This window comes from Vigna unguiculata, chromosome 10 (genome assembly GCF_004118075.2).
Source record: "Vigna unguiculata cultivar IT97K-499-35 chromosome 10, ASM411807v1, whole genome shotgun sequence".
Lineage (NCBI taxonomy): Eukaryota > Viridiplantae > Streptophyta > Magnoliopsida > Fabales > Fabaceae > Vigna > Vigna unguiculata.
Window position 1 is genome coordinate 12,491,464 of NC_040288.1, and position 72,089 is coordinate 12,563,552.

Genomic DNA, 72,089 nt, shown 5'->3' on the forward strand with positions numbered 1-72,089 from the left:
AAAAAATAATATCTATAAAACAAATTAAAACAAAAATAGTGAACAAAAGCTCAAACAAACTGAAAATACAATATTAAAACAAATATGTATAATGAACCAAATTTATTACTATTGAAAGAAAATGATATAAAAAATAAAAATAAAACATATGGAAAGTAAAACACTACACAATAAATTAGTAAATATGTGTACAAAAAATGTGTGTCATCAGTAATCAACTTGTTGAATCATTCACAGAATTCTAATTACTTCGGTCATATGAAAAAGATATAATCTTTATCATCAGGTTATAGTACAAATTCAGAAATAACTACAACAAGTAGTTAAGGGCATAAGGCAAGAAATTTGACTACAAAACTTTACAACACAAACAAACATTTTTATTCATATACACCAGTGCTTACCATTTGAGATTTTATACACATTGATTAATGCATGGGCTATAAATATCACAACATGCCTTAGCCATTAATTTCTTACAATACAGAAATACTTTTGTTTGATGTCATAACCTCTGCATAAACAAATGTTAGAATGGTTGTTAATGTTTTTGACCCGAAAACCTGTGTTTGAATAAAGATTTTTTAGAGTAACTTATTTTTATAAAAAAATTGAAATATTTTATGACAAGATATAATTTTTGGCAATTTTTTAAAATAAATTAAGGAATTTCAAATTCCATCTTTCAAAAATAAGAATTTAAAATTCTTATTAGTTCCTCCTCTTTCACATATGTGATTCTTTTCTTCATCTTCTCTCATTGACTCAACCTAAAATCATTTGTATCAGCTTGACCTTAGTTAGTTTAACCTTGAAGTGTGTTTATACTTCTAACAAAAGCAACATGAGCATTTGCACAAATAAAACAGCAACCATGAAATAAAAATTAGAATTAAAAATGACAAAAAAGAATAATAAATCTAATTTACCAAGGACAAAATTTGATGACAACTAGAAAGAAAAGACATGAAAATGTTATTTTATTCGATTTCTCACTCTTCTGTAATCCGAAAGGTCTGCAGTTGAAAAGCAACTACAGAGAATATGTTTTACATTAAATAAAGTCTAAAAAATGTAAACAGTGAGATGGTGACTGCATCCCAATCCTCTTCATGTTGGAAACTTCTCACGCCGGCTCAGAAAAAAACAAAATGAAAAAAGAAAAAAAAAAAAGTTACCCCAACGAATTTATAAGGTCATTAAAATTGAAAACTAGCCAATCAGCTTTCACAGCAACAGATTCTCGAAGTTGAACACCAGCATAGCAAATGAACATGTCAGCACCACCTGGTTGACGAGCCTAAAAGTGGAGTCACAAAAACCATACAATTATTATCACATATCAATAAGGTATAACAGGAAATAACTAATAATGAAACAACAATTTGATAAAAATATTGGAGAAATAAATATGTTTTTTTGTTATACAGTTATAAAAAAAATAATATAATGATATTTTAACTCATTTTTTTAATTTATTTTTATAAATTTTAGATTTTTTAGTATTTTTTTTTGTAATATACTATGTTGAACATTAATAATACATTAATGTTAATACTTTAAAAAAAAATTAATATATTTTAAAACATTAAAATCAGGATCCATCAGTATATTTTGAAGAAGACAGATCAAAACAACAAAATAGAAAAATTCAACAAAAAAATCCAAATTCAAAATTATGTTTCCTTCCTAAGCTAAATTATAAAGTATTACATATTTATATTTTGTGAAAGCCATGTAAGACATTCTCTCCGACAAACAACATGTGGAGATGACATTAAGTTCAATGTAGAACTCTGTTTGTCATGTAAAAACACTCTACATGCTCACGCTCTTTGTTGGAAAAGATGTTTTACACAACTTTCATTGCATAGACAAAATACTCTATAAATTAGTTTTTGGATAAAAAATATAATTTTTTTAATAGTTAAGAGACAAAAAACATATTTAATCCTAATTAAAAAAAATTGGTTCAAAGAACAACATTACTTTTGATCATTTGTGTGTGAAATCTGGAAGTTTAGTTTAGTAACACAACAAACAGAGAGAAAAACAATGATTATACATTGTTATGTATCAGATGCCAATGTAGTGTTGAGATAGGTTGTTTCAGACTAGGACAAACAAATGTCTAATCAGTTGGAGATGAGGCTTTCTACAAAATTACCAGGAAATACATTTTCTTACCTCCAAATCAGTAGCACCATCTCCCACCATGGTTAAAGTTTTGAAACCACGAGTCTGAAAATCAGTTTGATCAGCTTTAAGCAATAAAAGTAGTTCAAGAAAACAAAAATTCACATGTGAGTAGTGCCTGAACCTTCTTGATCTGTTGGACAGCAACAGCTTTTCCTCCACTCCTTGAAGTAGGCTCCTTTTCATCAAACCCCAGAAACTCTCCAGAGCTCTTAAAAAGTAGGTTATTGGCAAAAATATTCTGTTCTGGAATTCCAAGTATTGATGCAACAGGCTTCATAAGAACAGTGCCACAAGTTAGAAAAACCAGATTCTGAAGTAAAATATGAATGTATTCTGCAAAGAGACATGTCTGGTGCTAATTTTCAAGGTTATGGGCATCCAATGACTGAATGAACTAGTGATAAAGAAGAAAAAATGTTTATCCAAATTCACAACATGCCATAGAAACTATTCATTTCCTTCCAAACACAAAGTGGATCAGAAAAACCATTAATTTCAACTATTCTTCGTACAATGATCATTTGACGGAAGCCACCAGAGACAAGATAAACATCAATGCCATTAGCCTTTAACTTCTGGACTAACTCTTCTATGCCAGGGGAAAGCCTGCACATTAAGAATAGAATCATAAACATTATTCCAAATCTGTCTGAACTAAACACATGTCAAGATACTCGTTGGAGAAATGATGATTAGAAGGTGAAGAGAAAGAAAGTAATCCGTCAAGCTTTGGTGTTCAAATATCAACCATTTGTCTCATTAAAGATTAAGCTAAGTAGGGATAAGTCAATAAATCTCTTTCATGGAGTATCATTTCTCTACACCAATTTCATTTTATCGTGAATAGAGTGTAGTTTCTTTCCACAATTGTACTATAACTTAAGAACAATTTGAGAAACAATTGGAATACTGAGGAAAACAATTTCTTGCTCTAGAAACCATGCAGCATTTTTTTTGTTAGGGTCAAACGAAAACATATATTAAAAATTGCATTATGTGACTGAATATGCATCAGTTGGGAAAAGTATACATCGTAGTTCAGAAATTCTGCTTCCGCTAGAAAAGGGTTGTGCTAGAAATTACACGGGCATCCTGGGGAGAGTGACCAAATCTCTTGAATCTGTTCATTAATCTGTTTCAGACATGGATGAATATGTCAAACAGATAAAACTTGTTTTATATTCAATGGTAGACTATAGGATAAAACTAACATCATTTCTCTTCCACTAACAGAAAAACACTGCACAAGTACATAAACTGCACAGTGTTAAAGATACAGTGATAAGGTCTCCATACAAGGATGTTTGATTATATAAGGAAAAGTACCACATCCAGAATTGTTTTGTCAGAACAGAACTAATTTGCTCTTTGTTTTTAACCAGTATTTGAGTGTTGGTAAATTTCAGGCTGAATTCTCTCCAAAAAGGTTCCTGATTTGTAGCAAAACTCACACAAAAAACTAAAACCAAATCCTTTTAATGCTGTCAAATTAAAAGCCTAAACTACAACCTAGTGCTATAAAGCTCTTGCAATGGACACAGTCTTGGAAAGGGTCAGACACATAACAGGTTTATTGTAGAAAGCCTTACCTTGCATTTACAAGAGGCTCATTCAACAAATAGAACCTGTGATCTCCTATTCACACGGCAACAAATCTAACCATCACACCAACACTCCCCCTCTAACAAATTAAGAAAACCTAAGGCAAAAACAATTGGGAAATTCACAAGAAACTGTCCTGGTTACTTTTTTCAGTGAAAAGCCTAATCAAAAGCAAAAAATGTTCATACATTAATCAATCTAGCATCTTAAATCCGAAAAAAGACAACAAACATTGAAAACACCTAACAAAAAACCATTCAGTGTCCCTGAGTCACACCTTGGTGGCTTTTGCTGAAGAAAATTCTGAAGTTGAGACCAAGAGGGGTTGAACAAAGACAACCTAGCAGCCAAGGCTTCCTCAAACGGAACAGAACCACCCATCGCTCTGCGAAAATTCAATACTCAAATCAGACATACCATAAACAACAAAAACAAAATCTCAGATAAAAACAAAAACTTTTCAATTTTAGCAAAGACCCAGTTGAACAATCCAACCTAGCAGTCCACTCTGCAACAGCCTTTCCAGCCCCACAGAACTCAGCAAGCTCATCAATCCCTTCATCCAAACACACAGTGCTATCCACATCGAAGCAAACAGCATCACCCTTTCTCCAAAGCTCAAGAACCTCTACCATCACAAAAACATCACTATTTTATTGTTCCCCGAAAACAATGAAGCAAACAGCATCAAAAACATGTAATGCACATAAAGATATATCATAATAACCTTTGGAAGGGAGTGTGTTCTCAAAATGGCCCACTTTGGAGCCCCCAACAGATGCAGCCATAACGAAACACTGCTTCCTCTTTTTCTTCTCCTCAACCCCAATTCCAGTTCCACACACTCTATTACTCCTCAGATGCAGCATTGATGAATGAAGAAAACGAGATTGGTGCTTTGTAACACCAAAAACACGAATGGTGTTGATCCCAGAACTCACCAACCCTTCCATGGGAACTAGCTGTTTTCCAAATTCAGAGACAAAAACGATTGCTTTATCAAAAACCCATAAGAGGATGAAGGCTACTATATTTTAGGATCAAAGGGTATGATGCGAGGGTGTACGAATATTACTGAGTACCTGCAGACGAAGGAAATGAATGAAACCAGAGAGGGTTGGTGGCTTAAAAGGTTCAATCTCAGAACATGTTAATCAACTAACTGTGTTTCTTTCCTTTTCAATTGTTTGGAATAGTGTTGTTTTCTTGTTTTGGCAACAATGTTCCAAATCACGATTTTTGTGGAAAATAAAACCAACAGTGGTTTTTTTTTTTCCTTCAAAGAGGATACCGTGAAATATAAGAAGAGAAATTATGTCGTGGTAATTTTCTTCGTATATATCGATGGATAGATATTATCACTAGTGTAAAATAGGCTTTTTATACCGGTTAAAAAAATGCTTTTTATACCGGTTCTAGCATCGGTATAGATGCAGGCGGTATAAAAGGTTTGATCTTTCTACATCGGTTCCATGGCAGGTATAAAAAAATTATTTTTTATACCATTTCTAAAACCGGTATAGAAAGTCCTCTTGAAAATGAAAAGTTATGTAAGAAAAAATGACTTACTATACCGCTTATAGTTCCAACCGGTATAAAAAATTACACATTTTACACCAAGTATGACCTCAACTGGTATAAAAAGTGATTTATTATTTTTTTTATGAAAAATTCGTTTATGCTTCTTACCACATACCAAACCTGTATATAATTACCCAAAACATCAAAAAAACAAATCTCATTCAATCTAATATTTACATGAAATTGAATGTAATGTTTATATGAAATATAATACTACTCCAAAACGAATTACTACATAAGTCATAAAACACCTAACATCATCTTATATATTGTATATAATTACCCAAAACTTCTAGAAAACAAATCTCATTCAATCTAATATTTACATGAAATAGAATCTAATGTTTATATGAAATATAATACTACTCCAAAACGAATTACTATAAGTCATAAAACACCTAACATAATCTTATATACTGTATATAATTACCCAAAACATCCAGAAAACAAGTCTCATTCAATCTAATATTTACATGAAATAGAATCTAATGTTTATATGAAATATAATACTACTCCAAAACGAATTACTATATAAGTCATAAAACACCTAACATCATCTTATATACTGTATATAATTATCCAAAACATCCAGAAAACAAGTCTCATTCAATCTAATATTTACATGAAATAGAATCTAATGTTTATATGAAATATAATACTACTCCAAAACGAATTACTATATAAGTCATAAAACACCTAACATCATCTTATTTAAACACCTAACAACAGTTTTTATTGAACAGAAGAAAAGAAAGTGGCGAAAGAGAAGTGACATATGAGATAAAGAAGGACAAAATTCACAAGTTAAATTACTAAACAATGAGAAAAGCCAAATTCTTCTACTCGTCAATTTCTTAAAATAAATAGGAATCCTTATGAATCAACTGAAAGAAAATAATAAACGAACCATGGAGATTCAAAATAGATGGGTGAGAGAAAATTATTACCTTAAAAGTGAGTTTTGTGAAATGAAATTAAACAATAAACCAAAGTCTAAAACATGAATGATGTGTAGAAAATAAAAAACATGTATGATTTAGTTTGAGTACATCAGTATATGAATAAACCACTGCTAAAGAAGAAAGAAATAATCAGATCCATACCAGAAAACTAAATCAGAAGTCAATTCATTACAAGTATAGTAACCACCGCACTGACCTTGGAAGGATGCACAGAAGATCGATATTACCTATCCAAAAGTCTTCCCAAGAATGAAAACCTCTGCAAAACTAAAACTAAAACCTCTTCAAAACAAAAATGCTTCTACTTTTACATCCAAATACGAATTACATTCCCGATTAAATCAAATAATTTTTTCAAATACTTTTAGAATGAGATTCGTTGGATGCAATGTCATTCGCTGGAAATGAGGTTTAGCACGATTTTTCTTTCTTTCTTAAATTAGACTTTGATAACTTTAAAAGTTACCTTATACTGATAAAAGAAATTTCCCAAAAATATGTACATAATAATTGAATAACACGACACGAATGAATAAAGTTACTCTCAAATCAAATCTCAATAAATAATAAAAACCTTACAAATCCATCACGTGATGTGTCTAAGCTCCTCCAACATGCTTTTTTTTTTCTCGGAATCTTGACTTGGTAGTGAGTAATACTAGAGTCTTGAATTTAACTAAAGTTTAAACATGCCTTAAAAGTAAGCTGGTTTAATTTTGAAAGAACATATATAAAATATTTCAAAAAAAAGAAAAATCTTCGTGCCTTCGAAAACTAAGAATAATTATAAATATGTAAAACGTATAAACATTATAATTTCTTAGAACTAAACAAATTATCGTAACTTAAAAACGAAATGATCGTAATTTTCAAAAGAAAATAGACATAAATGAACATAACTTCAAAAGAGGAGAGTGAAGCATTATACAATAGTCAATGTTGCTTCTTACCAAAAGGATCTTCCCTTCTTGTGCTGTCTCTGCAGAAAAAGAAAACAGAAAAAAAGAGAGAGAAAATAAACAAGTGAAGAACAAAGACAAACAGAAATAAAGTTGAAGTTCCTTAAAGAGATCATGAAAGTTTGCACACTGACATAAAAGGTGACGTGTGTCATCAAAGATATTAACCTCATTTATTAGACATTCGATTTTATTTTATTTTAGTCAGCAAACCAAAACAAAACATTGCCTCACTTTCTCACTGCTCTGTGTTTTACCTTCTACTTACGTCTATCAGAAAATATAACAACTCGATTTCCCCATCCCCAATCTTCCAATCTGAGAAACTAAATAAGTCGACATAAAGTAATTCAATAGAGGTGACACTTCAACACACATCATGTAGAGAAACTTTTAAGCTTAAGCAATTGGGAGAAAACAGAGATACGTTTGTCTGACACATAGGAAAGAAAAGAAAAATAACATAAAAACAAGTAGGTAGAGTACAAAAGCAAAAGCAAATAACTAAATTTGACAGATAAAATAATTAGAGTAATTATATACAAACTTATCCTTTCACTAATACTTACAATTGTTTGTATTGTCTCTCTTTTCTTATAGCAACGTATGTGAAGATTGGTATGAAGGTTTTAATTAAAAGATGGTTGAAATTCAAAAAGAGGCTGTCCAATTTAATGGTGGGAACAAGAAAGGAGACTCAGAACTCTGTCCAATTTAATGTTCAGCTGTTGAGAGAGCCAACACATCGTTTCGCTTATAGATTTGTTTCTTCTGTCTCTCTCCTTCAGCGCTTTCTAATTTATGTTCTTCACTCTTTCATGCCCTCACATCATAGTACTACTTCTACTCTTGCATTTATGCATGCATTATCAATTATTAACATTCATCATCAACTCCACTTTCCTCTCATCATCAACGTTATTTCAACAATTATGAGTCATTGATCGGAAGAAAAGACTTAGATAGGAAAACCTGCCACTACTTTAACACCAAAAAAGAAACCTAGTGCAATGGCCACACTTTTTGTTTAGGGCAATGCATTTCAATTATCAGTTCTAAAGATTTTATCACACTGGCCTGGCAAGAAGCAAATTAAAAAGAAAAAGGTTTATGGTGTGCGGTGAAAGGAAAGTAAAGGGAATCTTTCTAAGATATAAAAATAGCTTATATCTTACGTGAAAATAGTTCAAACTGATTTATTCAATTATAAAAAAAAATTAAAATCCATGTGCTTATTATAACCAACTCATATTTGGGTGGTACGTTCATGAAGGGAACACACTCTACACACCAACTCATACATTTTGACATATACAATAAAGTAGTATCACAATTTTCTTGTTAGTGTGTCTCCTTTTGGTGAATTTTCGTAATTAATTAATTTCAAAGCTACTACTCCTAAAATGTTTCTGCCACTGCACCTATTAATCTAGGAGGGAATTCTGTGACTCTGAATGACTAATTTATTCCATGCCTCGTTTAAGAAATTTCATTTCAAGTTTGAAAGAGACTACAGAAATCACGTGAATTTGAAAGTGATCTCCATGATGTACATTGAGTCCATTATCTTCTTTGGGCCTTTGGTCCTTAACTCATTTAAGTTTGATACTGATATTCTAACAGTTCTTGTTTTGTTCACAAGAAAAAAAAAGCAGTACTGGTAAGCCAATTGAAGAAATGGTGCTTTAATAATGCGCAACTAAATAATGTTGCTTCCTAAGTTCGATTAAAATTAGAAGTTTCTATGGAATTATTTTTTGTATTGACATTCTATTTGAAATTTGAAAACAGTCACTACATATAATTGTCTGATAATCTCGAGAATCACACCTTTAGAGATGAACACAAAAGGCTAAAACATATCTTATGGAGAGCAACTCAGAAGTTAGTCATAAAAATCTATTGGTCTATTTGGAAAAGAAAAAAAGAAACAGGAAAAACAACACAAATAATGATTCCTCTTTATTTGATGAAAAATAAAAATTGACTTTATAAACAAAATATTCTTCTCTTTTCCATTTTGTTTCCTATTTGACAACCAAAGGAAATGTTATGACTCCCACCCAGTACATGAGATCAGTGTGTTTTCTCTTCATTTCTGCTAATAAAAAGGAAATGAGAGCACACAGAGGAAGAATATTCACTAAATACAATCCAAAAGAAGAAATAATTAAGTAAAATATATTTAAATATACAAAATAAAGCAGATGAAAAAAATCTAGAGAAGCTCTACTCCTGAGAGAGAAGACTTTTGATAGTCTTTATCCAAGTAAGCCTTTAGTAACAGACATAACTAATGGATTTCATATAGTACAACCTATGATCAGAAAACAATAATCAAGGAAAAAAAGAAAAATGATTGATCACAACTATTAAATTTCTATTAGAGATAGTACATATTTGCAATTAAGAGTGTTCTTTACAACTATATTCCCTTCATGCTTAAATATAGCAACAAACATCATGCCACCTAACCCATTGCACGCATAATTTGGCCACAAAGTTTACGATTATTATGTAATCCTTGCATGTCTCTGCTTTCATTTTATGCTGCAAGAGTCACACTCTGCTACTCTCAAAACTTCAGTGTGTAGTTCTTATAATTTACAAGGAGCACTTTCATTTAGCATGCCACTCTTTTCTTTCACATAGTAGGACTAAAAGGAGTGAACTGCACCAGAAAAGAGATTTTGTTTAAATATGTTTTAGCAACTGAGTTCAATCCATTTAGTCCACCCTCTCCTCTGATATTTTGGTTTTTAAATTAATGGCTGCAACCATGGTTATCAAACTCGCGGGTTGACTCGTACACCCGTACGAGTCTGCGAGTCATGACAGTGTTCACGGGTTAACTCGCATATAAACTCGTTTTTTTTCAAACTCGTAATGAACTCGGAGTAAACTCGTCGACTCGTACCAAACTCGCGAGTTCGAGAGCGAGTCACCGAGTTCGAAGAACGAGACGAATTGACACAAAAACATGTTGGCTTTCGGATTTTAAGCCCAAACCAAAACCCCAATGCCCCAAATCGAAAATCCAAGCAAAAATAGAGATCGAAACCCAACTCGAAAACCCTAATCGAAGAAGAAGAGAAGATCGAACTTGAAAACGTTCACCTATTTCGAAATCTCAGCCCCGGTCATTCACGTCGCAGCTCCGATCATCTCGCACGGCAGCTCTGATCGCCTCTGATTCCTCTAATAATATTGCACTATCACGGAAATAAACCAATTGTGACTCTGATTGACTTATTTCAACTGGGAAAGGTTCCAAAGACCGTGTCAACATGTAAAGAACCTCTAATGTCGTGGTTTCATCTTTACTTAGTGGAGTTAACAAAGTTATAGAGAAAAACTTAGTTCCATTTGGTCCATCAGGCTGCTTAGCAGACTTGACATCAAGAGGAACATAAGTTTTCTTCTTCCTCTTACCAGAAGTTGCAGCGGCTTTGAGTAATGCAAGATGTTCAACTTCAGTGGGCGAAAAGGCCAAAAGTACTTCAGAAGCAGCAGATGTCCCCAAATTTTCAACCTGAAAGAAAAACTCTCAGAAATATAAAATCAACAAATTTTGTAAATGATTATTTGATTGCACAATCCTTCGAAAAGAAATAAAAAATAATAATTTCAAGTTAAAATTTGGTCCAAACAAATACTGATTTGTTGGTCTAAGAATCCAAAACATGTTATAGACTTCAATAGACTCAAACATTCATAGACCCGACACCCACCCCCCCCCCAAATATTTTTTCATGTATTGATGGCTACCATTAAAAGAATAAATCTCCACGTCAGGTTCCCCTTTACCAAACATGCCCTAAGTGTTTGCAAAAGGTAACTCTAATCAAATTCAAAAGTGAAACTCAGAAAACTCTATGCATGAGATGTGCTAATGTGTTATTACGTTGGTTTGTATAGACATAAGTTTGGTTCAAACCACTTTTCACAAAATTATAATAAATAAAATTCATCTAGCCAACTTAAACATGACTTTTACATGCCAGTAAGTTAATCAGATATTATACTTAAAGCCAAGTCCCCAAGATTATCGAACTCGCGGGTTGACTCGTAAACCCGTACGAGTCTGCGAGTCATGACACTGTTGACGAGTTAACTCGCATATAAACTCGCTATTTGTCAAACTCGGAGTTAACTCGCTGACTCGTACCAGACTCGTGAGTTTGAGAACGAGTTACCGAGTTCAAAAAACGGGATGAAATGACAGAAAAATATGTTGTTGGCATTCAGATTTTAAGCCCAAATTAAAACCCCAACGACTCAAATCGAAAATCCAATTGTAAGCAGAGATCGAGACCCAAATCCCAAACGGAAAACCCTAATCGAACGTTGACCTATTTGAGTTTGATATTCATCACCTTCGACGCCGTAGCTCCGCTCGTCCACGTCGCAGTTCCGATCACTTCGCGTCGCAGCTCCGTCGGGTCTCTGGTTCAGCGGCGTCACTGCTCCCTTTTCTTTTCCCTCTTTCGTTGTTCCCTCATGCGTACGCATTCCCTTCTTCTCTTTCTCCTTTTACTAAACATTATATCTTGCTTTTATTTTTCCATTTCATTTTTTTTATTTTTCTGACTTTCGTGTTTGCTGCTGTTACGCGCATATATATATATATATATATATATATATATATATAGTATTAAAGAATATATTCATTAAATTGTAATAAATAATTAATTTAAGCAAATCTATTGAATTTTATATTTATAAACAATAATAGATCACGTTAATAAAATGTATTACAAGTTTCTATCAAGAAATTATTATAAATTAAGTATATATTAAAAGAATTACATCTAAAGTAAAAAAATTATTATTTTGAAAAAAAAAATAATATCATATGCATATTCTGTTATCTATTCGAGCTGATATTTGATTTTATAAAAGAAAATAAATTTTTGGTAAAAACATTTCTCACAGTGTATTTTTGTAAACATACATTATATTATTATTATTATTATCCTATATATATATATATATATATATATATATATATATATTTTAGTATAAACATAAAAAAAATGGATAATTAATAATTAAAAATAAATACACTTCGCACTTGAAAATTATATTTTACTAATTTGGTATGCAAATCTAATACGGAGTTTCATAGAATATGTACAAAACTTTAGTAGAAAATAATTTTCAATTAGATCATGCCTAAATTTAGGTTAAATTAATTTATAATAAAAAAGGAAGTGAAAGGGAAAAAACTATTGAATACTTTTTTTCTATTCTTATACATTTAATAAATGAATCAGTCATAGTGGTATTTTCACCCATGAAATCCAGGTAAGGAAACCTATGATATATGAGAGTCAATTTATCATACTTTTATATTCTTATATATTTCTAATCACATATGTTTTTCCATAGATTTAAAATAGCTCCAAATTTTTTTTTTCATTGACTACTTTGTATACACAATGTTTAAATGTTCATGCCAATAATCTTTGGGATGCTTAAAGTATAAAGTATAATAAATAGTATTATAATTTTTTTTTCTTAGATATAAAGGTGTATATATATATATATATATATATATATATATATATATATATATATATATATATATATTCAATATGTTCTTTCTAGCAATACTTATATTTATTTTAAAGTTTGAAAATTTAATTTACCATTACAATAATATATTAATTCATTTTCTTTTAATGGTTGCCATCAATACATGAAAAAATATTTGGGGGGGTTGGGTGTCGGGTCTATGAATGTTTGAGTCTATTGAAGTCTATAACATGTTTTGGATTCTTAGACCAACAAATCAGTATTTGTTTGGACCAAATTTTAACTTGAAATTATTATTTTTTATTTCTTTTCGAAGGATTGTGCAATCAAATAATCATTTACAAAATTTGTTGATTTTATATTTCTGAGAGTTTTTCTTTCAGGTTGAAAATTTGGGGACATCTGCTGCTTCTGAAGTACTTTTGGCCTTTTCGCCCACTGAAGTTGAACATCTTGCATTACTCAAAGCCGCTGCAACTTCTGGTAAGAGGAAGAAGAAAACTTATGTTCCTCTTGATGTCAAGTCTGCTAAGCAGCCTGATGGACCAAATGGAACTAAGTTTTTCTCTATAACTTTGTTAACTCCACTAAGTAAAGATGAAACCACGACATTAGAGGTTCTTTACATGTTGACACGGTCTTTGGAACCTTTCCCAGTTGAAATAAGTCAATCAGAGTCACAATTGGTTTATTTCCGTGATAGTGCAATATTATTATCTCCCTATCATGTCAAACAACAGACAACTTTTCTCAAGACACCAAGCACTAGGGTAGAATCATTCACGGTGGTGGACCCCACTAAACGTGCTGGTACAGAGTTGAAATATGGGCCATATGAAAATCATCCCTCGTATTCATATTCTCCTGGGAGCTTCTCCCTGCACCTCCAATAATTTCTCCTGTACCCCCAAAACTTAATTTATTTCCATGTTTGTCCATGGTAAAAAAACAGTTACTCCATCTTTCACTGCTCTGCACCCCCAAAACCATACACCCCCAAAACGCACCCCCAATCCCAATAAAGCAGATTCCCTGCTGACACCCTGCACCCCAAGAATCTTTATCTTTTTATCTTTGAATGTTTGACCTAACTCTTTTATTTGACGCCTCCACACCTCCACACCTCCACACCTCCACAAACCTTTCATCCTTCTTCTCCCTCTTCTCCCACACAGGTTCCACACAGTTATTGTCCCCGGCGCACCCTTTTCTCCTCCACACACCGGCGTTCTTCTCCCTAGCGGCAGACTCCTTTTCTCCTCCGGCTTCTCCATCCATTTTTAACAGTTAAGTAATGTTTTTCTAATATTAATGTGCATGTGTATTTATATTTTAATTGATTTAATTATTTTTACCAGTAGATTAGAAGATACATAATTCACAGGTTTTCCACATGCGTGAAACGGAAGGTTTAACTTTTTTTAAGGAAACGGAATGTGGAATCCGTTTCCCACAATTTTTTTTTTTAAGAAAACGGATTGTGTAATCCGTTTCCATGATATTTTTTTTTAAGGAAACGGATTGTGGAATCCGTTTCCCAAAATTTTTATTTTTAAGGAAACGGATTATGTAATCCGTTTCCCATTGGGCAGGTGTGGATGGAACTTGAAGCCAGCAATCAGCCCAAGCAAGAGCGATGAAGGACAACATGGACAACATCCCTTGACAAGATATTTGCAGACTTGGTTGTCAGCATGTTATAAAAAAGATTATTCTTTAATTGCGTGAGCAACAAATTTAATCTGTTTGGTGGATAAAAAATAAATTCAATATTAATTTAAATGATTAAAAATGAGAAACAAATTACTCACTCATGTGATGTAATTTAAATTCCACTGCTTTGAAAACTTGGAAGTAACATTAGTAATTGCACCGTTATCAATGGTCATCATTTTATTTTGGGAAAGACATTTTTGGTTTTGTTTATAGGTAGAAAACTGAAAGAAAAAGAAAAGCGTGGACTTCCTAATTATTACTGGTCCTTCCAAGAGAACAATGTTTTCATGCTTTATATGCCATCTTGTTTCCCTCACAGTAATCCTCCATTTTTTCTTCATCTAATTACTCCTAACCATACATTTAACACATTAACATAATCACATTACTAATTACTCCATTTTTTAAGGAAACGAATTGTGGAATCCGTTTCCCAATTTTTTTTTTAAGGAAACGGATTGTGTAATCCGTTTTCCATCATTTTTTTTAAGGAAACGGATTGTGGAATCCGTTTCCCAATTTTTATTTTTTTTTAAAGAAACGGATTGTGTAATTCGTTTCCCAAATATTTTTTTTAAGGAAACGGATTGTGTAATCCGTTTCCCATAAAAAACATTTTTTTTATTCTATTTTAGGTGAAATGGATTGTGGAAGCCGTTTCCCAGAGTGTTGAAACGGAACCTGAAATCCGTTTTGGGATGTGTTGTTTGATTTTTCAGCGAATGTGAAATCTGAATGCATAAAGAATGCATAAAGAAAAAGAGTGAATGCAACACATATCAAAAATTGAAAACTGATTGCATGCTAATATTCATAACTGATTGCATGATTACAAAATTCACCAATCACACAGTATACATTCACTCACATTAAAAATTCACCAATAACACAACATACACGTATCAACATTCAATACCAACATAGAAAATCAAAATAACTGATTCAAATATATATATTATATATTTACCACAGAGTAGCATGGGAAAATCAAAATTTATGGGAAACGGAATACAGAATCCGTTTCATAAAACTGTGAAACGGATTTTGTAATCCGTTTCAAAAAAAAATTGCAATTTTTTTTATGAAACGGATTACAGAATCCGTTTCACAGTGTTATGAAACGGATTCTGTATTCCATTTAAAAAAAATTGCAAATTTTTGTATGAAACGGATTACAGAATCCGTTTCATAACACTGTATAACACTGTCAGATAACGATAATACTAATACCGACGTATAAAACTAAGTATTATATAAATAGAAGAACCAGCCGAAAAGTTTCAAGAAATTCAACTTATAAATAGTAATAAAGTTGAATGGTACCTTTCCATTGTTCTTCTAACACTTCCTCGTGTTTATAAACCGGTTGGGCAGCCCAAACAAACTTCTCTTTTAGAAAGGTGGCATCAATTTCCTTCACCTCACCATTGGATGTGATTAACAAGCCTTTCTTTAAACGATTGTAAGTAGGGAGCTTTTCAAGTGCAGCCCACTTCAGAGCTTCTTCATCATCTTCTTCAAATGAATTCCTTGCAAAAACACCACTCCCATCTCTCCAAATTGAAGAACGACTTACTTCAAAGCTGCTAGTAGTAGCTGTATACTGGTTACCATTGGCCATTGTCAACAAAAAAAGGTGTAAAAAAAATATAAAATGGAGTTGCAATAACTTCTCAAACTCAGTAAATCAGTGTCTTCAAAAGATATTCTATTTTAGCCAAACAACTATTATTCAAACATCATTCTAATCCATGGAGTATTAGTGTTGCAGCCAAGGTTATCAGACTCGAGAGTCTACGTAGACTCATGAGAGCTTCGTAGACTCGACTCGTAGACCCGACTCGTAGACTCGTAAGAGTCTACTACACCCTACTTCATATGAAAAAGTGCATATAGTACCATACCAATTAAGAATTTAATCACCACAATTAATGCAAATAGTAAATAATAGTTCAATAATTGTAAAATAACTTAATTTAACAAACATGATTGTTATATAAGTTCAAATTTCAACAAACACACAAGTTAATATGAATCAAAAATCATAAATAACTTCAACTTTTTGATCCCAATCCTCTACTTTTATCATCTACAACATTATCTTGCCAGTCTCACTTCCAGACATTATAAACCAGTCTCAATCAATTAAAAATCAAATAATTTAATTTTTAGAAAACCAGAAATAAAATAAATAAAAAGCAAAACTAGATATATTATATATATATATATATATATATATATATATATATACACGTAACAGAACAACAACAAAAGCCAGAGAAAAAAAATGAAATAAAAAAACAAAGAAAGATATATTATATACGTATGTCATTAATTCGAAAGAGGGAAAAGAGAAGAAGGGAACAACGACGCCACTGAACCAGCGACCCGACGGAGCTGCCACGCGAGGCGATCAGAGCTGCCGTGCGAGATGATCGGAGCTGCGACGTGAATGACCGGGGCTGAGATTTCGAAATAGGTGAACGTTTTCAAGTTCGATCTTCTCTTCTTCTTCGATTAGGGTTTTCGAGTTGGGTTTCGATCTCTATTTTTGCTTGGATTTTCGATTTGGGGCATTGGGGTTTTGGTTTGGGCTTAAAATCCGAAAGCCAACAACATGTTTTTGTGTCAATTCGTCTCGTTCTTCGAACTCGGTGACTCGCTCTCGAACTCGCGAGTTTGGTACGAGTCGACGAGTTTACTCCGAGTTCATTACGAGTTTGAAAAAAAACGAGTTTATATGCGAGTTAACCCGTGAACACTGTCATGACTCGCAGACTCGTACGGGTGTACGAGTCAACCCGCGAGTTTGATAACCATGGTTGCAGCCATTAATTTAAAAACCAAAATATCAGAGGAGAGGGTGGACTAAATGGATTGAACTCAGTTGCTAAAACATATTTAAACAAAATCTCTTTTCTGGTGCAGTTCACTCCTTTTAGTCCTACTATGTGAAAGAAAAGAGTGGCATGCTAAATGAAAGTGCTCCTTGTAAATTATAAGAACTACACACTGAAGTTTTGAGAGTAGCAGAGTGTGACTCTTGCAGCATAAAATGAAAGCAGAGACATGCAAGGATTACATAATAATCGTAAACTTTGTGGCCAAATTATGCGTGCAATGGGTTAGGTGGCATGATGTTTGTTGCTATATTTAAGCATGAAGGGAATATAGTTGTAAAGAACACTCTTAATTGCAAATATGTACTATCTCTAATAGAAATTTAATAGTTGTGATCAATCATTTTTCTTTTTTTCCTTGATTATTGTTTTCTGATCATAGGTTGTACTATATGAAATCCATTAGTTATGTCTGTTACTAAAGGCTTACTTGGATAAAGACTATCAAAAGTCTTCTCTCTCAGGAGTAGAGCTTCTCTAGATTTTTTTCATCTGCTTTATTTTGTATATTTAAATATATTTTACTTAATTATTTCTTCTTTTGGATTGTATTTAGTGAATATTCTTCCTCTGTGTGCTCTCATTTCCTTTTTATTAGCAGAAATGAAGAGAAAACACACTGATCTCATGTACTGGGTGGGAGTCATAACATTTCCTTTGGTTGTCAAATAGGAAACAAAATGGAAAAGAGAAGAATATTTTGTTTATAAAGTCAATTTTTATTTTTCATCAAATAAAGAGGAATCATTATTTGTGTTGTTTTTCCTGTTTCTTTTTTTCTTTTCCAAATAGACCAATAGATTTTTATGACTAACTTCTGAGTTGCTCTCCATAAGATATGTTTTAGCCTTTTGTGTTCATCTCTAAAGGTGTGATTCTCGAGATTATCAGACAATTATATGTAGTGACTGTTTTCAAATTTCAAATAGAATGTCAATACAAAAAATAATTCCATAGAAACTTCTAATTTTAATCGAACTTAGGAAGCAACATTATTTAGTTGCGCATTATTAAAGCACCATTTCTTCAATTGGCTTACCAGTACTGCTTTTTTTTTTCTTGTGAACAAAACAAGAACTGTTAGAATATCAGTATCAAACTTAAATGAGTTAAGGACCAAAGGCCCAAAGAAGATAATGGACTCAATGTACATCATGGAGATCACTTTCAAATTCACGTGATTTCTGTAGTCTCTTTCAAACTTGAAATGAAATTTCTTAAACGAGGCATGGAATAAATTAGTCATTCAGAGTCACAGAATTCCCTCCTAGATTAATAGGTGCAGTGGCAGAAACATTTTAGGAGTAGTAGCTTTGAAATTAATTAATTACGAAAATTCACCAAAAGGAGACACACTAACAAGAAAATTGTGATACTACTTTATTGTATATGTCAAAATGTATGAGTTGGTGTGTAGAGTGTGTTCCCTTCATGAACGTACCACCCAAATATGAGTTGGTTATAATAAGCACATGGATTTTAATTTTTTTTTATAATTGAATAAATCAGTTTGAACTATTTTCACGTAAGATATAAGCTATTTTTATATCTTAGAAAGATTCCCTTTACTTTCCTTTCACCGCACACCATAAACCTTTTTCTTTTTAATTTGCTTCTTGCCAGGCCAGTGTGATAAAATCTTTAGAACTGATAATTGAAATGCATTGCCCTAAACAAAAAGTGTGGCCATTGCACTAGGTTTCTTTTTTGGTGTTAAAGTAGTGGCAGGTTTTCCTATCTAAGTCTTTTCTTCCGATCAATGACTCATAATTGTTGAAATAACGTTGATGATGAGAGGAAAGTGGAGTTGATGATGAATGTTAATAATTGATAATGCATGCATAAATGCAAGAGTAGAAGTAGTACTATGATGTGAGGGCATGAAAGAGTGAAGAACATAAATTAGAAAGCGCTGAAGGAGAGAGACAGAAGAAACAAATCTATAAGCGAAACGATGTGTTGGCTCTCTCAACAGCTGAACATTAAATTGGACAGAGTTCTGAGTCTCCTTTCTTGTTCCCACCATTAAATTGGACAGCCTCTTTTTGAATTTCAACCATCTTTTAATTAAAACCTTCATACCAATCTTCACATACGTTGCTATAAGAAAAGAGAGACAATACAAACAATTGTAAGTATTAGTGAAAGGATAAGTTTGTATATAATTACTCTAATTATTTTATCTGTCAAATTTAGTTATTTGCTTTTGCTTTTGTACTCTACCTACTTGTTTTTATGTTATTTTTCTTTTCTTTCCTATGTGTCAGACAAACGTATCTCTGTTTTCTCCCAATTGCTTAAGCTTAAAAGTTTCTCTACATGATGTGTGTTGAAGTGTCACCTCTATTGAATTACTTTATGTCGACTTATTTAGTTTCTCAGATTGGAAGATTGGGGATGGGGAAATCGAGTTGTTATATTTTCTGATAGACGTAAGTAGAAGGTAAAACACAGAGCAGTGAGAAAGTGAGGCAATGTTTTGTTTTGGTTTGCTGACTAAAATAAAATAAAATCGAATGTCTAATAAATGAGGTTAATATCTTTGATGACACACGTCACCTTTTATGTCAGTGTGCAAACTTTCATGATCTCTTTAAGGAACTTCAACTTTATTTCTGTTTGTCTTTGTTCTTCACTTGTTTATTTTCTCTCTCTTTTTTTCTGTTTTCTTTTTCTGCAGAGACAGCACAAGAAGGGAAGATCCTTTTGGTAAGAAGCAACATTGACTATTGTATAATGCTTCACTCTCCTCTTTTGAAGTTATGTTCATTTATGTCTATTTTCTTTTGAAAATTACGATCATTTCGTTTTTAAGTTACGATAATTTGTTTAGTTCTAAGAAATTATAATGTTTATACGTTTTACATATTTATAATTATTCTTAGTTTTCGAAGGCACGAAGATTTTTCTTTTTTTTTGAAATATTTTATATATGTTCTTTCAAAATTAAACCAGCTTACTTTTAAGGCATGTTTAAACTTTAGTTAAATTCAAGACTCTAGTATTACTCACTACCAAGTCAAGATTCCGAGAAAAAAAAAAGCATGTTGGAGGAGCTTAGACACATCACGTGATGGATTTGTAAGGTTTTTATTATTTATTGAGATTTGATTTGAGAGTAACTTTATTCATTCGTGTCGTGTTATTCAATTATTATGTACATATTTTTGGGAAATTTCTTTTATCAGTATAAGGTAACTTTTAAAGTTATCAAAGTCTAATTTAAGAAAGAAAGAAAAATCGTGCTAAACCTCATTTCCAGCGAATGACATTGCATCCAACGAATCTCATTCTAAAAGTATTTGAAAAAATTATTTGATTTAATCGGGAATGTAATTCGTATTTGGATGTAAAAGTAGAAGCATTTTTGTTTTGAAGAGGTTTTAGTTTTTGTTTTGCAGAGGTTTTCATTCTTGGGAAGACTTTTGGATAGGTAATATCGATCTTCTGTGCATCCTTCCAAGGTCAGTGCGGTGATTACTATACTTGTAATGAATTGACTTCTGATTTAGTTTTCTGGTATGGATCTGATTATTTCTTTCTTCTTTAGCAGTGGTTTATTCATATACTGATGTACTCAAACTAAATCATACATGTTTTTTATTTTCTACACATCATTCATGTTTTAGACTTTGGTTTATTGTTTAATTTCATTTCACAAAACTCACTTTTAAGGTAATAATTTTCTCTCACCCATCTATTTTGAATCTCCATGGTTCGTTTATTATTTTCTTTCAGTTGATTCATAAGGATTCCTATTTATTTTAAGAAATTGACGAGTAGAAGAATTTGGCTTTTCTCATTGTTTAGTAATTTAACTTGTGAATTTTGTCCTTCTTTATCTCATATGTCACTTCTCTTTCGCCACTTTCTTTTCTTCTGTTCAATAAAAACTGTTGTTAGGTGTTTAAATAAGATGATGTTAGGTGTTTTATGACTTATATAGTAATTCGTTTTGGAGTAGTATTATATTTCATATAAACATTAGATTCTATTTCATGTAAATATTAGATTGAATGAGACTTGTTTTCTGGATGTTTTGGATAATTATATACAGTATATAAGATGATGTTAGGTGTTTTATGACTTATATAGTAATTCGTTTTGGAGTAGTATTATATTTCATATAAACATTAGATTCTATTTCATGTAAATATTAGATTGAATGAGACTTGTTTTCTGGATGTTTTGGGTAATTATATACAGTATATAAGATTATGTTAGGTGTTTTATGACTTATAGTAATTCGTTTTGGAGTAGTATTATATTTCATATAAACATTAGATTCTATTTCATGTAAATATTAGATTGAATGAGATTTGTTTTCTAGAAGTTTTGGGTAATTATATACAATATATAAGATGATGTTAGGTGTTTTATGACTTATGTAGTAATTCGTTTTGGAGTAGTATTATATTTCATATAAACATTACATTCAATTTCATGTAAATATTAGATTGAATGAGATTTGTTTTTTTTATGTTTTGGGTAATTATATACAGGTTTGGTATGTGGTAAGAAGCATAAACGAATTTTTCATAAAAAAAATAATAAATCACTTTTTATACCAGTTGAGGTCATACTTGGTGTAAAATGTGTAATTTTTTATACCGGTTGGAACTATAAGCGGTATAGTAAGTCATTTTTTCTTACATAACTTTTCATTTTCAAGAGGACTTTCTATACCGGTTTTAGAAATGGTATAAAAAATAATTTTTTTATACCTGCCATGGAACCGATGTAGAAAGATCAAACCTTCTATACCGCCTGCATCTATACCGATGCTAGAACCGGTATAAAAAGCCTTTTTTTAACCGGTATAAAAAGCCTATTTTACACTAGTGATAATATCTATCCATCGATATATACGAAGAAAATTACCACGACATAATTTCTCCTTATATTTCACGTTATCCTCTTTGAAGGAAAAAAAAAACCACTGTTGGTTTTATTTTCCACAAAAATCGTGATTTGGAACATTGTTGCCAAAACAAGAAAACAACACTATTCCAAACAATTGAAAAGGAAAGAAACACAGTTAGTTGATTAACATGTTCTGAGATTGAACCTTTTAAGCCACCAACCCTCTCTGGTTTCATTCATTTCCTTCGTCTGCAGGTACTCAGTAATATTCGTACACCCTCGCATCATACCCTTTGATCCTAAAATATAGTAGCCTTCATCCTCTTATGGGTTTTTGATAAAGCAATCGTTTTTGTCTCTGAATTTGGAAAACAGCTAGTTCCCATGGAAGGGTTGGTGAGTTCTGGGATCAACACCATTCGTGTTTTTGGTGTTACAAAGCACCAATCTCGTTTTCTTCATTCATCAATGCTGCATCTGAGGAGTAATAGAGTGTGTGGAACTGGAATTGGGGTTGAGGAGAAGAAAAAGAGGAAGCAGTGTTTCGTTATGGCTGCATCTGTTGGGGGCTCCAAAGTGGGCCATTTTGAGAACACACTCCCTTCCAAAGGTTATTATGATATATCTTTATGTGCATTACATGTTTTTGATGCTGTTTGCTTCATTGTTTTCGGGGAACAATAAAATAGTGATGTTTTTGTGATGGTAGAGGTTCTTGAGCTTTGGAGAAAGGGTGATGCTGTTTGCCCTTTTTCTCTATGTCTGTGTTCTTTGTTTGGTTTTCCTTTTTGTGATGATCACCAATTTTGGTGTGAGCAGATGTGGAAGTTCCTAATGATCGTGCAGGTGGTGGTGATGTTGTTGTCTAGTTTATGTGTTTAGTTATTGGCTTTTTTGGGCATCTTTTGGGCATTATTGTTGTGACGATAATTTTTGTTTCTATTTATTTAATTTTTATTATTATTTCCTACAATATACTTATTAAATTTAAAGGAAAAATTATACTTAAAATATTCATATGTATATATATATATATATATATATATATACACAATATTGTATGCATCTTATATCTACACTGTTTAGTACATATTATATTTCCTACACTAGAAGAGGAAGAAGTGTTATTTATTTACAGTTTCTCCCTTATATATTGATTTTCAAACAGGTGGTGGGAAAAGGTTATGGATAGGGTTCAATTGGATTGTTGGGGGTAAATAGAAGGTAACTCCGATTTGTCCTTCGATGACAATCGGTGCGTTTGGAGTAGAGAGAAAAGTAATAGTAGAGTTTCCCGTTCCCTGAAATGTTATAGAATTATTCACTGCATTGGTTTGCCATGAATTCCCCGGGAAAACAGCCACAATGTCGATGAAGAAGGGATCAGGCATGTTGGGAGCAACCATCTATGATATAGTTATAAAATTTTGTTTTTCACACACAATCATAAAATAGGGAAGTGAGACAAATATCACATAAAAAAATACAGCATATCATAATAAAATAAAATGAAATGAAAATTCTCCCAAATCCATAAAACTGAATTTTTATTATACTTTTATAAAGATATTGATTAATTTTGTAGTGACTAGTCAGGATAAATGAGCTCATGGCCAACAAAGTAACTCAAGAACATCTCATCTTGAGTAATACTAACTCGTTTAAATCCCTAAGGTCATACCTCAAACTACAATAATCAAATCTTTATTTATCGTAAATTTCATTTCAATATTAAACCATATAATTATATAAATAAATAGATAGGATCAATGAATAATTAAAATAAATAAAAATAAATAAAAAGGACCAGTACGTAATTGAAGATAAATATAAATAAGAAAATGAGAGTAAATATAAATTGAATAAATAGGACCAGTGCACAATTGGAGATGAATATAAATAAATAAAAAAATAGGAACGAGAACTAAATATAAATTAGAATGAGGTTAGGGACACTTCACTTAAGGTAAATATAAAGATAAAAGTAATTATAAACAGATAAAAAATAATCAAAGTAAAAAGATAAAATGATAGATGTCTCCTCCCCTTACCTTAATTATTGTGAAAGATATATCCCAAAGCTTTGTGAACGTTTCAACTTTCTTCTTTTATTTTCTTCATTGCCAATTTTATACTCACAAACTCCTCTTCTCCCTTTTTTTTCTTTGATCTTACTGTCTCATTTTCCTTTCACAATCACCACTCCTATTTATACTACACACATAATCATTACGTTTAGTTCATTTGGTTAGAAAGCACTGTTCAATTTTTTTTCTTCTTTCAAATTCTCGTTATTGTTGTTTCTTATGAATTAAGCTATCATTTTTTTTTTCTAACCTGTAATTGCATTAAATCTCACATGTGGTGAGGGGTTTCTTTTTCTCTTTTTCTCTCTCTTTTTTTTTTTTTATTACCTAACAATATGTCAGTTTACCTATACATGTATGCAAGTTTATCCATAATATATCTACGTACTTACGTAACTTAACTTATTTATTTACGTTTCCTCTATTATTATAATAAAAATATTCTTTCTTATTAACATTCTAAAATGTTTAATATATTTCTTATAAAATCATCAATTATTTGTATATTTTGGATACTTATAATCTTTACATTCATATGTTCATAATTTATTATAATAATAATATATTATATATAGATATATATATATATATATATATTTTTTTGTAATAATAATAATAAGAATATATATATATATATATATATATATATATTAATTATGGATACATACTAAAATGCTTATAAATAAAGTAATACATTATTTATTGATTTATGGATGTTACAATTGCTTTTGTAATTCCTTGTTTTGTGAGCAATTTTTTGCTAGATCGTTGTTCTTTTAGTTTTGTTGTTGACATTGTTTTATGCCTTAGTTCTCCTTTCCAGTATAATTTGGAATGATTGTAATGGTTAACCTTTATACTTCATGTCTCATGCTCTAATTATTTATAATTGTGTGATGCTTCATTTATTAGAATTATTTTATTAAATTGGGATGTTACAATATATAATAGATAATAAATTGGTTAAAATACTCCGATGGTCCTCATTTTGGTTCAAAAATCTCAAATTGGTCCTCGAATTTTAATTGATCTCAATTTCGTCCTCGTATTTGTAAATGTGTTTTAAATTAACCCTTTCCGTTATCAGCTCACAGACGGCGTTTATTCCTGATGATGTGGCTGTTTTGTGTACTGTGACGTGTCATTGACTTGTTTTGGCACATATGTTCTTAGTTTCTCTTTAAAAAGAGATTATTTTCATAACATTTGAATGTTAGGGTTTGAAAAGGGGGAGAAGAAGCTCTGCGTTCTCAATTGGTAAGTGCGTCCTCAATTGGTAAGTTCTCAATTGGTAAGAGGTAATGTCTCCCTCTCATTCTTGCTCATCCTGCACTTGCAATGCTTGGGAGATGAAAAATTCCAGCGTTTCTTCTTATGGAGGTGCGGTGAGGAGGTCCGATTTAACACCTGTTTGTTATTGCGGTGAGAAGGCAATCACAAGAACTGCTAGAACGGCTAAGAACAGGGGGAGAAAATTTTGGGGTTGCCCAAAGTTCAAGGTACGATATTGTTGTTTTGGTTGATGTTTTTTGCGTATTTAGGATTTCGAAAACCTAATTTTGGTAATTGGTATGTAATTGGTGGTGTTGATTTTTTGTTGGACAGGGTGGAAGTGAAGAAGTTGTTGGATGCAATTTTTTTTCATGGTGCAGTGAAAATGTAGTAGAAGAAAGATGTGGTCCTACGAAGAATGACGATGATGACACTGCAACGAAGATGGTAGAAAGGGATGACCAAAGCAAATTAATAAAGACAAAGATGGTAGAAAGGGAAGGGGAAAACAAATTAATAAGTATCGAGAAATGTATTATGAGATTGGAAAAATGGGTGAAAGTGTTGTTTGGAATGGTTTGTTTGTTGTATGTATTAAACATATTTCTGTTCACCATGTATTAAAGTTCTTGCTGTAATGATTCCAAATGAATATGAATGTTTCAGCACCTTTGGAATGTAATGACAAATCCATTTGAATTATTGGTTGCTCCTGCAGCATTTTGGTACTAAAATATGGCATGGATATATTTGAATATACTCTGTTGGAGTACACCAAATGTGATATAAAATGTGTACATGTGTTGGAGTAAAGCACCACATTCCTGTCACAATTATTTATTCCAACATTGTAAATGGTACCTAATATCAAAGACATTGGTCATCCATCCAAATTATCATATAGATCCATCCATCCATTCAATACTTAAACACCATGAATATACAATAGATCCATATAGCCACTGCCTACACAAAATATTGTTCAAAATACCATGACAGTGGACTGCCCAAAAAGACTACATGTGTATTAACCAACAATCAACAAAAGTTTAAACAACATGTACAAAGCAGATTTAAACAACATCAAGGCTTCCAAACACGCCCCCTTCTAGCTTGGAGTTTGTTCCTCATTGGTTGGACAATTTGATTGCTTGATGCACGTTGAGATTGACTTGGTGGTGGCATTGATTGGGAGTGATTGGCTAGTGCTCTTGCTGCTGGTAGTGGGCCTCTTTGCTGTGATGGGGTTGCTGCTGGTAATGGGCCACTTTGCTGTGATGGGGCTGATGCTGTTGGTGGGACACTTTGCTGTGATGGGCCTGATGGTGCTGGTGGGCCAGATTGCTGTGATGGGCCTGATGGTGTTGGTGGGCCAGTTTGCTGTGATGGGCCTGATGGTGCTGGTGGGCCAGTTTGCTGTGATGGTCCTGCTGCTTCTGGTGGTGGCGGTGGTTTTTTAGGACAAGCAGTTCTATTATGACCAATTTCCCTGCACACAGCACACCTTTTGCGAACTCCTCCTTTTCGTAATGCGGTCTCATCCTTTTTCAGCTCCCAAGGTTCCAATCTTCTTTTCTTTTTAGGTCTTCCGGGCATAATTCTTTTGATTGGTGGCAGGACATCAGGATATGCTGTAACTTCCCACAATTGTTGACCATTAATTGGGTAAACTACTGAGTTATACGTCTCCTCATACGTTGATTTCCTGAACCAATTGGCTATAAAATCTTCTCCTTTCAGATTCAAAAATTTCATGGCAGAAATTGCGTGGCAACAAGGAAGTCCAGTGATGCTCCATTTCCTGCAGCTGCACTCCATCTTGTCAATATTAACCACAAACTGTTCCCCTAGATTTGAAGCATGCCTCACTTCAAACAACTTCTCTGCTGACCATCTGCATGTAATACAACAAAAACATAATTACTACATCTGAAATCTGTTAAGCTTGCTGACATAAATATAGTTGAGTTCTTACCTTGGTATCCAGTGCCTTGTTAAGCTTGATTCCTTCTTAAGCCTGTCAAGAATTCTGGGACACACTGAACCTTTAAAAGACTGCACCTTAGATCTGTTTTTGGCCCATCTCTTCATGATATAAACACGAATGTCCTCCAGCATACTTATTATTGGCTTTGTTCGAGTCTTCACTAGCACACTGTTGAATGCCTCGCACATATTATTAACCAAGGTGTCACACTGGGCTCTTACAGTGAATCTAGATCTGGACCAATACCTAGTATCATATAAACAGATCAGTATGTATTAATGATGCAGTAAATATAGTGTAACAATTCATGGTGGCATACCTTGGAGGAATACCAATCAAGTGTTTGAATGCCTCTTCATTGACCTCTTTAATGTCCCTCATTATCTTCTCCCAAGCCTGTGGATGTGTTGCTCCTGCAGCCTTCCACATGAGACGTTTAAGATTTTTTCCGGGGAATTGCTTTCTGAAATTAGCATACAAATGCCTAACACAAAATCTCTGGTCCACTCCAGGAAGAAGTTCTTGCATAGCTGGGAGAAGACCCTGTGTGTATATGTGAAAAATAGTGATGTCAAAATTTGCAAACTGCATGTTGTTAAAATATAAATCAATTTAAATAATAAAGGTAATGTTTAAGGAATAACCTTTTGTTGGTCTGATATAAAAGTGCATGTTGCACAAACTGAATCCCCACCAAGATCATTAATCAGAAGCTCCAAAAACCATCTCCACGAATCCTTATTTTCTACTTCTACAACAGCATATGCAAGAGGGAGAATCTGCTCATTACCATCTCTTCCAATTGCTATTAGTAACTCGCCACCATACCTTCCTTTGAGAAAGCAGCCATCCAATCCAATGAAAGGTCTACAGCACGTGAAACTGTCTTTGCATGCCTTCAAGCATGCATAGAATCTCTTAAATATAACTTCACCTTCTGTGTTCTCAACATTCAGCTTTACAGTAGAACCTGGATTGGTTCTCAGCAGTTCGTGTGCATAATCATATATTCTCCTAAACTGTTCTGAAAAAGACCCATCCACGTGATCTCTAGCAATAGCTCTAGCCCGAAAAGCCATATTTCTAGAGATACCTACATTCCATTTCCTACTGACCTTGTCACGAATGTCCATGACCTTCATACTAGGGTTTTCTCTAACTGTCTTTTCCATCTTCTTGCTTAGCCACTTTGCATTCATTAATTTTACGTTGAAATCTCTAGAACACGTATGCTGATCTATTATTTTTCTAAGTTGCCATGACTTCACTGCACCCATATAACCACAATAAGCATACCAATTGCATTCTCCATTTGCTCCCAAACATTTAACTGAAACCCTCTGATTGTCATTTTTTACAAATTTTAAACTTTTTCCATTTGCAAGTGCATAGGTTCTAATTGCTTCAATGAATTCATGTTTCTCTGTGTAATAAGTTCCTATTTCCCATTTATAGTCGTCCATGTTTTTGGCATTGTAAATGTAGGAAATGACCCATAACCTTCAAAATCATCTTTCACCTCATCAATGTCTGAACCACTAACCAATTCATCTGATTGCCACTCGAAATCTGACCCTCCACCCTCAGTCCTTACTTCATCAGAATCTGAATCAGTCGACTCTTGTGCTGTGTACCAACCTTCTCCATCAGATGCACTTTCAACAGCACATGGCACATTACCATCCCAATCTGAATCACTATGTCCATCACTGTTAATATTTACATCAACCAAACCTTCCTCATTGAATGATTCAGGCTCACCTTCATTTTGTTGTACTCCATCACCTTCATCAGCCCCCTCTTTTTCAACTACTTCTGGTGCAACACCTTGCTCACCCTCACCCCTCTCCTCTTCCACTACTTCAGCTGTAACATCTTGTTCACCCTCACCCCCCTCCTTTTCAAGTACTGCAGATTCAACATCTTGTTCACCCTCACCCCCCTCCTTTTCAAGTACTTGAGCTTCAACATCTTCCTCACCCTCACCCCCCTCCTTTTCTACTACTTCAGCTGCCCATGCTCATCAGCCTCATTCACACAGTTAACTACATCAGCAGCCTCAGAAGGACCAACCTCCCCCATACCAACACCCTCTATCATGTTGATTATCTCAGGTTCTGTCATTTCATGAACCACATACAAATGAACTGCACCATTTAACGTTGCTAAGTTCGCCATATGACTGGCCCCTCTATCATCACAAAGAAGCTCCAACCTATCTTCTAAGACAGTCCCACCTCCTAAACTATACCACAACTCCTTCACAGATACGTGTCCTAACTCTTTTAATCCAGCAATAACCTCAAAATATCCCCACGTATCAGGGTCACAGAACCACGTGGTTGTTTCCCCATCATATTCCAATTTCCCATTACTAAAAAAGTGGCCACTATGGTGGACCACCACTTGAAAACGATCAACAGACATGGCTATATATGCACCCTGTATACATTGCCCCCAAAGGAATTCAAATATTACAATTCATACCAACAACGACAACACAAAACAATGCATTGAAATGGGGGACCACAAGTTAAGCAATTAAAAATGGGGGAACACATTCGAATACGGGACCACATACTATAATCCATACGGTCACCGATTAAAAAACAAAGTCGCATAGGGGACCACCAATCAAACGATTTCATTGTCGAAAATGGGGGGACAAGCAACAAAACCCTAAACAGCCAAGGATGAAATGATACTCACCTTCGCGGTGTGGCGATCAACGACACTGAAGCTCCAAAATCGAACACTGAAATGTTCGACCTCACCTTCGACGATGCTGAATCTCACCTTCCCTGCACCTGCACGTTCACGGCATTGACGCGCGAGTCGCCCTCCCAGTCGCCATTGTTCAACACTCAGTTGCAATCCTATTTTAGTAATTTAGGTTTCCATATTCTGATTATTTTAATGAATAACGCAAATATAAATTTAGGTTTTCAGACAAATGATTATTTTAATCAATAACGCCACGTACAAATTTTTCAGTCCTCAAATTAATGAATCAAGCCACGTCAGATAATTAAGATGAAGTTAACGTTAAAAATTTTGACACTGTTAACGATTGGGTTAATTTAAAACACATTTACAAAAATGAGGACGAAATTGAGATCAATTAAAATTCGAGGACCAATTTGAGATTTCTGAACCAAAACGAGGACCAATGGAGTATTTTAACCTAATAAATTTGTATTACTAATAAATATATATTATCTTTTAAAATAATGTTATTTTAAGAAATAAAAATAAGTAATATATATATATATATATATATATATATATATATTTTAAATTATTTTTATTAAATGATAAAATAATTAAAAATCATAAATGTGTAAATAAAAAATAAAAAATTGTATAAAAACTAATATTTTAAATATAATCTATTCTTAATAATGTATTAAATGAAAAATGAATTGAAAATTATAAAAATATAAAATTAAATATTGAAAAAAAATATAGAAATATATTTTTATTTTCACTACAAATTAATTTAAAAATAAAAAAAAAAGAAAAGAATAAAATAAATTTTATTTACATATAAAATAAATATAAATAAAAAATTTAACAATATTAAATAAGTAAAATACAAATGTTCAGAACATTTGTCTAAAAGATAAATTTTATAATATTTTATTTTCTTACATCATTATAAAAAAAATAATATCTATCCATCGATATATACGAAGAAAATTACCACGACATAATTTCTCTTCTTATATTTCACGGTATCCTCTTTGAAGGAAAAAAAAAACCACTGTTGGTTTTATTTTCCACAAAAATCGTGATTTGGAACATTGTTGCCAAAACAAGAAAACAACACTATTCCAAACAATTGAAAAGGAAAGAAACACAGTTAGTTGATTAACATGTTCTGAGATTGAACCTTTTAAGCCACCAACCCTCTCTGGTTTCATTCATTTCCTTCGTCTGCAGGTACTCAGTAATATTCGTACACCCTCGCATCATACCCTTTGATCCTAAAATATAGTAGCCTTCATCCTCTTATGGGTTTTTGATAAAGCAATCGTTTTTGTCTCTGAATTTGGAAAACAGCTAGTTCCCATGGAAGGGTTGGTGAGTTCTGGGATCAACACCATTCGTGTTTTTGGTGTTACAAAGCACCAATCTCGTTTTCTTCATTCATCAATGCTGCATCTGAGGAGTAATAGAGTGTGTGGAACTGGAATTGGGGTTGAGGAGAAGAAAAAGAGGAAGCAGTGTTTCGTTATGGCTGCATCTGTTGGGGGCTCCAAAGTGGGCCATTTTGAGAACACACTCCCTTCCAAAGGTTATTATGATATATCTTTATGTGCATTACATGTTTTTGATGCTGTTTGCTTCATTGTTTTCGGGGAACAATAAAATAGTGATGTTTTTGTGATGGTAGAGGTTCTTGAGCTTTGGAGAAAGGGTGATGCTGTTTGCCCTTTTTCTCTATGTCTGTGTTCTTTGTTTGGTTTTCCTTTTTGTGATGATCACCAATTTTGGTGTGAGCAGATGTGGAAGTTCCTAATGATCGTGCAGGTGGTGGTGATGTTGTTGTCTAGTTTATGTGTTTAGTTATTGGCTTTTTTGGGCATCTTTTGGGCATTATTGTTGTGACGATAATTTTTGTTTCTATTTATTTAATTTTTATTATTATTTCCTACAATATACTTATTAAATTTAAAGGAAAAATTATACTTAAAATATTCATATGTATATATATATATATATATATATATATATATACAATATTGTATGCATCTTATATCTACACTGTTTAGTACATATTATATTTCCTACACTAGAAGAGGAAGAAGTGTTATTTATTTACAGTTTCTCCCTTATATATTGATTTTCAAACAGGTGGTGGGAAAAGGTTATGGATAGGGTTCAATTGGATTGTTGGGGGTAAATAGAAGGTAACTCCGATTTGTCCTTCGATGACAATCGGTGCGTTTGGAGTAGAGAGAAAAGTAATAGTAGAGTTTCCCGTTCCCTGAAATGTTATAGAATTATTCACTGCATTGGTTTGCCATGAATTCCCCGGGAAAACAGCCACAATGTCGATGAAGAAGGGATCAGGCATGTTGGGAGCAACCATCTATGATATAGTTATAAAATTTTGTTTTTCACACACAATCATAAAATAGGGAAGTGAGACAAATATCACATAAAAAAATACAGCATATCATAATAAAATAAAATGAAATGAAAATTCTCCCAAATCCATAAAACTGAATTTTTATTATACTTTTATAAAGATATTGATTAATTTTGTAGTGACTAGTCAGGATAAATGAGCTCATGGCCAACAAAGTAACTCAAGAACATCTCATCTTGAGTAATACTAACTCGTTTAAATCCCTAAGGTCATACCTCAAACTACAATAATCAAATCTTTATTTATCGTAAATTTCATTTCAATATTAAACCATATAATTATATAAATAAATAGATAGGATCAATGAATAATTAAAATAAATAAAAATAAATAAAAAGGACCAGTACGTAATTGAAGATAAATATAAATAAGAAAATGAGAGTAAATATAAATTGAATAAATAGGACCAGTGCACAATTGGAGATGAATATAAATAAATAAAAAAATAGGAACGAGAACTAAATATAAATTAGAATGAGGTTAGGGACACTTCACTTAAGGTAAATATAAAGATAAAAGTAATTATAAACAGATAAAAAATAATCAAAGTAAAAAGATAAAATGATAGATGTCTCCTCCCCTTACCTTAATTATTGTGAAAGATATATCCCAAAGCTTTGTGAACGTTTCAACTTTCTTCTTTTATTTTCTTCATTGCCAATTTTATACTCACAAACTCCTCTTCTCCCTTTTTTTTCTTTGATCTTACTGTCTCATTTTCCTTTCACAATCACCACTCCTATTTATACTACACACATAATCATTACGTTTAGTTCATTTGGTTAGAAAGCACTGTTCAATTTTTTTTCTTCTTTCAAATTCTCGTTATTGTTGTTTCTTATGAATTAAGCTATCATTTTTTTTTTCTAACCTGTAATTGCATTAAATCTCACATGTGGTGAGGGGTTTCTTTTTCTCTTTTTCTCTCTTTTTTTTTATTACCTAACAATATGTCAGTTTACCTATACATGTATGCAAGTTTATCCATAATATATCTACGTACTTACGTAACTTAACTTATTTATTTACGTTTCCTCTATTATTATAATAAAAATATTCTTTCTTATTAACATTCTAAAATGTTTAATATATTTCTTATAAAATCATCAATTATTTGTATATTTTGGATACTTATAATCTTTACATTCATATGTTCATAATTTATTATAATAATAATATATTATATATAGATATATATATATATATATATATATATTTTTTTTTTTTTTGTAATAATAATAATAAGAATATATATATATATATATATATATATATATATATATATATATATTAATTATGGATACATACTAAAATGCTTATAAATAAAGTAATACATTATTTATTGATTTATGGATGTTACAATTGCTTTTGTAATTCCTTGTTTTGTGAGCAATTTTTTGCTAGATCGTTGTTCTTTTAGTTTTGTTGTTGACATTGTTTTATGCCTTAGTTCTCCTTTCCAGTATAATTTGGAATGATTGTAATGGTTAACCTTTATACTTCATGTCTCATGCTCTAATTATTTATAATTGTGTGATGCTTCATTTATTAGAATTATTTTATTAAATTGGGATGTTACAATATATAATAGATAATAAATTTGTATTACTAATAAATATATATTATCTTTTAAAATAATGTTATTTTAAGAAATAAAAATAAGTAATATATATATATATATATATATATATATTTTAAATTATTTTTATTAAATGATAAAATAATTAAAAATCATAAATGTGTAAATAAAAAATAAAAAATTGTATAAAAACTAATATTTTAAATATAATCTATTCTTAATAATGTATTAAATGAAAAATGAATTGAAAATTATAAAAATATAAAATTAAATATTGAAAAAAAATATAGAAATATATTTTTATTTTCACTACAAATTAATTTAAAAATAAAAAAAAAAGAAAAGAATAAAATAAATTTTATTTACATATAAAATAAATATAAATAAAAAATTTAACAATATTAAATAAGTAAAATACAAATGTTCAGAACATTTGTCTAAAAGATAAATTTTATAATATTTTATTTTCTTACATCATTATAATAAAAAATAATATCTATCCATCGATATATACGAAGAAAATTACCACGACATAATTTCTCTTCTTATATTTCACGGTATCCTCTTTGAAGGAAAAAAAAAACCACTGTTGGTTTTATTTTCCACAAAAATCGTGATTTGGAACATTGTTGCCAAAACAAGAAAACAACACTATTCCAAACAATTGAAAAGGAAAGAAACACAGTTAGTTGATTAACATGTTCTGAGATTGAACCTTTTAAGCCACCAACCCTCTCTGGTTTCATTCATTTCCTTCGTCTGCAGGTACTCAGTAATATTCGTACACCCTCGCATCATACCCTTTGATCCTAAAATATAGTAGCCTTCATCCTCTTATGGGTTTTTGATAAAGCAATCGTTTTTGTCTCTGAATTTGGAAAACAGCTAGTTCCCATGGAAGGGTTGGTGAGTTCTGGGATCAACACCATTCGTGTTTTTGGTGTTACAAAGCACCAATCTCGTTTTCTTCATTCATCAATGCTGCATCTGAGGAGTAATAGAGTGTGTGGAACTGGAATTGGGGTTGAGGAGAAGAAAAAGAGGAAGCAGTGTTTCGTTATGGCTGCATCTGTTGGGGGCTCCAAAGTGGGCCATTTTGAGAACACACTCCCTTCCAAAGGTTATTATGATATATCTTTATGTGCATTACATGTTTTTGATGCTGTTTGCTTCATTGTTTTCGGGGAACAATAAAATAGTGATGTTTTTGTGATGGTAGAGGTTCTTGAGCTTTGGAGAAAGGGTGATGCTGTTTGCTTCGATGTGGATAGCACTGTGTGTTTGGATGAAGGGATTGATGAGCTTGCTGAGTTCTGTGGGGCTGGAAAGGCTGTTGCAGAGTGGACTGCTAGGTTGGATTGTTCAACTGGGTCTTTGCTAAAATTGAAAAGTTTTTGTTTTTATCTGAGATTTTGTTTTTGTTGTTTATGGTATGTCTGATTTGAGTATTGAATTTTCGCAGAGCGATGGGTGGTTCTGTTCCGTTTGAGGAAGCCTTGGCTGCTAGGTTGTCTTTGTTCAACCCCTCTTGGTCTCAACTTCAGAATTTTCTTCAGCAAAAGCCACCAAGGTGTGACTCAGGGACACTGAATGGTTTTTTGTTAGGTGTTTTCAATGTTTGTTGTCTTTTTTCGGATTTAAGATGCTAGATTGATTAATGTATGAACATTTTTTGCTTTTGATTAGGCTTTTCACTGAAAAAAGTAACCAGGACAGTTTCTTGTGAATTTCCCAATTGTTTTTGCCTTAGGTTTTCTTAATTTGTTAGAGGGGGAGTGTTGGTGTGATGGTTAGATTTGTTGCCGTGTGAATAGGAGATCACAGGTTCTATTTGTTGAATGAGCCTCTTGTAAATGCAAGGTAAGGCTTTCTACAATAAACCTGTTATGTGTCTGACCCTTTCCAAGACTGTGTCCATTGCAAGAGCTTTATAGCACTAGGTTGTAGTTTAGGCTTTTAATTTGACAGCATTGAAAGGATTTGGTTTTAGTTTTTTGTGTGAGTTTTGCTACAAATCAGGAACCTTTTTGGAGAGAATTCAGCCTGAAATTTACCAACACTCAAATACTGGTTAAAAACAAAGAGCAAATTAGTTCTGTTCTGACAAAACAATTCTGGATGTGGTACTTTTCCTTATATAATCAAACATCCTTGTATGGAGACCTTATCACTGTATCTTTAACACTGTGCAGTTTATGTACTTGTGCAGTGTTTTTCTGTTAGTGGAAGAGAAATGATGTTAGTTTTATCCTATAGTCTACCATTGAATATAAAACAAGTTTTATCTGTTTGACATATTCATCCATGTCTGAAACAGATTAATGAACAGATTCAAGAGATTTGGTCACTCTCCCCCAGGATGCCCGTGTAATTTCTAGCACAACCCTTTTCTAGCGGAAGCAGAATTTCTGAACTACGATGTATACTTTTCCCAACTGATGCATATTCAGTCACATAATGCAATTTTTAATATATGTTTTCGTTTGACCCTAACAAAAAAAATGCTGCATGGTTTCTAGAGCAAGAAATTGTTTTCCTCAGTATTCCAATTGTTTCTCAAATTGTTCTTAAGTTATAGTACAATTGTGGAAAGAAACTACACTCTATTCACGATAAAATGAAATTGGTGTAGAGAAATGATACTCCATGAAAGAGATTTATTGACTTATCCCTACTTAGCTTAATCTTTAATGAGACAAATGGTTGATATTTGAACACCAAAGCTTGACGGATTACTTTCTTTCTCTTCACCTTCTAATCATCATTTCTCCAACGAGTATCTTGACATGTGTTTAGTTCAGACAGATTTGGAATAATGTTTATGATTCTATTCTTAATGTGCAGGATTTCCCCTGGCATAGAAGAGTTAGTCCAGAAGTTAAAGGCTAATGGCATTGATGTTTATCTTGTCTCTGGTGGCTTCCGTCAAATGATCATTGTACGAAGAATAGTTGAAATTAATGGTTTTTCTGATCCACTTTGTGTTTGGAAGGAAATGAATAGTTTCTATGGCATGTTGTGAATTTGGATAAACATTTTTTCTTCTTTATCACTAGTTCATTCAGTCATTGGATGCCCATAACCTTGAAAATTAGCACCAGACATGTCTCTTTGCAGAATACATTCATATTTTACTTCAGAATCTCCCATCTCCCACCATGGTTAAAGTTTTGAAACCACGAGTCTGAAAATCAGTTTGATCAGCTTTAAGCAATAAAAGTAGTTCAAGAAAACAAAAATTCACATGTGAGTAGTGCCTGAACCTTCTTGATCTGTTGGACAGCAACAGCTTTTCCTCCACTCCTTGAAGTAGGCTCCTTTTCATCAAACCCCAGAAACTCTCCAGAGCTCTTAAAAAGTAGGTTATTGGCAAAAATATTCTGTTCTGGAATTCCAAGTATTGATGCAACAGGCTTCATAAGAACAGTGCCACAAGTTAGAAAAACCAAATTCTGAAGTAAAATATGAATGTATTCTGCAAAGAGACATGTCTGGTGCTAATTTTCAAGGTTATGGCATCCAATGACTGAATGAACTAGTGATAAAGAAGAAAAAATGTTTATCCAAATTCACAACATGCCATAGAAACTATTCATTTCCTTCCAAACACAAAGTGGATCAGAAAAACCATTAATTTCAACTATTCTTCGTACAATGATCATTTGACGGAAGCCACCAGAGACAAGATAAACATCAATGCCATTAGCCTTTAACTTCTGGACTAACTCTTCTATGCCAGGGGAAATCCTGCACATTAAGAATAGAATCATAAACATTATTCCAAATCTGTCTGAACTAAACACATGTCAAGATACTCGTTGGAGAAATGATGATTAGAAGGTGAAGAGAAAGAAAGTAATCCGTCAAGCTTTGGTGTTCAAATATCAACCATTTGTCTCATTAAAGATTAAGCTAAGTAGGGATAAGTCAATAAATCTCTTTCATGGAGTATCATTTCTCTACACCAATTTCATTTTATCGTGAATAGAGTGTAGTTTCTTTCCACAATTGTACTATAACTTAAGAACAATTTGAGAAACAATTGGAATACTGAGGAAAACAATTTCTTGCTCTAGAAACCATGCAGCATTTTTTTTGTTAGGGTCAAACGAAAACATATATTAAAAATTGCATTATGTGACTGAATATGCATCAGTTGGGAAAAGTATACATCGTAGTTCAGAAATTCTGCTTCCGCTAGAAAAGGGTTGTGCTAGAAATTACACGGGCATCCTGGGGGAGAGTGACCAAATCTCTTGAATCTGTTCATTAATCTGTTTCAGACATGGATGAATATGTCAAACAGATAAAACTTGTTTTATATTCAATGGTAGACTATAGGATAAAACTAACATCATTTCTCTTCCACTAACAGAAAAACACTGCACAAGTACATAAACTGCACAGTGTTAAAGATACAGTGATAAGGTCTCCATACAAGGATGTTTGATTATATAAGGAAAAGTACCACATCCAGAATTGTTTTGTCAGAACAGAACTAATTTGCTCTTTGTTTTTAACCAGTATTTGAGTGTTGGTAAATTTCAGGCTGAATTCTCTCCAAAAAGGTTCCTGATTTGTAGCAAAACTCACACAAAAAACTAAAACCAAATCCTTTCAATGCTGTCAAATTAAAAGCCTAAACTACAACCTAGTGCTATAAAGCTCTTGCAATGGACACAGTCTTGGAAAGGGTCAGACACATAACAGGTTTATTGTAGAAAGCCTTACCTTGCATTTACAAGAGGCTCATTCAACAAATAGAACCTGTGATCTCCTATTCACACGGCAACAAATCTAACCATCACACCAACACTCCCCCTCTAACAAATTAAGAAAACCTAAGGCAAAAACAATTGGGAAATTCACAAGAAACTGTCCTGGTTACTTTTTTCAGTGAAAAGCCTAATCAAAAGCAAAAAATGTTCATACATTAATCAATCTAGCATCTTAAATCCGAAAAAAGACAACAAACATTGAAAACACCTAACAAAAAACCATTCAGTGTCCCTGAGTCACACCTTGGTGGCTTTTGCTGAAGAAAATTCTGAAGTTGAGACCAAGAGGGGTTGAACAAAGACAACCTAGCAGCCAAGGCTTCCTCAAACGGAACAGAACCACCCATCGCTCTGCGAAAATTCAATACTCAAATCAGACATACCATAAACAACAAAAACAAAATCTCAGATAAAAACAAAAACTTTTCAATTTTAGCAAAGACCCAGTTGAACAATCCAACCTAGCAGTCCACTCTGCAACAGCCTTTCCAGCCCCACAGAACTCAGCAAGCTCATCAATCCCTTCATCCAAACACACAGTGCTATCCACATCGAAGCAAACAGCATCACCCTTTCTCCAAAGCTCAAGAACCTCTACCATCACAAAAACATCACTATTTTATTGTTCCCCGAAAACAATGAAGCAAACAGCATCAAAAACATGTAATGCACATAAAGATATATCATAATAACCTTTGGAAGGGAGTGTGTTCTCAAAATGGCCCACTTTGGAGCCCCCAACAGATGCAGCCATAACGAAACACTGCTTCCTCTTTTTCTTCTCCTCAACCCCAATTCCAGTTCCACACACTCTATTACTCCTCAGATGCAGCATTGATGAATGAAGAAAACGAGATTGGTGCTTTGTAACACCAAAAACACGAATGGTGTTGATCCCAGAACTCACCAACCCTTCCATGGGAACTAGCTGTTTTCCAAATTCAGAGACAAAAACGATTGCTTTATCAAAAACCCATAAGAGGATGAAGGCTACTATATTTTAGGATCAAAGGGTATGATGCGAGGGTGTACGAATATTACTGAGTACCTGCAGACGAAGGAAATGAATGAAACCAGAGAGGGTTGGTGGCTTAAAAGGTTCAATCTCAGAACATGTTAATCAACTAACTGTGTTTCTTTCCTTTTCAATTGTTTGGAATAGTGTTGTTTTCTTGTTTTGGCAACAATGTTCCAAATCACGATTTTTGTGGAAAATAAAACCAACAGTGGTTTTTTTTTTCCTTCAAAGAGGATACCGTGAAATATAAGAAGAGAAATTATGTCGTGGTAATTTTCTTCGTATATATCGATGGATAGATATTATTTTTTATTATAATGATGTAAGAAAATAAAATATTATAAAATTTATCTTTTAGACAAATGTTCTGAACATTTGTATTTTACTTATTTAATATTGTTAAATTTTTTATTTATATTTATTTTATATGTAAATAAAATTTATTTTATTCTTTTCTTTTTTTTTATTTTTAAATTAATTTGTAGTGAAAATAAAAATATATTTCTATATTTTTTTTCAATATTTAATTTTATATTTTTATAATTTTCAATTCATTTTTCATTTAATACATTATTAAGAATAGATTATATTTAAAATATTAGTTTTTATACAATTTTTTATTTTTTATTTACACATTTATGATTTTTAATTATTTTATCATTTAATAAAAATAATTTAAAATATATATATATATATATATTACTTATTTTTATTTCTTAAAATAACATTATTTTAAAAGATAATATATATTTATTAGTAATACAAATTTATTATCTATTATATATTGTAACATCCCAATTTAATAAAATAATTCTAATAAATGAAGCATCACACAATTATAAATAATTAGAGCATGAGACATGAAGTATAAAGGTTAACCATTACAATCATTCCAAATTATACTGGAAAGGAGAACTAAGGCATAAAACAATGTCAACAACAAAACTAAAAGAACAACGATCTAGCAAAAAATTGCTCACAAAACAAGGAATTACAAAAGCAATTGTAACATCCATAAATCAATAAATAATGTATTACTTTATTTATAAGCATTTTAGTATGTATCCATAATTAATATATATATATATATATATATATATTCTTATTATTATTATTACAAAAAAAAATATATATATATATATATATATCTATATATAATATATTATTATTATAATAAATTATGAACATATGAATGTAAAGATTATAAGTATCCAAAATATACAAATAATTGATGATTTTATAAGAAATATATTAAACATTTTAGAATGTTAATAAGAAAGAATATTTTTATTATAATAATAGAGGAAACGTAAATAAATAAGTTAAGTTACGTAAGTACGTAGATATATTATGGATAAACTTGCATACATGTATAGGTAAACTGACATATTGTTAGGTAATAAAAAAAAAAAAGAGAGAAAAAGAGAAAAAGAAACCCCTCACCACATGTGAGATTTAATGCAATTACAGGTTAGAAAAAAAAAATGATAGCTTAATTCATAAGAAACAACAATAACGAGAATTTGAAAGAAGAAAAAAAATTGAACAGTGCTTTCTAACCAAATGAACTAAACGTAATGATTATGTGTGTAGTATAAATAGGAGTGGTGATTGTGAAAGGAAAATGAGACAGTAAGATCAAAGAAAAAAAAGGGAGAAGAGGAGTTTGTGAGTATAAAATTGGCAATGAAGAAAATAAAAGAAGAAAGTTGAAACGTTCACAAAGCTTTGGGATATATCTTTCACAATAATTAAGGTAAGGGGAGGAGACATCTATCATTTTATCTTTTTACTTTGATTATTTTTTATCTGTTTATAATTACTTTTATCTTTATATTTACCTTAAGTGAAGTGTCCCTAACCTCATTCTAATTTATATTTAGTTCTCGTTCCTATTTTTTTATTTATTTATATTCATCTCCAATTGTGCACTGGTCCTATTTATTCAATTTATATTTACTCTCATTTTCTTATTTATATTTATCTTCAATTACGTACTGGTCCTTTTTATTTATTTTTATTTATTTTAATTATTCATTGATCCTATCTATTTATTTATATAATTATATGGTTTAATATTGAAATGAAATTTACGATAAATAAAGATTTGATTATTGTAGTTTGAGGTATGACCTTAGGGATTTAAACGAGTTAGTATTACTCAAGATGAGATGTTCTTGAGTTACTTTGTTGGCCATGAGCTCATTTATCCTGACTAGTCACTACAAAATTAATCAATATCTTTATAAAAGTATAATAAAAATTCAGTTTTATGGATTTGGGAGAATTTTCATTTCATTTTATTTTATTATGATATGCTGTATTTTTTTATGTGATATTTGTCTCACTTCCCTATTTTATGATTGTGTGTGAAAAACAAAATTTTATAACTATATCATAGATGGTTGCTCCCAACATGCCTGATCCCTTCTTCATCGACATTGTGGCTGTTTTCCCGGGGAATTCATGGCAAACCAATGCAGTGAATAATTCTATAACATTTCAGGGAACGGGAAACTCTACTATTACTTTTCTCTCTACTCCAAACGCACCGATTGTCATCGAAGGACAAATCGGAGTTACCTTCTATTTACCCCCAACAATCCAATTGAACCCTATCCATAACCTTTTTCCACCACCTGTTTGAAAATCAATATATAAGGGAGAAACTGTAAATAAATAACACTTCTTCCTCTTCTAGTGTAGGAAATATAATATGTACTAAACAGTGTAGATATAAGATGCATACAATATTGTATATATATATATATATATATATATATATATATATATACATATGAATATTTTAAGTATAATTTTTCCTTTAAATTTAATAAGTATATTGTAGGAAATAATAATAAAAATTAAATAAATAGAAACAAAAATTATCGTCACAACAATAATGCCCAAAAGATGCCCAAAAAAGCCAATAACTAAACACATAAACTAGACAACAACATCACCACCACCTGCACGATCATTAGGAACTTCCACATCTGCTCACACCAAAATTGGTGATCATCACAAAAAGGAAAACCAAACAAAGAACACAGACATAGAGAAAAAGGGTAAACTAAAGATAAAAATAAATTTTGATATACATATAAGCAAACAATTTATAAGCAAGCAAACCAGTAAGCCCACCAAACATGTGATAGCAAACAATAAAAACCATCTAACTCAATTATCTAGATAAATATAAAAAGATCAGATTCATTGGATGCTTGAACTTGTGGTGGTCTATATTGTTCTATAGAGCCATTGTCAATGGTTTTTGTAAGACTCGTGAAAATTAAATAATTAATTAATAAATGCGGGTAGTGGGAGCCTTTAAGGCATTAATTATTGATTTATATGTCGTGAACAAGTACTAGCTCAAATGGTTGAGAGTACTTGATTGTGTGAGAGGACTTGGGTTTAAGTCCTATGTATGCCAATTGTGTTATTTAATTTATTATTATTTTTAATAATATGCTTGATCATGTTGAGTGATAATATAATTATAGAATTATATTAAATATCATAAAACATGAATTGGTTGAATGGTTGTGCATTGAATTGGTATTTGGTTGCGCGAAGGTTACGGTGGTTGACGTGGTGGCGGCGAAAACGTCGCATGGGCTGGGTTCGCAGCTGTTGCGGAAAGATGCATTTTCCAGCGTGAGTACGACGAGCGTGACTATTTGGCGTCGAGCATGGCTGCGTGTGGTGTGCAGACTATTGCGGATGAGTGTAGGCGCAGTCTGTTATGACGAGCTCGGGTGGTGCAACCATGGTGGTTTTCTGGTAGCGTGATGATTTGAAGGAGACAATGGTGCGAAGAGGAAGCAATGGAGGTCCGTTTTGGGCTACTGTAGAGGACGAAGTTGATGGCGCGACGGAGCAAGGCGTGTTGCAGTGGTGTTGCATGGCTATCGCAGGTTCCGTGAGTGGTGCGGTGATGACGGACTTTTGACAGCGTTGGTGTTGGAGATGGTGTGTGAGAAGATGGTTGTTGGCGCGGAGCTGGTGGCGCGACGGGAGAGGCGTGTTGCAGCATGTTGCGTGGTTGTCGCAAGTTCCGCGAGTGGTGTGGTAATGGCGGACTGCTGGTAGCGTTGGTGTCGGAGATGTCGAGCGAGAAGACAATGGCTGGCGTGGAGGAGACAAGTTGACGGAGGTGCGATGACGGCCAGCGTTAGGTGCGGCGACTGCGGAATGGACTGGAAGAGAGAGAGTAGGAAAATTAGGGTTAGGGTTTTGGTTGTGTGAAGGAAAGAGAGTTATGAGGTGTCATTCAATGATTGGGTATTTCTAGTGAGTGGAGGATTGATGATGTGGCAAGTTTTAAGTGATTATTTTAGTGAGTGGAGGATTGAGGACGTGACAAACTTTAATTGGTTATTTTAGTAAGTGGAGGATTGCCACATGGCGTAATCTGGTTGAGTGGAGGTTAAGTGATATTAGGGGTGCAAATTAGTAAAAAGAAGGGGTGCAGAATAAAGTCAAAAGACCCAATTCCAGGAGAGGTGTGGAAAATAAAAATCGGAGGTGCATTTAGCTCCAGAAATATTCCTTTACAGAATTAAATGGCTAATTGCAGAAGAGGGGTATGAAAATGAAAACTAGAGGTGCATTTAGCTCCAAAAATATCCCTTTTCAGAAATTATGACAATTGCAGAAGGGGGTGTAAAAAATGAAAACTAGAGGTGCATTTAGCTCCATAAATATTTCTTTTCAGAAATAGATAGCCTAATTGCAGAAGGGGGGTGTGAAAATGAAAACTAGGGGTGCATTTAGCTCCTGAACTATTCCTCTCCAAAATTTTGATTTTGGGACTTATTTTATGACTTGAAATATGCACAATTTACACTCTTAATGACCTAAATTAAATTACAGTTGCATTATTAAACTCAAGAATGTCCAATAATATAGTATGCAACTAAATACAATTCTTAAGATAAAAAATGATATTAAATCCCCAAAATTTAAACACTTAATGAGAGCAAATGTTCGACCCATTATACCCTTCAGGCGGTCTGGAAGCGGGCAGTGCTTGGCGGTACGTGTCCCCCGCCAGGCGATTTTACTGCAACAGTATTGGTGTTCTTACTCTTGACGTGCGTGATCTACAAACCTTTAGTGATGCCTTAAATATCGGCTTGCTGGTGTTCCTTGAGTTGTGGCTCAGAACGTATCCCTTTCATTGAGCTCGGGATAGGGGTTAAGCATGTGGCATTCCTCAAGTATGGCTCGGAATGAAATCCCTTGAGTTGAGCTCAGGATGGTGGATGAACACGAGGAACCCTTGAGTTGAGCTCGGGTTGGCGAGTGTTGCCAGTGTGAGTGTGCTGGTTGTGCCCAGTACGAATGGGACCTGATGGATTGCCCTCCTCAGTGATTAGCTGACGAGTTTGGTACTCTTGGGACGTTACGAACTATGTTCATATTTGGGAACTCCACCTAGCGTTACAGTGTGTGATTCGTAGCATGGTTCCCGCACGTGCTCTATCGGTTGTGGCTGATAGGTCTGACAACAAGACATCTTGAGGTAGTCACTAGAAGACGTAGAACACGGTTAACATGGTTGTGGCTAGGTGGAATGAAATCAAAGGATGGAATTCCTTTGGTGTGATTGTGTGGTGTATATATATATATATATATATATATATATATATATATATATGTGTGTGTGTGTGTGTGTGTGTGTGTGTGTGTGTGTGTGCGCGCTATAAAAATATATGATTATTTTGTTAGCTCACCCTATCTGCTTGTGTGTGGCGATTATCGGATGCGCGATATACATGAGGAGATGATGTTGCAGGTGGGACTGGTGAGGCGTAGAGCCGGAGCGAGGCTAATCTTGGGAGATTTTTATCAGATCTTTTATGTAGTTTTATGATTTCAAATAAATTGTAATTATGGATATTATAGGACTTTTGGATAATTACGATCTTTCTTGTATTTATGGATTTTGGTTTATTATTGAAAGTAATAAAAGTTCTAAATTTCCCGTGTTTTTAGGGAATGAAGTTTTTTTAATTGACATTAAATTATCATTTCTTTACTTTTTTAATTAAATTCGTAATATCCGTCCGGGATGTTACATCTGGTATCAAAGCAAAGACTTTCAAAAATGTTTTGGGATCTATAGGGAGTGAGCTCATCGTGTTACGTTAGCGTGACTAATTGATTGTGTTTTGTGCTAATTTTGGTTGTGAAATCATAACTTGAGCTGTGTGATGTGAACAACTGTAAAATGTGACGCGCACAAGCTATGGCCAACAGAAGGAGAAGGAATAATGATGGAGCTGATGACATTGCTTAGCTGATTCATCGCATGGTGGATGCGATGCAGCCATTGTAACACCACTCAGGGCCATAGTCGCACCTACTCGTCCAGTAACTATGGAGGATTGCATGAAGCATAGGCCAACCAAGTTCTCTGGCAAGGCCACCCATGATGAGGAAGATGCCTGGCTACATGAGTGCGAGAAAATTTGCAGGGTCCTTGAATGCACTAATGCGTAGAGGTTATCCTTCGTCACATTCCTCCTGGTCGCAAACGCTGAATACTGGTGGCAGGGAATGCAACAATTGATGCAGACCCGTGAAGAATAGGTGACCTGGGCTACCTTCAGGACGAGGTTCGTGGAGAAATATTTCCAAGACAGCGCGAAGCATGAGCGAGAGGCAGAGTTCCTTACACTCCAGTAGGGAACTATGACTGTGCAGGCCTATACTGATAGGTTTGAGTATCTGGCACGATTCTACTCGCCAGTTGTCATTGAAGAATGGAGGTGCAGGAAGTTCGAGGGCAGACTTAAACATGAGCAGCGTAGGCTCTTGGTGCCTCTCAAGATCAGGAAATTCCCAGTTTTGGTCGAGCAGGCCAAAACAGTTGAGCAGCTGACGATGGGCCTCAACAAAGTGGCTCAACAGCAGAAGACCACTGCATACTCTAGACTACAGAAGAAGCCATACAGTAGACCCCCGACTTTGTCCAAGAAACAGTAGTGTTTTAACTGTGGTGGGGAGCATCTTAGGAGGGACTGCCCAAAACCCTCGGACAGCTCAGGTGGTAGTAGTACCACTGGAAGGTGTTATGTGTCTTTGCCTTAACGACCACTGAGGCGACTTAGTCAGGTAATCTGGTGCAGACTACCTACTTATTATTTAATCATGAGGTTGTTGTGTTGTATGACTCAGGAGCTACCCATTCATTTGTATCAAATGAATGTGTGAGGAGGCTCGGGCTTGTGATGCGAGAGCTGGGGTGCGAGTTAATAGTCGTAACGCTGACATCTAGCGAGGTATCCACCACTTCTGTTTATGTGGGATGCCTTATGGAAGTGGCAGGCCGCAAGTTCAAGGTGAATCTCATTTGTTTGCCAATGAAGGGTTTGGATGTGATTCTGGGTATGGACTGATTGTCCAGCAACCACGTCATGATTGATTGCGGATGATGCAGAGTGGTGTTTCCAGATACAAAGGGACTTGAGATGATTTCATCTAATCAAGCAGCGAAGGAGATTGAAGCGGGAGCTACTTGCTTTATGATAGTGGCTCAAATAGAAAAGAAAAACATTGCGGAACAAATTAGCAAGATTCCAATGGTTGATGAATATGCATATGTGTTCCAGACGAGATAGCTGAATTGCCACCCAGTAGGGATGTTGATTTCGCTATTGACCTCATCCCTAGAGCTGGTCCAATCTCGATGGCACCATACAGGATGGCGTCAACAGAATTAGCTGGGCTAAAAAAGCATATTGAAGACCTGCTTGAGAAAAAATTCATCAGACCGAGTGCATCAACATGGGGAGCACCGATATTATTAGTGAAGAAGAAGGATGGCAGCTCTAGATTGTGTGTTGACTATCGGCAGTTGAACAAGTTGACAATAAAGAATAAGTATCCACTGCCGAGAATTGACGATCTGTTGGACCAGCTGAAGGGAGCAATAGTGTTCTCCAAGATTGACTTGAGGTCTGGATATCATCAGATCTTAGTCAAGCCTGAGGATGTACAGAAGACGGCGTTCAGGTCACGCTATGGGCACTACGAGTATGTGGTGATGCCGTTTGGGGTGATAAATGCTCTTGCAATCTTCGTGGACTACATGAACATGATCTTCCAACCGTATTTGGATCAGTTTGTCGTTGTATTCATTGATGACATACTGATATATTCTGACAGTCAGGAAGAACATGCAGATCATCTGAGAGTGGTATTGGGATCTCTTAGAGAGCATCAGTTGTATGGAAAGTTGTCAAAATGTGAATTTTGGCTGGATGAAGTATAGTTCTTAGGCCATGTAATCTCAGCCCAAGGAATAATAGTGGATTCGACTAAGATTGAAACTGTGGTGAAGTGGAAGAGACGGTAGACAATTACCGAGGTGCGAAGCTTCTTGGGTCTGGCAGGTTACTACAAAAGGTTTGTGAAGGGTTTCTCCAAGATAGTGAGTCCATTGACACAACTCACCAGAAAGGACCAGTCTTTCTCTTGGACAGATGAGTGTGAAACATGCTTTGAAGATATGAAGAGGAGGTTGACGACTGTACCAATACTTGCTATTCCTGACACGACCAAGATGTTTGAGGTGTATTGTGATGCCTCATATTAGGGGCTGGGTTGTATGTTGATGCAAGACAAACGACCAGTGGCTTATGTGTCGAGACAACTGAAAGGACATGAGAAGAATTATCCGATGCATGACCTAGAGTTGGCTACAGTAGTATTTGCCCTCAAGACTTGGAGGCATTACTTATATGGATCTTAGTTTCAGGTGTTCAGTGATCACAAGAGCTTGAAATACTTGCTTAATCAAAAGGAACTGAACATGAGGCAGCGCAAGTTGATGAAGTATTTAAAAGACTACGACTCTGAGCTTTTATACCACCCTGGTAAAGCCAATGTCGTTGCAGACGCTCTGAGCAAAAAGAGAATGCTTATGTCAGCAATGATGATGAAGGAACTAGAACTGATCGAGAAGTTGCATGATATGAATCTGGGACTGAATACGACTGCATGTACTATACTGTGTAGTATGTTGAGAATCACCAACAAGTTCCTAGACGAGGTCCGGGTGGAATAGGGCAATGATCAGGAGCAGCAGATCATTGGTGAGTTGGCTACTGAGAAGAGAAAAGATTTCAAGATGGGTAAAGATGGCATTCTGCGTGTCTGAGAGAGGGTTTGTGTACCCATGAGTCCGGTATTGAGAAATATGCTCTTGGAGAAAGGACATAAGAGTCGTCTTAGCATACATGTATAAAGATCTGAAGGCGACCTTCTGGTGGACAGGTATGAAGACATATGTAGCAGACTATGTGGCATTGTGTATAGTATGTTAGAAGGCAAAGATTGAGCATCAGAGGTCGGGTGGTACATTGGAGCCTCTAGATATTCCTTAGTCGAAATGAGACAACATTTCCATGGATTTTGTTACGCATCTTCCAAGGTCAGTGAGAGGGCATAACTCCATCTGGGTAATAGTCGACAGATTGACGATGTGTGCGCACTTTTTGCCAATTAATCAGAAGATGTCTCTAGACAAACTAGCAGAATTGTATGTCAGAGAGATCGTTAGACTACATGGTGTGTCCACGAGTATTGTATCAGACTAGGATCCGAGATTCACATCGAGGTTCTGGTAGTCGCTGCAAAAAGCACTAGGTACTTAATTGAAAGTGAGCTCATCTTATCATTCTCAAACCGATTGTCAGTCTGAGAGAACCATTCAGTCATTGGAGGACTTGCTGAGAACGTGTGTGTTGGATCACTTGGGTACATGGAGTGATATGCTGTTGTTGGTGAAGTTCACGTATAATAATAGTTATCACTCTAGCATTGGGATGGCACCATACGAGGCTTTGTATGGTAGAAGATGCAGGACACCGTTATGTTGGCAACATGATAGAGAATTAGTGGTGCTTGGACCAGAATTTTTGCAGCAAACCACTAAGAAGGTGAAAATGATACAAGATCGGATGCGTGCAACTCGGAGTTGGTAGAAGTCTTATGCTGATAAAAGGAGAAGTCCACTTGAGTTTGAGGTAGGTGATCATCTATTCCTCAGGGTTACACCTACACCAGGAATAGGGAGAGCTCCCAAGTCGAGGAAGCTAACTCTGAGATTAATCGGGTCGTACCAGATCACGAGGAGGATTGGACCAACATCGTACGAGATTGCTTTGCCACCTCATCTGACAAACCTACACAGTGTCTTCCATGTATCACAGTTAAGGAAGTACATTGCAGACCCTACGCATGTGCTGGAGGAGGACGACGTTCAAGTATGCGAGGACCTAACAGTTGGAGTTGGACTAGTGAGAATTTTGGATTCTCAAGTCAAACAACTCAGAGGGAAGGAGATTCGGACTGTGAAGGTCTTCTAAGACGAGGCAACTCAAGAGATGACTTGGGAGATGGAGGATCTCATGAGGAAGTCTTCTGCCAAAGATTTGTTCCCTTGAGTCAGCTGCAAAAATTCCACCTCTTTAGCATACTTGACATTGTCGGGGAAGTACTCGGGGAGAAACTTCCTCCTAAAGACATCCCAAATAACTAGTTCTTACCTCTCCTCCATGATGGACTTCATATTGATCCAACAGTGTTCAGCCTCACCCGTGAGCATGCACACTACGAAGGCCAGCCTACTCTCCTCGGGACACATCTTAGCATCAAATATTCTTTCGATGTCTTTCAGCCACTTATCTACGACATTTGGACTGGTCTTTCCATTGAACTTGACTGGATGGTGTTTCAGGAAGTCTTCCAAACTCCATTCCTGATGGAGAGGTCTTGGTTCAGAGCCGTGGACAGGGGCAACGACCCTATTTTCCTCCAACTGGCGGAGGGCCTCTATGTGCTGCTTGTGGGCATCTTCTACAGCCAGCCTTGTAGCCTTCATCTGCTGCATCACCAATTGTTGTTTTTCTAAAGATGTCGTCTGACGCTGCATCGACGCCTCGTGTTGCTGCATCATCGCCGTGCTCTATTGTGTCATAGCAGCTACCATCGCTTCTATTGCTTTGGCGATATCAAGTACATCACCCTGAGAGGAATGAGAAGTCCTATGAGGAGGTGCCATAGTTCACTGGCACACAGGAAAACTATTGGTTAGGCTTGATAAGACATGAATTTAACTAAAGGCACTAACACAGACAAAAAGGAGAAAGACCACACACAAACATACAAGCAAGCATAAAGGTAAGCTAGTGAAAGAGATTCTTATATCATAACACTCAACATGCAAATTTCAAAATCAAGCATAAATAACATACATCCACACATGAGAAATGAAACCATTTAAGACTCTTAGACTTGACTATCCGGATACGCAAAATGAGGCACCACCACGAAACCGTGGAATTATGTCCTAGCAGTGAGGCACCACCACGAGGCCTTCATGGAATTACATCCTTACATGTGGCACCACCACGAGGCCTTCGTAGAATTACGTCCTGGCCTTGAGGCACCACTACAATACCCGTGTGGAATTACGTCCTTATGTTAAGGCACCACCATGAACTCTCACCCCGAGGATTCATGGAATTAAGTCCAATAGATGAGGCACCACCAGGGATACTCATTAGAAGGGTCCATGGGATTACGTAGAGCTGTCAAAACGAGTAACCCGACCCAACCCGGCTCGGCCCGTGATGGGTTGGTCACTTAGTGGGTCAACCCAACCCAACTCACTTATTAGCGAGCCAACAAAATTAGAAGCCGACCCGAACCACCACGGGTTGGCAGGTTAAACCGGTTGGCTCACTGGCTCACTTAATTAAAAAAAAACACACACAATTTTTTTTCTTCAATCCAAAAAAAAACTAAACTATAGTTGCGATTAAAATTTAAATAAACTTCAATACAATCCAAATAAAATCCCAAATTATGTTAAACTCCAAATACAAACAAAAAACCCTAAAATATAAATTACTATCTAACATCAAATCATTCTTATCACTTATTTTTTTAATATTATATATAATATATATATATATATATATATATTATATACATATAATATATATATATATATAATATTTAAAATTTATTGGCGGGTTGGTGAGCCAACCTAGCTATCACGAGTTCAACTCGAATTAGCCGGGTTCTTAGTGAGTTGGGTTCATTTTTAACCCGTATTGAAATTTGTAATTTTTTTTCAACCCAACCCGACCCGAATCCGTGATCAGTCGGGTTGGCTCGCGGGTTATAACCCATTTTGACGACTCTAGGATTACGTCCATTAGATGAGGCACCACCATGAGCCCTCACTACAAGAGTCATGGAATTACGTCCTACTCATGCTTTGTACGTGCTTCACCAACCAATCAGAAAACTCCCATGAACATTAATATCATGCCGATATGTATATGTATAGAAACAACCAATCATACAAATCATACTTCCCAAGTCTTAAACAATAAAGCAACATCTTGTTTTCATCTCAACCTCATACAGTAATCATTGCATCATCCACCAAACCTTTCTAGTAAGGCATTTAAGTCAGGCAAGTAAGCAACCACATCATTGAACTATTCACACCATAGCACGAAACCTGCCCTAGTCTCGCTCAGGCGAGAGAGGTCCTCTCGCTCAGGGGAGCCCCTTCTCGCCTAGGCACTACTGTTCACTCGTGCAAAATGCAGAAAAAACACCAAAAATCACATTTTTACCAATACCAATCAATCAAAACGCGAGCATACCTTAAGCATATGACTCAAACTCAGAAAACATACGAAAAACGTAAATAACCGTAAACCCTAGCTTCCCTAACCTAGAAAGAGCTAGCGGAAAACTCGACACTTAACCCACAAGCATCACAGTTTTGAGAACAGATCTAAGGAGCTGAAAAGAATGGTGGAAACAGATTCCAAATGGGTTACCATGGTGAACCCTAGCTAGAAACATGAAAATCCAACTAAAGGGAAAGAGTACGAAGTGAAAATAACATATGTGGATGGGAGAATGAGCCAAACTCACTTGAAATCGAATGGGTCTCAAAACCCTACCCGAGCAAAGTTAGGGAGATTGAGAGAGTAAGGTGGCTGCGTTTCTGTAAAGTGGCGGAAATGATAGTGTTAGCTGGTTTAGGGTATTTGGCTCTTTATGGGCCAGCCCTAGGCCCAACCAATTTGGCACAGCCTCTCTAAAATTAGGGTGGAATAAAATAAGTAGGCCTTACAAAAGTCACAATATTATTGATCCGATAATTTTTCCTTTCCAAATGCGGATTTAGACGAGATATAGATTTAAATGATGAGGACTTAAAGGAATGTTTATTGTAACAATGAATATATTTCTTTCTATTTTACTTGCAAGGACTCAAGCTTCACCATAATTGGAAGGACATTGATTAATTACTATTTTCTAAAATTACTATTTCAAGAGTTAAAGAAATACTATCTTTACTTATTCATAAAGATATCTCACTTTTTTATTCTTAAATATAAACCGATTTTAGGAAATGGATTCTCTTCCTTTAAAATTAATTAAACAAACTATCTGTATATGTTTCATCGTCAGTGATTAAGTAATGAAATCAAATAATTAAGTACTGAAATCAAATAATTGGTAAAAAATCTTACATAAACAAGAAATCACATCGATTTTTAGTTTATAAGTTGAACAATTTTTATCTTATAAATTAATTTTATAAATATGGACTAACTTAAACTCCGTTAGACTACTATCACAAGATTCACAAAGGTTTAATCTCCGACACAATAAATAAGTATATATATATATATATATATATATATATATATATATATATATATATATATATATATATATACACACATATATATATATATATATATATATATATATATATATATATATATATATATATATTAATTCTCTAAAAATTTATTTCAAATTTTTAATTCATCCAACATTAATTCAAATTTTTATCACCCCAAAACACACTATTAAGAAAAATAATTTATAAATTTATTAATTATGTTAATTTTATTTTAATAAATTTCTAATAAAGCTTAATCTTAATAATACTTTTCTTCCATTAATTTTTATGTTGATTTTAATATCATCTCGCAATTTTAGAAACAAGTAAAAGCTACTTGGCAATGATGAATATTCACATTTATATTATGCAAAATTTTGATAATTTTAACTAACCAATTGTCGGATAACCAATTTCTGTAAACATAAACATCAAACACCAATTTTTTGTAACCTGAATAATTATTATAATGTCTCAATCTTAGGAATCTTAGGAAGGGTAAAAATGATTTTCTTACATCCTTCAATTTTTTGCTTGCAAGATACTTTAACTTTAAAATTAAAAAATCTTAATTCCAATTTCCATAATTTATCTAATCTTTTTTTGTAAATATTACATTTAAATTAAGTAAGACAAAAAGTATATCACATTAAAAATTAAAAATAAGGAAAACATTTTTCTTAGAAATTAAAGTATAACAAGGAGAAATAAGTTCAATTTTCTATTGGAAGGATATAAAAACACGTAAAAGAAAGGTCAATGTGAATGGAAAGTAAAAGAAGTTGTAAGTTGTACACTTTATTCAAAGATAATTGTTGGCTTAAATAGAGCCACCGAAAAACAGATTAGATCATAGTTGGAGTGTAATCCCTAACTTATTAGGAACTGCCTTACAAATTGGGAACAAATTCTACACTATTAACAAACTGCTAAACAAAACAGAATAATAAATAAAAACAGCAAAACCTTAACAATTCCTCTCTTAAACTAATGCATCTATACTAGTTCTTCCAATCATAGTCCATAACCTTTGAAACTACTCCAACTTTAGAGGTTTTGTCATAATGTCTACTAGCTGATCTTGAGAGCTACAGAACCGTAGTCTGATCACTCTATCATTCATCAAATCTCGAAGAAAATGAAATTTGACATTTATGTGTTTGTTTTTCCCATGAAATACTAGGTATTTGGATATCTGAATTGTAGAATTATTATCACACTTAATCTTAACTTCAGTTTCATTCTTAAGCCCTATTTGTTCTAGCAATCTGCTTAGCCAAATACATTGACAAGCACATAGAGTTGCTGTCATATATTCTACCTCTTGTGGACAAAGCTACCACATCTTGTTTCTTAGATGCCCAAGAAATTGCCATTGTTCCTAGTGCAAATACATAGCCTGAAGTGCTTTTTCTATCATCTCAATTTTTAGCATAATCGCTATCCGAAAAGGCTAGCAGTCTTAAACTACTAGTTCCTTTTTTATACCAAATTCCAAGACAGATTGTGCCTCTGATGTACCTCAAAACACATTTTGCTGCCAACCAGTGTGTTGTAGCAAGGTTAGTCGTGAATTTGCTAAGTAAACTTAATGTATATATTAAGTCCGATCTAGTGGCAATTAAATACATAAAACTGCCAATTAGTTGTTTGAACATAGTTTCTTCAACACCTTGTTCCTTTGTATTATTGGACAGTCGAGTCCTTGACACCATGGGATTCTTCACTGCATTGATGTCTTGCATACCAAAGCAAGCCATTATTTCCTATGCATACCTCCTTTGACAAACAAAAATTCTAGTCGAGTATTGTTTAACCTCAATACCAAGAAAGTGACTCATGTTTCCAAATCAGACATATCAAATGAGCCATCATGGACTATTTAAACTCCTCAAACATAATTCCATCATTCTAGTGAATATCAAGTCGCCAAAGTAGAAACTAACAATTAAAATTTTACCTCCCTGGGAGCGAGTGAAAAATGTGTGTTCACTAGGACACTTCTCAATTTTTTCTTGCACAAAGTAGGTCTCAATTTTGTGATACCAAGTCCGATGTGCCTATTTAGGACCATACAATGCTTTCTTTAGTTTATATACCTTCTCTTCTTCCCCTTTCTTCAAAAAACCATCATGTTGTGGGACAAATACATCTTCTTTAAGTTCTCCATGAAAGAAGGCACTATTGACATCAAGTTGAAACACCTTCTAGCTAAATTGGGCAACAGTAGCTAGAATTAATCTAATGGTATCCAATCTAGCAACTGGAGCAAAAACTTCAGTGTAGTCAATTCCATGTCTTTAAACATACCCTTTTGCTACAAGTCTTGCTTTATGTTTTTCTACTTTCCCTTCTGCATTAAGTTTGGTTTTAAAAACCCATTTAATTCCAATTGGTGTAACTCCATCTGGTAAAGATGTAAGCTCCCATGTGAGATTCTTTTTATAGCTTCTATTTCTTTAACCATGGCTTCTTTCCACTGTTTACTCCCTACAACTTCTTCAAATGACATCGGGTCTGATTCGTTAAAAGCATGATTGTTAAAGTTTTTTCTTCTGATAGCCTGCACGTGTCATAATCAACTAACCACCCTATTGCTTTCCTTGCACGTGTTGCCCCCCTTTAGGTGAACCTGGTGCAGTACTGTCTACATGTGTGTCGTTGCTCCCATCTTCATTGTTATCAACACTATTGTCTGCAATTGCTGCAATATTAGTGTTATTTTTTGTTGTTGCAGCAGGATCATTTGTATCTCCAAAAATCACCTCATCTGGCCTAGTTTACAACTCTAATATGTTCCAATCCTAACTTTTTTCTTCTTCAAAAACTACATCCCTTCTAATGACCATAGTTTTTCTGACTATATCATATAAGTGCCACGCTTTAGACTTATCACTAACACCCAAAAAAATACACTTTCTACTTTTGTCATCCAACTTGAATCTTTTCTGGTCTAGAATATGCACATGAGCCACACACCCGAAGACTTTGAAATACTCCACCACAGGTTTCTTGCCACCACAAGCTTTTTTTTGGAGTAATATCTTCTACAGCAGTTGTAAGACTTCTATTTTGGATGTGCAGACACCACTTTATAGCTTATGGCCAGAATACTTTAGGAAAATGCTTCTCATTGAGCATAGAACGAACTACATTCATAATTGTTCTATTCTTTCGTTCAATAATACCATTTTGCTAAGGAGTATAGTAGGTAGTTAATTGTCTTTTTATGCCTTATGTGTGACAAATATTATTAAACTCACTAGAGAGAAACTCCCTTCCACAATTTGTCCGCAAGCACAAGATGTGTGCACATGTCTCCTTCTTAGTCCTTGCCTTGAATTCCTTGAATTTGGTCAATGCTTCTGACTTCTCATGCAAAAAATACTCCCAAGTTTTCCTAGTAAAATCATCAATGAAAATTAGGAAATACATCCTATTACTGTAGGAGACTAGTGATAATGTTAATTTTTACCATTATCCAAGCTATATTTCATTAGCAAAATCATCTCTTCCAAAGCTTTTAACCTACTTAATCCTCAATTTTACCTTACTTTTGTAAATAAATACATTGTGGGTTACATTGATCTAAATATGCCACTAATCCCCATTTTTGTGTCCTTTTTGTACATTGGAAGTTTTGCTCCAAAAGTTCAAACAAATGAGTGACCCGGAATAACAAGGAGAAAAGAAAAAATGTCAACAGGAAGCGCCCCGCGACACAGAGCCAGCGCCAGGCGCCACACTAGCGCCAACCAGGCGCCACTGTTGGTCACCGCCTGGCGGCACATTGGACACCGTCGGGCGGTAGCGGGAAGTTTTGGCCCCTGTTTATTGGTCACCGCTTGGCGGTAAGAGACTTCCGCCAGGCGCCTGTTTTCGCTGATGTGTCAAGTGACCCTTTTTCTTCTATTTTCGCGAAGGGAAACGGATCTTGGACATTTTGGAGCTCGAGCAACGCGATTTGGAGAGCTTGGAGGAGTGCTAGGGCTTGTGGGAACAGCTCCATCTTCCTCTTTGTATCTCTTTCTCTTCCATTTTCCATTTTGTAAGCTTGAGCTCTCCATGACAATGGAGAGCTAAACCCATTTTTGTTGGGGTTAGATGTAGCCACTGAACTTTCATGTATTTTCGAATGGTTTGAATATATATATGTTTCTTCTATTGATTTCTAGTATCTTTGTTTATGCATTTAAAGCTTGCTTTGTTTTACCCATTCATTGCATGATACCTAATGGAACTTGTATCTAGGAATGGAACTTGACCCATTAGTTGTCTTAAACCCTAATTTGTAAAGCGGGTTTGTTTATTTAGGGATTCAAGGAATTGACTCTAAATAAGGAAACCTAGGCTCATTCAACTAAGGGATTAGAGTTTGAGTAAACTTGTGGGTTGACATTAGTAATTAATGGAGAAGAGTTTTATTGCTTAATATACATGAGAGTGAAGTAGGTGAAGTCTAACTCCAACAATATCAATCCATTGCATTTCTAGTCTTTACCATTTCCTAGAGTCTTCAAATATCCAAGTTCAATTTTAATTATTTAGGCAAAATTTAATTTCATACAAAAACCCAAATTATGAATTTATTCATTAGTTTAAATTAGTCACTAATTACGCAAATATTTAGTATACACGAGTCTCTTGGGAAACGATATCCCGGTCTTACCGGTTACTACTTGCGCGACTTGGTACACTTGCCAAAGTCTTAACAAGTTTTTGGCGCCGTTGCCGGGGACCCGTGTCTAATACTAGACTTTTGTGTGATTTTTGACTTATTTAGATTAAATTCTTTTGTTCATATTTATTGCTTTCGGTTTACTTATAGATACACATTATTTGGGCTAACTTGCAGTTCGAGCTTGTTTTTGTGGTTGCTCTATAGTTTATGCAGGGTAGGATCCGTACAAGGAGGAATGCATCTTCAGAACCACTCCTTGTTGATCCCGATATAGAGAAAACTGCCCGTAGAAACAATAGTGCCACAAGGAGAAGACGAGCTCAAGCACAACAAGTTGCCCATCACTCTTCTACTTCAGACACTCTTCCGTCTACTTCTCAGAATCTTGACTCTTTTCCATAAGAAGAAATGGCTGAAAATCCTAATGGGGATGGTGGAGGTCGTGAAAGACGCACTTTGGAAGATTATGCAGCGTTCACAGGCCATATCAACTTCAACAGTATTGCTAGGCCAACCGTCAATGCCACCAACATGGAGATGAAGCCAGCTCTTATTCATCTGGTGCAGAGTAATTAGTTCAATGGCCTGTCTCATGAGAATCCCTCTCATCTGGCCACATTCTTGGAGATATGCAATACTGTGAAGATCCATCAAGTTCCTGATCAAGCCATCCGCTTGAGTCTCTTCCCGTTCTCACTAGCAGGACCTGCAAAAGCCTGGTTGAATTCCTTTCCTGAAAATAGCCTCACTAACTGGGATGATGTGGTGGCAAAGTTCTTGAGCAAATATTTTCCCCAGTCCAAGGTTAATAAGGGAAAACAGGAAATCTCGGCATTTCAACAAGATATGGATGAGTCCTTGGGCCAAGCATGGGATAGATTCAGGGACGGCTGAGGAAGACTCCCATTCATGGGTTTGATCAACCTACACAGCTTACTCTTTTCTTGGCAGGTCTTAAATCCCAATCAAAGTTGATGTTAGATGCCTCTGCCGGTGGGAGTATCAAGTGGAAGACGCCAGAGGAAGCTTATGAGTTAATAGAGAATATGGCAGCTAATGATAATGAAGCCTATACTGAGAGAGCCCATTCTCAAAAGAAGGGTATTCTAGAGCTTCAATCTCAATATGCTCTATTGGCTCAAAACAAGATTATGACTCAGCAGTTGGAGACCTTGATGAAGAAATTGTCACAACTTCCTCAAGAGCTTCAAAATGCCTCTGTAGCTCAACTCCAACAAGTGCAAAGTTGTGAGTTATGTGGAGGAAACCATACCAATGGGCAATGTGCTATGCCAAGCACATCTCAAGAGGAAGTTAGTTATATGGGCAATCAAGGCCGACCAGGGAACTATAATCAAGGATGGAAACCTCACCAAAACATGGGCCAAGCAGAACCTTCCAATAGGCCCCCACATCAATAAACTTACCAACATCCCTCTTTGACTGACAGAACCTCAAAGCTTGAGGACATGATGCAACAGTTCTTGCAAATGTCAATTCAAAATCAAAAGAACACTGATGCATCAATAAAAAACTTGGAGGTGCAAGTGGGGCAATTAGCCAAGCAATTGGCTGATCAACGAGGAAGTTCTTTTTCCGCCAACACCGAAGCCAACCCCAAAGAGCAATGTAAGGCCATCTTCACTAGAAGCGGAAAGGAGGTTGGACTAGGTTGTAAAGAAAAGGTGGAGGCTAGAGAAAAGAGAAAGAATGAAGAAAAGATTCAAGAGGAAGAAGTTGATGAAGAGATTGTTGAGGAAGAAGGAAAGAATAAAAGTGAAGAGAAGGATAAAGAGAAAAGACAAAAAGAGAAAGTTGTTGTGAAACCCCTTCCCTATCCTCAAAATCCTTCAAGAAAAGAGAAAGAGAGACAGTTAGCTCGGTTCAAAGACATATTCAAACAACCTGAGATCAAGATCCCGTTCTCTGAAGCACTACAACAAATACCCTCTTATTCAAAGTTCATGAAGGAGTTCCTTGGCAAAAAGAAGAAATACATAGAAGAGGAAACCATTGAAGTGCAAGGGAATTGTAGTGCCATTATTCAAAAAATCTTCCTCCAAAATTCAAGGATCCGGGTAGCTTCACCATCCCTTGCACCATTGGAAATCAAGATATGGGGAAAGCTCTTGTTGACTTAGGGGCTAGCATTAATTTGATGCCCCTATCTATGCTTAGAAAGATTGGTGGTATCGAAGCCAAGCCAACAAGGATGACCTTGCAACTAGCAGATAGCTCCATCAAATACCCTTATGGCGTGGTGGAAGATGTGGTGGTGCAGATAGATAAGCTCAAGTTCCCGGTTGATTTTGTGGTGATGGAAATGGAGAAAGATGAAGGGGTACCACTCATTCTTGGGAGGCCATTCATGAAGACAACCAAGGTTGTCATCAATGTGGATGAGGGAACACTGAAATTGAAGGACCAAGATGAGGAAGTGAATTTCAACGTTCTTGAAGCTGTGCAAGAACCGACTGATGAACAAACTAGTCTTAAGGGTGTCAATGAAGTCTTATCTGTGACTAGTAGACCTTGGCAAGCTTCAAAGTTGCTTGAAAACTGCGCTAATTGCTTCTCTGCGAAGGTAAATGAAAAGAGGGAAGAGAAAGATGATGCTCTAGTTCACCACCACTCTTTGATGAGGACTAATGAGCTTAGATCCGGCCAACCAATTGTGATGAGAAAGGAAAATTTGAAGATTTCTCCTAGAAGATTCAAATCAAAATGGTCAAGGTTGTGGGTTATTAGAGACATCAAAGTTGATGGAAGGATTGAAATTGAAGCTCCTTATTCTAGAAGGACTAAATTGGTGACTAGTGATCAATTGAAGTTGTATAGGTGTGAGGTTGGGAAGGAGCACACCAAAAGCAACAACCGAGCTTAAGCGCCTTATCCGTCAGGCTCGTGACGTTAAACAACCGCTTCCTGGGAGGCAACCCAGTGCTCTAAACTCATTCTAGCTTTTAATTTTTGTTTTTAAAATAGCTTTATGTTTTTATGCATGTGTGAAGTGTGTTAGCATAGATTGTTGTGTTTGAATTGATGTTTGAACTTTGTGCTAATTTTGTTGCATGCATTTGTGAATTTGTGGAAGCATAGTCTTCATGCATAGTTAGTTTTAGGATGTGATAGCATGTGCTTGTGTTCAACCTTTGTGCATCATAGAATGTGGTAGTCTAAAATTGGTTGTTTGTGAGAATAGTAATAGCATAGCTTGTGTAGTGAATTTGTGTTTTAAGTTAAGTGTGCATGTGTTATGTGAATTAAATGTTTTGCTTGAGTGTGAATGCTTGGTTTGAAGTTGAAAAGCCTGAAAAAGTATGTGTGCAAGAGTGAAAGGTTGGTGGGAGCACAATAGAGTCAAAGTCAACCCAACCATAACCCAAAAATACAAAAAAAAAAAAAAATCCACCCCTGCAGCTTAACCGCCTGGCGGTTCACTCCCTCACGCCAGGTGCCATCTGAAAAATTGACCCCTGGAAGCACTCCAGAAGCTAGCCACCTGGCGGCTCCTTAGCACCCGCCTGGCGCCACACCAGCAAATCTAGTTCAGAGGCATTTTTCTGATACGCCGCCTGGCGGCTCGTGACCTCCCGCCAGGCGGTACCACAGTGCAGCTCATCTTGGGCTTTTTAATTATGTTTTTCAGCTGGCCCAATCCTCACCCTAACTTTCACTCACGCCTGGCGCCGCTGCCCTCACACTCTCACCTTGCAAAACCCTAACTCTCAATCTCACTCTCTAATTCCCAATTCCTTTCCTAATTCCAACATCCTAGCTTCGAATTTGAACCTATTCTCGTGCCTTCATCACTCCCACTCACACTGCCGCCACACTCTCGCCAGGCGAAGCGCTGCCCTGCACAAACCACGACCCAATCTCTTTCGCGAACACTCCAATCTCTCTTCTTGCAGCACTTCCTGTTGCACTCCACTCAAGTAAAATGGCTTTCTTGTGCTCTCTTCATTTTAGCATTTTTTTTTTTTGTTGTTACTCCTTTGTTGATTCATTAGCTTAGGTTTTATTTTGCTTTCATATACTCGTTGTTTTTGTTGATATTTGTCATACATGCTCTTGTTTTCTGTTCTTCTGCTGCCATTGTAATTGTTCCTTGTTGTTCTGTGCTCGTTGACCACATTTTATGGCTGTCCTGTTATGTACCGCCTGGCAGTGGCCATTTTGGCCTGTTTTACCGCCAGGCGGTGGCACCTAGCAGTGCCCACTGCTGCAAGCTGGCGCCTGGCGGCTGTTTTTGAGGGGCCAGGCGGTGGCCCCTATTTTTTGCCTCTTTTTCTGGTTTTCATCTGATTATTGCTTGGGTTGTGAGGCACCAATGCTACAATGGTTTTTGCATCTGAATGACTTGACATTTTGTTGTTCTAGTTTAGTCTTTAGATGCAATTAACTCTCTTTTTGATTGAATTTCTCACTCCAATGCTAACTTTAAATTGCCTCTTTGTACCAATGTTTATTTTGCAGATGGCATCCTCCTCAAATCCCAAAAGAATGAAAACCACCGTTGGCAACCCTTCAAAAGGGCAAAAGCGAAAGGAGAGAATTTACTCTCACTACTTCCTCACAAAGGATAATGAGGACCGCTTCCAAGTGGTCATGCAACGAAAGTTGGTGGCAGAGAGGAAAGTGATTCTCAAGCCCGGGGAGGTCAACGAATTTCAGCTGGAATTGATCAGGCGTGGCTGGGAAAGGCTGGGTAGCTATCCTAGCACTTTTAGTGTAACCTTGGTAAAAGAATTCTATGTTAATGCCAAGGTTACCACCTCAGCAGCTCCCACCTTTCTCAGCTATGTGCGGGAGAAAAGGGTGCCCTTTGATGCAGACACGATCAATGAATTTTTGGGCACCCAGCTGGCTGATGATGTGGAGTGCCAATTTTCAGTGTTGGATGATGAGGGCGTGGCGCCTGGAGAGCTTATCCAAGCACTCTGCTTGGCGGGTGAAGGATTTCACAGGAGCACGATTCAGAGAGGTTCCCTTCACCCCTTGGCCCACTTTTGGTCAGCATTTGTGCATGCCAACATCTCCCCGTGCTCCCATGTGTCTAATCTTACGGAGGGACGCGCCACCATTCTATACACCATTCTTATAGGTCGGGTGATGGATGTAGGGCAATTTATTGCCAATGAGATCCACCGGTGTGCCAACGCCGCTGGCAAGGCCGCTCTTGGCCATCCCTCTCTCATCACCCATCTTTGCAGCCTGGCAGGGGTGGACATTTCTGTACCCCCGTTGGAGAAAGCAACGCAGGACCTGGAATTTTCATATTTCAGAGGTTTGCTCAGTTGCTCCCAGACCCAGGAGGCGCCATCAGCCACAGCTAGAGGCTGAGCCTGAGCCTGAGCCCGAGGCAACACCCACCATTGATATGCGGTTGCAGGCTTTGGAGGCCAAGCTCGATCACCTTCAGCTCCTGGAACCCCAGATGCAAGCCTTATACCGGATGGGGATGGCCAATGTTGACATGCTTAGGGGCATCTCCCTAACTATTCCCGAGCTGGACACCCCATCAGCTGAGGAGTTTGATGCCACTGTTGCTTGGCCTGGGGCCCAGGCCACTACTACTAGGGGAGGTGGAGCCTCAGCTGCTGCAGATGATGAGGAGGAGGATCTAGACGAAGAGGGTGAGGATGACGCCTGAGCACTTGGAGAGAGTGATTCACTTTTTGTAGGACTTGTTTTGTTGATAGTCCTGATTTATTTTATGCTTTTAGTTTTCAGTTTTAACTTTCTTTTGATGGTATTTAACTTTGTAGCTTAGTATAGAACTTTGTAACTTGGTTGTGGTGAACTAATCTTTTGCATTGAATTAGTACTTTTCATGATCATCTTTTGTGCTTGTTATGAAATGATGTTGAATTGGCTTGTGAGCATGAGCTTGTGGTTGTTCTCATTTTGATATAGTGATCCTTGAGTTTAATTGTGATCAATGATTTTGGCATATGTTGACAATTGTGGAACCCAAATACCCTGTGAGAGGTTGTGTCCCAGAGTTGATTTGTGTGAATGCTATCACTGTGGACTCATAATTGACTTTGCTTGAGTTCAATTGCTATTCATTTACTTGCATGCTACAGGTGATCAAGGCCATCTTTCTTTTTCTTGTTACATAATTGAGCCAATCCTTTTTAAGTTGATTTCTTGTGCAAATCCTTGGAGTCTTCTTTGAGCCTTAAAGATAATATGTGCCATTCCTTGAACCTTGAGCATAGTGAAGATATTGACTACCTTACTTTGAGCTTAAGAGAGCAAATGATTGTTAGTCATGAGTATGGTTCAAGTTTGGGGAATTATTGCTGATACAAGGGAGCATGAGAAAATTTGTAAGGTTTTTGGTTCAATTCAAAAAAAAAAAAAAACAAAAGAAGAGAAGAAGAAAACAAAAGAAAAGAAAATTGGTGCAAGCAAGTTGGGAATTGGTTTCATTGGTTCAATAGAGAAGGGAGAAAAATACTTTCATGATTTAATTAGTTGCTCTCTTAGCTCAAAGTACTTTTGTTATCCTGAAAAAATAAATTTCCTTCTTAGCCTAGCCACGATACAAGCCATAAAAGACCTTATGATGATAGCATGCTTGTGAAAGTTTTAGACATTTTGAACAAAAAGCAAAGTTAAATTGTGTGACATTGTGATGGTAGAGAGAATGTTGTTTATATCCATACACTAGCGGGCTTGAGTGAAACACTTGTTCTTGTGAGAAGTGATTCCCATTGATCAAGGAAACATTTTGCCATGATTGTTGATCCCTTATAAACTCTTGCATGCACTTGTGATATTTTTGTTTTGTGAACACCATAGTTTTAGTTTGCCTTGCTAATGAAACACATGTGCTACCAAGGTTATCAGACTCGAGAGTCTACGTAGACTCATGAGAGCTTCGTAGACTCGACTCGTAGACCCGACTCGTAGACTCGTAAGAGTCTACTACACCCTACTTCATATGAAAAAGTGCATATAGTACCATACCAATTAAGAATTTAATCACCACAATTAATGCAAATAGTAAATAATAGTTCAATAATTGTAAAATAACTTAATTTAACAAACATGATTGTTATATAAGTTCAAATTTCAACAAACACACAAGTTAATATGAATCAAAAATCATAAATAACTTCAACTTTTTGATCCCAATCCTCTACTTTTATCATCTACAACATTATCTTGCCAGTCTCACTTCCAGACATTATAAACCAGTCTCAATCAATTAAAAATCAAATAATTTAATTTTTAGAAAACCAGAAATAAAATAAATAAAAAGCAAAACTAGATATATATATATATATATATATATATATATATATATACACGTAACAGAACAACAACAAAAGCCAGAGAAAAAAAATGAAATAAAAAAACAAAGAAAGATATATTATATACGTATGTCATTAATTCGAAAGAGGGAAAAGAGAAGAAGGGAACAACGACGCCACTGAACCAGCGACCCGACGGAGCTGCCACGCGAGGCGATCAGAGCTGCCGTGCGAGATGATCGGAGCTGCGACGTGAATGACCGGGGCTGAGATTTCGAAATAGGTGAACGTTTTCAAGTTCGATCTTCTCTTCTTCTTCGATTAGGGTTTTCGAGTTGGGTTTCGATCTCTATTTTTGCTTGGATTTTCGATTTGGGGCATTGGGGTTTTGGTTTGGGCTTAAAATCCGAAAGCCAACAACATGTTTTTGTGTCAATTCGTCTCGTTCTTCGAACTCGGTGACTCGCTCTCGAACTCGCGAGTTTGGTACGAGTCGACGAGTTTACTCCGAGTTCATTACGAGTTTGAAAAAAAACGAGTTTATATGCGAGTTAACCCGTGAACACTGTCATGACTCGCAGACTCGTACGGGTGTACGAGTCAACCCGCGAGTTTGATAACCATGTGTGCTACACAATCTTTCAAATAAGAGCAAGCACAATTGACATATGTTTTCTTGATTTGCTAGATCATTACAATTGTGTTGTTCATCTAGGCCAAGTTACCTTTTTGCTTGAGGACAAGCAAGGTTTTAAGTTTGGGAGAGTTGATAATGTTAATTTTTACCATTATCCAAGCTATATTTCATTAGCAAAATCATCTCTTCCAAAGCTTTTAACCTACTTAATCCTCAATTTTACCTTACTTTTGTAAATAAATACATTGTGGGTTACATTGATCTAAATATACCACTAATCCCCATTTTTGTGTCCTTTTTGTAGATTGGAAGCTTTGCTCCAAAAGTTCAAATAAATGAGTGACCCAGAATAACAAGGAGAAGAGCAAAAATGTCAACAGGAAGCGCCCGACGACACAGAGCCAGCGCCAGGCGCCAGACTAGCACCAACCAGGCGCCACTGTTGGTCACCTCCTAGCGGCACATTGGACACCGTCGGGCGTTAGCGGGAAGTTTTGGCCCCTGTTTGTTGGTCACCGCCTGGCGGTGAGAGGCTTCCGCTAGGCGCTTGTTTTCGTTGATGTGTCAAGTGACCCTTTTTCTTCTGTTTTCGCGGAGGGAAACGGATCTTGGACATTTTGGAGCTCGAGCAACGCGATTTGGAGAGCTTGGAGGAGTGCTAGGGCTTGTGGGAACAACTTCATCTTCCTCTTTGTATCTCTTTCTCTTCCATTTTCCATTTTTGTAAGCTTGAGCTCTCCATGACAATGGAGAGCTAAACCCATTTTTGTTGGGGTTAGATGTAGCCACTGAACTTTCATGTATTTTCGAATGGTTTGAATATATATATATATATGCTTCTTCTATTGATTTCTAATATCTTTGTTTATGCATTTAAAGCTTGCTTTGTTTTACCCATTCATTGCATGATGTTTGGGTCATTAGGTATTGGAAAATATCTCTTGAAACCTTGAATTGGAACAAGATACCTAATGGAACTTGTATTTAGGAATGGAACTTGACCCATTAGTTGTCTTACACCCTAATTTGTAAAGCGGGTTTGTTTATTTAGGGATTCAAGGAATTGACTCTAAATAAGGAAACCTAGGCTCATTCAACTAAGGGATTAGAGTTTGAGTAAACTTGTGGGTTGACATTAGTAATTAATGGAGAAGAGTTTTATTGCTTAATATACATGAGAGTGAAGTAGGTGAAGTCTAACTCCAACAATATCAATCCATTGCATTTCTAGTCTTTACCATTTCCTAGAGTCTTCAAATATCCAAGTTCAATTTTAATTATTTAGGCAAAATTTAATTTCATACAAAAACCCAAATTATGAATTTATTCATTAGTTTAAATTAGTCACTAATTACGCAAATATTTAGTATACACGAGTCTCTTGGAAAACGATATCCCGGTCTTACCGATTACTACTTACGCGACTTAGTACACTTGCCAAAGTCTTAACAACTAGCTGCATAGGGCCATATATATCTGAGTGTATGAGTTGTAACCATTTAGATGCTCTCCAAGTACTTTTTCTTGGGAAAGATCCTCTTGATTATTTTCCTGTTAAATATGTAGAACATGTCTAAGGATGGACCAAAATAGGTAAATTGAGTACCATTTCTTTGGCAACCAAGATACTTAAGGCTTTGTAGTTTAAGTGTACAAGGCGGCAGTGCCACAAGTAAGCTTCTCTAGCTTTTCTAGCCTTGACAATTTTTGATTGGAGACATAATGAATGTGTGAGAGCCATAAATGTTATCACATAAAACTTTCTATTCCCACTCATGTCAATTTTTATAATTAATCCTCTTGTAGGATGAAACACCTTGCATGAGCCATCTAAAATCAGAATGGCTAAGCCCTTTTCTTGTAGTTGTTCAATACTCAAGAGATTATTCTTGAGTTTAGGAATATAATAAACTTTGGATAGAACCTGGGTGACGCCATTAACATGCAATGGAACACTACCTCTTGCTACAATTGTCATATGCGTATCATTTCCAAGCTTTACTATCTTGGAACATTCTTCTTCCAAGTTGAAGAACCATGCCTTATTTCCTGACATATGGTTGTTACCACTAGAGTCATAATATCATCTTTCACCTTCATTTCTTGGATGCTCCTCATGTGCCATGAGGAGAATTTCATCTTCATCAGCCATCTAAGCATAATTTGCCTGCTTCTCACAATCAGGGCATTCATACTGAAAATGCATAAGCTTATGGCACTTGACACAGTCGATGTTGGCTTCGTTGAAGAATTGTCTTCCACTTCCTCTCTAAATTTACCACGACCTCTGGTTCTATTAGATCGCTCCTCCCTATTATTGGTGGCCTCATGAGTAGCATTCAACACTTGTTCTTCCTCCTATACCCCAAGCATTTGTTGCTTATGGACCAAAAAACTCCCGTGCAACTCGTCAATGGTGAGAACATTGAGGTCATTTGATTCCTCTGTAGCACAAACAACATAGTTGAATTTAGGAATTAGAGATATCAATATTTTGTTCACCACCGTGCTTTGTTCCATCACTTCTCCATTGGACTTCATTTTGCTTACCACAGTCATGGTGCAGCCCATAGAATTGTCCACCTTTTCCCCTTCTTTCATGGTGAGTAACTTAAATTCTCTTCGTAATGCTTAGAGTTGTGCACATTTCACTCTTGTAGAACCCTAATACTTTTGCCGCATTGAATTCTAAATTGCTTGTGATGTGCTCTTGTCAAGGATAGTCTCCAATATTTCTCTGTCAATAGTTTGAAACAAAAAAATTGACTCGGAAATCTTTGAGTTTGACTTCCTCCACGATTTTCTTTTTAGTCTCTCCACCGAGTCTCGTACCAATCACAAGTGTAGGAACCCCTTCCTCCACTAAACTCCACAATTCTTTGCTTCTAAGAAAATTCTCCATGGTCCAAAAGTCATAATGATCATCAAATTTGGGAATGGTGGGCTGCACAAATTTGGAAGTAGACATCTTGTCTTTCTTTTAGAGATTCACTCACTCACAACTTACTCACAATTTGGACACTCACTCTCGGATTGGATCAGACCTCTTACATATCAGACCTCTGATATCAATTATTGGACAGATATAAAACATGTAAAAGAGCAAAGGTTAACGTGAATGGAAAGTAGAAGAAGCTGTAAATTTTACACTTTATTAAAATATAATTCTTGACTTAAATAGAGTTACTGAAAAACATATTAGACCATAGTTGGAGTGTGATCCCTAACTTCTAAACAAAACAAAATACTAAATAAAAACAGCAAAACATTAACATTTTCTCCCAAATTACATTTTAAATCAACCTGAAGTGCTTAAAGGTCAAGTTTCAAGATTGACGACGACAACAACAAAAAACACAATTTTTGAATTGCTTTCTAAGAATTTTTTTAGGAAAAAAAAAAGGATAAATAACTCATCTCTCCTTAAAGTACATGTTGAAAATGTTTCATTTGCTGTCCTTTCACAGAAGCACGCGCGTTTCATTTAAAAGCAGCCTTCCTTAGCTTACAAAACAAGACAATGAATAAGAAAAATAAAATTAAAATAATAATAATAATAATAATAGTAATAATAATAATAAGTTTAACTAAATTAACACAGTACTTCTACATCAGTCTGCAATTGATGGCAGATACAAGATGAATGAAAGATATAAACAAGAGATCTATTTGTGAAGGTATGAAGCTAGATTCCTATGTATTATCAACACAAACAACTGTTCAATCCAAAATTGGAAACATGCTCCATTTGGCAATAATCGTTGAAAAAAAGAATCAATGAATCAAATGATCTTTAACAGTATAACAACTCTCGCATTCCCACCAGTATAGTTCTAACCTCTGCTATTTTGATTATACACAAAACAACCTTGTACTCTGTATTTTGAATGAAATGAGAGAACCCCAGAAGGCCCCCATTGATTCTTCAGCAGCCTCATCAACATGGGAGGACAGAGGAAGCACATTCACACACACCAGAGAGAAATCTCATGAGCTTCCGTTTAACTTTTAAGGCAATGTCAAATGATGCAGCATGATGAAACCACACTGTTTCTTTTAGCCTTATCGTATGTACAAAAACAAAGACACTATCTTCGTGCCTCCACACCAAACCGATGGTCTAGTTTCTGCATTGTAATCTGCTCCTCGGACTTGTTACACACACAACCAGGAAAGGGATTGGCGAAAAAATTCTCCTCTGTTCTTGGTGACTCTCCTACCTGTCTAAGATAAGGCGAACCTAGCCTATTGGAATGTAATTTCTTAACCTCAGAAGAAAATGCTTCCCATGATATCCCACCCTCATCCAATTGATCGATCAGCCTAACAAAATTGAATCTGAAAACAAAAGAAAAATACACATCAGTTAGCACAGATACTGACAGATGCTAAAAAACCAGATTGTGATTTATATTCTGTGAACCAACCTGTCAGGATTGATGGTTTTCCGAAACCCTTCAAACCTCCTATGACCTTGTACTGCCTTAGCCATGTTTCCATCATAGGTATACACGAAGACATCACTTTTAAGGGCCACTATATAATCCAAAGCAGCAAGACGGTTTTGGTATGGCGTGAAGGGTTCTAGCTCCTCCTCAGTTGCAAGGGTAGAATGAGTGAAGACATTAGGAAACTCAGATTGAAAAGCTTCCATGCTATTGCTACCATAAATGGGTCCTGCAACAATGTAGATTGTTGTGGTGGAAGGGTACCCCATTGCCCTCAGAAAAATAGCTGCTTCCCTTGGTGACATAGGGCACCCCCCTTGCAATCTTTTCTCCTCGCTATCAATCTCTTTCTCCTTCCAATGCCTCACATCATACCTCATAATCCTTAGTTCCTCAGCCTCCTCAGCAGTCAGGTTGTGACTGCACCCAGTAAAGGCCAGCATGTCCTTTTCATATCTACAACCAAAAAACACAACATAAATCAACTCATCAAATCAAACACTGTCATATGTTTTTGTCTTTGAATACACAAAGCAAGACAAAAACCTTAAATGAAGAGCAATGAATGGTTCATTGTTGTTTCTTAGCCTATCCACCAAAATCCTTCCAAGATCTTCAATTTCTGCAGTGTACTTGAGAGCATGGTAATTGGCACGGCACCTGAGCTTCTGAATGGAGGAAGCAAGGCCATTGTTGGCGAGCCGGGAATCAGAGTGAGTGAACTGCACAACCTTATGTCGCTTCAACAGTGGGAGAATCTCCCCTCTGTAGTAACTAGCCTGAAAATAAAGCATCTGAGCCACCATTGTACTAGGAAAGAAAGAACACAGGTGTTTTTTTTTTTTTCCAATGATGTCACAGAGAATTGGTGAATGCTTCAAACCTTAGACCAGGAAACAGGGGCCTTCTCAAGAGGTTTCACGGATGCATACTGGACCGGCAAGTACTCAACTATGTCAATGTCGTCTTTCAAAACTTTCATGAAGTGCCTCCAGTCAAAAATATCTTTAAAGTCACTGAAATATATTAGGGACATTATACTTTGGAAAAAAGGGTTACTGCAGGAGATAACACTACATGTTCCACTCAAACCACATCAGAAATTTTACCTTGGATCTGTC

At 35.1% G+C, this 72,089-nt stretch overlaps 5 protein-coding genes across 41 annotated transcripts in view; 2 read left to right on the forward strand and 3 right to left on the reverse strand.

Moving 5' to 3' along the window:
* Positions 1–945: 945 nt before the first annotated feature.
* On the reverse strand, positions 946–11,908 carry LOC114166822 (phosphoserine phosphatase, chloroplastic). Of its 14 annotated transcripts, none has more exons than XM_028051664.1 (12): positions 11,680–11,908; positions 10,736–10,835; positions 10,421–10,515; positions 7,295–7,323; positions 6,541–6,603; positions 4,529–4,763; positions 4,297–4,429; positions 4,079–4,186; positions 2,712–2,805; positions 2,321–2,470; positions 2,188–2,241; positions 946–1,300 (listed from the first exon to the last, which is right to left on the reverse strand). In XM_028051664.1, the coding sequence occupies exons 6-12, from the start codon at positions 4,752–4,754 to the stop codon at positions 1,175–1,177; spliced, it is 891 nt and encodes a 296-aa protein (XP_027907465.1). In that variant the 5' UTR covers positions 4,755–4,763; positions 6,541–6,603; positions 7,295–7,323; positions 10,421–10,515; positions 10,736–10,835; positions 11,680–11,908; the 3' UTR covers positions 946–1,174. The 14 variants fall into 14 exon arrangements, with proteins under 14 accessions (XP_027907465.1, XP_027907463.1, XP_027907473.1 ...); XM_028051662.1 differs by having other exon boundaries at positions 4,529–4,883; XM_028051672.1 differs by having other exon boundaries at positions 6,541–6,611.
* Positions 11,909–13,200: 1,292 nt separating this feature from the next.
* LOC114167084 lies at positions 13,201–26,381 on the forward strand. Of its 21 annotated transcripts, none has more exons than XR_003600119.1 (6): positions 13,201–13,324; positions 14,017–14,127; positions 20,138–20,188; positions 20,859–20,921; positions 22,576–22,930; positions 23,030–23,293. XR_003600119.1 is itself a non-coding variant. In XM_028052020.1 (2 exons), the coding sequence occupies exons 1-2, from the start codon at positions 22,705–22,707 to the stop codon at positions 23,200–23,202; spliced, it is 399 nt and encodes a 132-aa protein (XP_027907821.1). In that variant the 5' UTR covers positions 21,899–22,704; the 3' UTR covers positions 23,203–23,293. The 21 variants fall into 21 exon arrangements, 1 of the variants encoding a protein (XP_027907821.1); XR_003600117.1 differs by having other exon boundaries at positions 20,138–20,166; positions 20,845–20,921; XR_003600124.1 differs by having other exon boundaries at positions 20,138–20,166; positions 22,696–22,930.
* A 5,014-nt stretch (positions 26,382–31,395) lies between these two features.
* On the forward strand, positions 31,396–37,530 carry LOC114167083 (phosphoserine phosphatase, chloroplastic-like). 4 transcript variants are annotated; one of them, XM_028052018.1, is made up of 5 exons: positions 31,396–31,963; positions 35,620–35,752; positions 35,863–35,970; positions 36,718–36,820; positions 37,245–37,395. In XM_028052018.1, exons 1-4 carry the CDS (start codon positions 31,738–31,740, stop codon positions 36,776–36,778), a joined length of 528 nt encoding a protein of 175 aa, XP_027907819.1. In that variant the 5' UTR covers positions 31,396–31,737; the 3' UTR covers positions 36,779–36,820; positions 37,245–37,395. The 4 variants fall into 4 exon arrangements, with proteins under 4 accessions (XP_027907819.1, XP_027907820.1, XP_027907817.1 ...); XM_028052016.1 differs by lacking the exon at positions 31,396–31,963 and adding an exon at positions 34,958–35,520; XM_028052019.1 differs by lacking the exons at positions 31,396–31,963; positions 36,718–36,820 and adding an exon at positions 34,956–35,520 and having other exon boundaries at positions 37,245–37,530.
* Positions 37,522–40,435, reverse strand: LOC114167082 (phosphoserine phosphatase, chloroplastic-like). Its single transcript, XM_028052015.1, has 6 exons — positions 39,872–40,435; positions 39,640–39,772; positions 39,422–39,529; positions 38,054–38,147; positions 37,664–37,813; positions 37,522–37,584 (listed from the first exon to the last, which is right to left on the reverse strand). Exons 1-6 carry the CDS (start codon positions 40,095–40,097, stop codon positions 37,537–37,539), a joined length of 759 nt encoding a protein of 252 aa, XP_027907816.1. The 5' UTR covers positions 40,098–40,435; the 3' UTR covers positions 37,522–37,536.
* Positions 40,436–70,192: 29,757 nt separating this feature from the next.
* LOC114167128 (O-fucosyltransferase 19-like) overlaps positions 70,193–72,089 on the reverse strand; it is a 4,638-nt gene continuing 2,741 nt past the window's right edge. The window contains exons 4-8 of the mRNA XM_028052092.1: positions 72,078–72,089; positions 71,852–71,984; positions 71,515–71,747; positions 70,948–71,424; positions 70,193–70,858 (exon numbers count right to left, since the gene is read on the reverse strand). The exon at positions 72,078–72,089 is cut by the window's right edge and continues 77 nt beyond it. Coding sequence (XP_027907893.1) covers positions 70,609–70,858; positions 70,948–71,424; positions 71,515–71,747; positions 71,852–71,984; positions 72,078–72,089 — 1,105 coding nt within the window. The 3' untranslated portion in view covers positions 70,193–70,608. The remainder of the gene's footprint in view (positions 70,859–70,947; positions 71,425–71,514; positions 71,748–71,851; positions 71,985–72,077) is intronic.

Bases quoted from the DNA above. Each gene is read 5' to 3' on its own strand.
- LOC114167082 (XM_028052015.1), bottom strand. From the start codon at position 40,097: ATGGAAGGGTTGGTGAGTTCTGGGATCAACACCATTCGTGTTTTTGGT. The intron at 38,148-39,421 runs GTGTGACTCAGG...CTTAATGTGCAG, and splicing joins CTTCAGCAAAAGCCACCAAG to GATTTCCCCTGGCATAGAAG. The intron at 37,585-37,663 runs GTTCAGGCACTA...ACTGATTTTCAG, and splicing joins CTGTCCAACAGATCAAGAAG to ACTCGTGGTTTCAAAACTTT.
- LOC114166822 (XM_028051674.1), bottom strand. From the start codon at position 4,754: ATGGAAGGGTTGGTGAGTTCTGGGATCAACACCATTCGTGTTTTTGGT. The intron at 4,430-4,528 runs GTTATTATGATA...TTGTGATGGTAG, and splicing joins GAACACACTCCCTTCCAAAG to AGGTTCTTGAGCTTTGGAGA. The intron at 4,187-4,296 runs GTTGGATTGTTC...GAATTTTCGCAG, and splicing joins GTTGCAGAGTGGACTGCTAG to AGCGATGGGTGGTTCTGTTC.
- LOC114167084 (XM_028052020.1), top strand. From the start codon at position 22,705: ATGGAAGGGTTGGTGAGTTCTGGGATCAACACCATTCGTGTTTTTGGT. The intron at 22,931-23,029 runs GTTATTATGATA...TTGTGATGGTAG, and splicing joins GAACACACTCCCTTCCAAAG to AGGTTCTTGAGCTTTGGAGA.
- LOC114167083 (XM_028052019.1), top strand. From the start codon at position 35,295: ATGGAAGGGTTGGTGAGTTCTGGGATCAACACCATTCGTGTTTTTGGT. The intron at 35,521-35,619 runs GTTATTATGATA...TTGTGATGGTAG, and splicing joins GAACACACTCCCTTCCAAAG to AGGTTCTTGAGCTTTGGAGA. The intron at 35,753-35,862 runs GTTGGATTGTTC...GAATTTTCGCAG, and splicing joins GTTGCAGAGTGGACTGCTAG to AGCGATGGGTGGTTCTGTTC.